The following is a 71,065-nucleotide window of genomic DNA, read 5'->3' as shown; positions in this document are numbered from 1 at the left end:
GCCACTTAGATCCCAATTTGCTATATCAGAAACCTTTGCTTCCATCAGGTTTCCTAGTGAAGATCCTGTGCAAGTGCCTTAGTTTTATAGTCTCAAAAATGACATGCAAACAGCTTAGAAATTATGCCCAAAATTTTGAACAGCACGACCTTGAAATGCTGTTTTTTTCTATCATTCAAAACAAAGGCCTCCCTTTCCCCATGCAGACCAGACCTAGAACAAGATTTATCTAAATTAACCAAAAGAAGAAACAGTAAAGAAAAGGAAATCTTTTTCCTGTACATTAGAACTAGCATGTAAAGCATGGCACTAACAAGTTTGAGATTTAAGGCTAAAGTAATGAGGAGATGTCAGTAAAACAAAAGGTTCTCTGAGGCTGCAAGAACACAGTGAAATTAGGCAATATCAGTTCCCTGGTGGTTCACTCAAGTGACAGCCCACGACCTGCTAAACATTCTCCCAGGCTTCAATATTTTGAGTCACTTCTTACATCCCACCATGCAAATTTTCATATACTTTCAAGCAACCACAGAAATTGGAAGAATTAGAATATACTGAATATCACACAAATTCAGCACAAACTAAATTCCAGTGAATGACTATTTCAAAGCAGTTATCTATAATCTGGAAAATTTACAGCAAAGGTAGTTGAAAAAATCAAGGCTAAAACCTTCTAAGAGATTTTTTCGAATTGAGATCATACATTCCCCTAATTCCTGGATTGCTGGAGTGCTAAACTTCTTGGAAATGCCAATGACCTGCCGATATTTTGTTGTATTAAATCAAGCATGAGCATTAGAAGAAATTATTTTGTTGTATTAAATCAAGCATGAGCAAGAGAAAAGAGTCCATTCCAGTAATGAAACGTCAGAGGTTTAAAAATGTAATGGATGGAAACAAAAAGAAGACCAGGAAAAAAAAAGGAGAGTTATTACAAAACATAAGGAAATAGATCAAGCTAAAGTTGTTAGTGTGCTGACAAAGGAAAATATTCCAACAATGAAGAATAGCGGTTATGTATTTTGATAAAATTTGTACTTCAATATATGGGTTTCAGTTTAAGTTAGTTGCTAGGTTAGGGGACTAAAAAATATCATGGTTTTTTCTATGGTCCTGAATTAATAAATTCGGGAATAATACCTAATTATCATATAACTGCTATGAGTCAGGTAAACCTGCTATAGCAGGTTAATGCTACTCGTTTAAATCATACTAGAAAATAATTGCAAATTTTGGGTGATTGGTTTAGCAATTTACCAATAATTGAGAGACTTTTAATCCAAGGATGGATAATTTATTTGTTTCAATCCAAGGGCCTTACAGCTTTTCAGGATAGGTTCCAAAAATTTTCAATCGGGCCACTAGAACAGCCAAAATATCATGGCTACAATAGTTGTGACAATTTTTTATTATAATATCATCCAGGAGCTATTTTCTCTTTGTTCATACCCTCTATCTCCTCGTGGTTCAGAAGACTTTGCCACATGATTGACAAAATTAACAGCCATGCACACACTTACGCTGAATGTCAAGTGCCATCCTAGAAGTTCACTTTTCTCACTTCCTAAAACTAGCCAGAAAGGCACTTTCAACCAACCTAGCACTTAAATACCTTTTTTTTCATGCGAATTTTATTTAAGATAAATTTTGCAAAGGAAATGATTTTGAAACATCAACAGATTTCACATAACACTTCCTTCATTTTTGTGTATTTTAGTGAACTATTTTTAAAAATTGGTGAGCAAATAGTTCCTAGAAAAAAGAACTCTGATTTGTGTCGATGCATGAGTTTCTCTCATTCAAGGAAGTTCTTGCTCAATCAAAGACATGTGAGAAAACCTTGTCTTGCTCCGTGAATCATCAGCTTCCCCCTCCCCTCCCCACCCAAATACACTACCAAGAAATAAATGAGGGAGAAAAGCTCAATGCATTATTAGCTACCAACTTTTCGACACAATTATTTCACTTTCCACCAATAACCCCAACACTCTTTATAGCTTAGACCCTTCTGTTTACTTCATTTAGAAGCCAACAATATTTATCAACACTCACATTCCAATCCTAGAGTTAAATCAATCGTACAATCACCACAATACATAGTGCAAACAGTTTAAATAAAACTGAGTTATTTATACAAGATGCAATTTCACAATTCAGGATCAACTAACATAATCATAAGCCCACACCTTTGGGGAAAAAAAGAAACGATTCGAAGTTCAATTGTCAATGACGGTGAAGAGCATCAGTCATCGAGATGGTTCATGCACAGAATCAAATTTAATGATTCTCTGATATTAATCCATTCTATCTTGTATTTAAGAATAGGGAATGAGAAAGGACATACAGAAAAAGAAAAGGTTTAATTCAGAACATACATCAAGAATACACTGAAAAGTCATCTCTCTCCTGCTCATCCACTCCCCTGCATATAAAAAACAAAATAATTTTGTATAATAAACAGGAGGATGAAAAAATCCTTCAATTAAAGTATATGTCAGAAAGAATTTGTATGAGTGACCCTCAAAAGCTTGAGATTTTCCCCCCAATTAACTGCACCAAAAAGATACGAAAAGATGAAGACTTTTGTATCAAATCAGCTACGTAATCCATCATATTTACCAATGAAAAGTTCCACTAGTGAAAAAAGCACATGTAAAGTTTCATTTATCAAATGTTCATGTCCATCTTGAAGAAATCAAATTGCAAAGATGGAAAACTTCCACAAAAAATGCTTCACTTGGTCAATGAATGGTCTCATTAGTGCAACTCTTGGCCATTACATGCTCTGTTAGGCAAAACCATCTACTAATCAAAGAGAAGCTGTAAACCACCACCAAATAGCACATGCCTTAGCATGCTGTTCTTAGAGTCACCTAAACAATAAACTAGAAGCCCATAGGAAGTACAAAATATTCTGTGCTATGATGAGGAACCGAATCCACACGCCCATCCCCATTTCTGGAATACATGTGAAGAGAAATCTTGAAGTCAGAGCACTTTATCTAATCATTGCTACTACAAACTTGACCGGTTGGCCTTCAGAGATTTATTTACGAAAGTCTTCTGATTTGGCAGGGATGCAATAAGCTTTCTAGGAATGCTGTTAGTAGATGGAAAGGCAGTACTAGGAAGAAACCCAAAAAAATTGCAATCCACAAGTGGAAATCAACAGAAAAATTTGTCTCCAGAATGAACAGGGCAGTGCTGTTGATGGCAATGAAGCCTACTAACCTATGAAAATACATTGGTTATATAAACCCCAGAAACAAAACCTAATTATAGTGCAGTTTTACTCTTTAACACTAACATTCAACCACACAATGCTAGCAATATATGGTAGAAATCTTCAATCATCTGTCTGTTTATTTACAAAGGCTTGCCATGTGCAAACATAAGCATATCAAAATTTTCGCAACATGCAAGAAATATCAAAAACTATATCTGGAAGAAAGCTTCTTTTTCTATCCTGAATTCTCACACGAACAAAATGGCATGTATTTTTAAGATTACAACATTATTATTCATAGAAAATAATGTAATAGTTTGTACCTCCAATATAACTTTGGCTTCATGGTCGAATGCTTTGCAGAGAATCTCGTAACTCTTCTCAAGACCCATCTGTGCAACGAATAAAGCTCCTTATAACAGAGGGGGTAAACATAAATTGTAGATACTGTACATAATGTAATCAATAATTGCATACCAAGGGATCAACTCTGGATGGTGAAATGCTTGATATTGTGTATCTGCATAGAAATGATATTGACTGATGAATAAAAAAAATCTTAAAAACCATTTTTTGTGGCAGAAATGATAAAGAAAAATCATGGATTGGTGGGGAAATGGTTAGTAGCCTAGGAAGGAAAGAGGTTTCTTCTGGTTTCTAATTTCCATTAGCATCCAAGTATACTCATTACTATTGCATTTTATCTAGCAAATGAGTGGAACTCAACTTAGATACTCAGAGCTAAATGTCACAAAATTTAAGAGATCACTACGATAACAGTATTTCGAGTAAAAGACAAACCTCAGCTTACTTCTGTAGAAATTCATGGCTACTGCATTCGCTTTTTGAACTGTTAATACTACAGCACCCATGCAGCTCTACAGAAGATGAAATGAGTAAATTAAATCTCAAATATGAAGCACAATTAGCATCTAGAAGATTTAATTCTGAGGTACAAAGTAAAGATACTAGAGATTTACATGGCGGGGGAGAAGGATAGTTCATATTACTTGTATGCTGTTCAATTAGAAAACCTAGAAACATGGGTGTTTTCATATATCTCATTAGTTATTCACAACAATTAAAGAGCTACAAGAAAGAGCATTCAGCACCTTGCGAGCAATAAGCTCAATTAGTTGCATAAGGAATTTCCCCAATCCCTTCCCTTGGACATGAGACTCGAGCTGTATTTCATACACATAAAGAACAGGTATATCTTCCTCAAGAGTAAAGCGATAATGTACAAATCCAACCAAGGGGCTTTTATCTAACTTCATTGAAATTTCATCAACACTAGCATTTGGAGCCTCGTGAACAAATATATAACGCGCTTCTGAAGCAACCATGTCCCTACACTTCACCTTTTCTTCTGATGACCACTCAGGACCAAACGCCACCTCCATATTGACCTGTAAATTTCAAACAATTTAGGCAATTCCACAATGGTACTAACATAGAATCTCCAACTGACATATTTATAGAGCACGTGCAATATGAGATCACAGAAGCCCAAAATAACAAAAACAATAAGACTCTTAAACTCATTTTATTTTATTTTTTACCTTAAGGAGGTTTTGAATGTACCGCTTTACAGAAGAGGAAAGTTTATCCCCACTTCCAGATTCTAAAAACACAGACAGACCTAGTAATCAAATCATGACAGGGATTCAGCTTTCAAAAACATAGAATTTGTAAACAAAAGGAACCAACATGCTAAAATCTAATACTAAATAAATACAGTAAATCAGCCAATTCAATCATCCAATAAAAATGCACTCATAAAAACCAAGTAAAGAAATACAAAAAAAAAAAAAAAAATCAACCATATGAACCAATTTTGAGCAAGGAACCAAGGATTATACCGTTTCTATTGTAATGACAAAATGGTTGGAAATAAACAAGATGGTCCTTCTCAGAAGATGCTGCTTTTATCAATTCATCAATTGCCTTCTTCTTTTCCAGTATCTAAATAAATAAAAAGAAAAAAAGAAAGACTGAAACTTTACATCTCAAAATCCCTTAAAAGAAAAGAAAGAAAGCCTTTTTTTCGTGTTGTTTTTTGGGTTATACCTCTCTGCGTTTAGCCCTCTTTTCTCTGCTGCTAACAATGTTGCTGTGGCTCGCCACCCCCCTCGACTCCATTATTTTTCTGCAGCTCCCCTCAAAGCTCACACTCCACAATTTAATTACCATCTTTCAGGTAAACTTTATCTTTATCCCTATAAATTCATTAATATCCACTCTTAACCCTATATTTTAAGATTTCCTAATGTTACCCTTGTAGTTTCCAAAATAATTCAAAAATTCCCCAAACCATTAAATAGCCAACTTTTGAATTTGGTTTTTTATTTTTTAAATATTATTTTTTATTGTAAGATATTTTAATATATATTTAGACCCCGTTTGTTTTTACGTTTCAAAAACGCTTTTGAAAAAATTTGAAATTTTTTTATTTTTTTCTTACTTCAAATTAGTTTTTATTTTTAGATCGTTTTGATTTGCTGATGTTAAAGATGATTTTTAAAAAATTAAAAAAAAATATTTTAATGTATTTTTCGAGTAAAAAATACTTTGAAAAACATCCACATACTCAAACATCCTATTAAATAAATATATGAGAGAAAATAAGGAAAACATAATAAAAATATGAAATTAGTGGGGTTTTGTTAGTTATTTAGTTAGTTGTGGCTAAATGGAAACATTTTGAAAATATAAGGATAACAATGGACAATTTTAAAATAGAGGGATAGAAGTAAAACCCTTAAAACCGAGAAACCTTAAAAGTTCAGAGGTCTTTAAACCTCTCGTATCTTTGCCACCCTTCTGTCTCTCTGAAGTTTTTGTCTGCCTGAAAGACACGGCCATGGCAATGATCGAGTTTTCACAAGAATGGAAGTCAGGATTTCCAATAGACACTGTGTCTAAAGCGCCACTCTTACTCTCAAAACAAACCTCAGAATCCCTTATTGGTCCACTTGTCTTCAACCCAATCCCTGAATCATTGGCACACCTCTTTACCTCTCCTGCTCTCTCTCCTCCTCTTCTAAACCCACCACCCCATCTTTCTCTCACAAGATTTATCTCCACTTCAACACTCGCTGACTCTCCTCTCCCTCTCTCTACTGCTTCCTCTATTGCCTTTTCTTTTGGCCCTCAAGATCTACACTTTTCTTCTCCTTTGTTAGCTTATAATAGACTCCAGTTCCTTAAATGCCCACATGATGATACTGTTGTTGTGTTTTTTTCCACTGGGACTAATCTTGACCGAGTTGGGTTTTTGTTACTTTCTGTTAAAGATAAGAGCTTGGTGGCTACTGGGGATCAAAAGGGTGGGATTTTTACTGCTAGTAAGAGTTTGGGGTCAAAGATTGTGAGGGTCTTAGTGAACCCCATTGAGGATGATTCTTTTTTGAATGGTAATTATTCCTTTTCTGGCTCTTTTGGTTATTTGTTAGTTTATACTATGTATTCTGTGAATTGGTTCTGCGTTAAATATAGTGAAAGTATGAAAAGGCCTGTTTTGAGTTATTTAGGTTGTAAGAATTTTAAGAGTTGTGGAATTGCGAGTGCTTGTTGGAGTCCTTATATAAAAGTTCAGAGTGTGGTTTTGTTGGAGAATGGTACATTATTTTTGTTTGATTTGGAAGCCGATTGTTCTGATATGTATTTTAGGGGTACTAAATTGAAAGTTTCGTGGGGTGATGAAGGTAAGTTAGGAGATGGTAAATGGTTAGGGTGTGAGTTTAGTTGGCATTGTAGGGTTTTGATTGTTGCACGGTCAGATGCTGTTTTTATGATTGATTGGAAATGCGGTGGTTTTGATGTGACTTGTTTAGCAAGGATTGATATGTTTAGTGCATATGCTCTTAGTGAAAAGGAACGGTTCCTAGCTATGTCCAGGGCAGTTTCGGATAGTCTTCATTTTGTTTTGGTTTCTGAAACTATGTTAGTTATTTGTGATGTGCGCAAGCCTATGATACCATTGTTGCAATGGGCACATGGTCTTGATAAGCCATGTTTTATTGATGTGTTTAGATTGTCTGATTTGAGGTCCAACTCAAGGGATGACACACATGACTGGGCGAATTCTTCAGGTTTTGGCATTATTTTGGGGTCATTTTGGAATTGTGAATTCAGCCTCTTTTGCTATGGACCATCCTTTCCTCCTCGTAAAGGGTCCTTCGCCTTGGAAATTTCTAAATTTTCCAGTTGTTTATACGCTTGGGACCACCCTTCAGGTCTCATGTTATCAGGTGATGATTGTCAACGTGGAGATTGCCTTGTAAGAGAACAGTTTTGGAAGGAAGCTCTTCCTGAATGGACTGATTGGCAGCAGAAAAAAGACATAGTGTTGGGCTTTGGTGTTTTAAGCAACGATCTCTCTTCATTGTTGTTTGAGCCTGATGAATTTGGTGGTTTTGTTTTAATTAGATTGATGTCATCAGGAAAGCTTGAATCACAGAGATATTGTGCCTCATGGGAATTGGTTAAAAATATAGAAGTGGCTCAAAGAGATCCAATGCTGCATTCAGAAGACAACTTACTTTACTTCATGGGTGATGAGGAATACAAGGTCCCTAGAAAATTTAAGTATTTTGAACTGAACTATCTACATGCACATTTGAATGGCAACCTTTCTCAAGTTCTCGATTCAAACATGGCAAAGCCTTGTGAGTGTCCTCATGAGAAGGAATTGTTCAGCCTAGAATTTCATGAAGTATTGTGCAAGAAGCTGAAAATTTGTGGGTTTGGTCAATTTAGAACATCCCCTGCCATTACAGTTACATTTAATGACATAAACTTGCCAACAAGCATCCATGAGGTAGCTTTGAGGAGAATGTGGGCTGAATTGCCAATGGAATTCTTGCAACTCGCCTTTTCCAGCTATTCTGAATTGCATGAAGTACTTTTGGATCAGAAAAGGGTTGCTTTGGAATTTTCAGTTGTTCCAGAACTACCTCAATTACCACCATTTTTCTTGCGGAAGCCTTCAAACCACAGCAATAGGTGTTTACGTAAAGTGCAAAGTAGTGATGCCCTTGTGGGTCCAGCTCTTCCTCTCCCTATTTTGTCTACACTTCATGAGCTTCGTAATGGTTGTCCAAATTCACAGGAAGAAACAGGCGGATTTTCATCAGAATCAGAACTTAGTGTTCGATGCAATGAAGTTATGCAGGTGGCCAAGGAAGTGGCTGTTTCAGATTCCACAACCAAGCTTCAGGATGATAATGCTATATCCCTTGATGATGACAGAGATGACTTTTTGGATCATTCTGAAAAACCAAAGTCTTTCCTTCTATACCATCCAACTGCATGTCAGCTCTCTTTTCAAGTTCACAAAGAGGATAATTGTGTGTATCAGAATGACAAGTTTGCTTCCATGATTACAAAAGTGCATGAGAAACAGTCACCTCATCCTGAAAAGGTGGAAACTTTCAAACTAGAATTCTTTGATGATCTGTGCCCAATCGACTTGAAATTTGATGCTCGTGAGGTGAAATTTAGTTCACAAGAGTCGAAAATTTCAAATTTATTGAAGAAGAATTTTTCAAAATGGCAAGAGGAATTCACTCCTTATCGGGAATTTTGTTCCCGATTTACATCCCCTCGTGACAAGATGGCCTAATGTAAGATTTCTATTGATTGCAATTTCTACTGCTTATTTCTTCAATTATGGTTATTTTGGTTTCTTATAAGTTCATCCCTTTTCCCTTTAATTTTACTTTTTAAAACGTCTATCCAGCTGATGCTTGCAGACTGCAAACATTATTGTATAGTTTCTTTTCTCTTTTTTTCTCCCGGGAGCTGGTTCTTCTCATACTTGGTCTGATGAACACAGGTTTGTGATCTGTGCATAATGCTCCACTTGCAAGTTATGTTATACTGATTCTATAGTTTGATGATTTTCTTGCAATTCCATGATTTACAAATAGCGGGTGAGCGGTGATTTTGCGAAGCAGCTGAACTGAATTCGCATCAATTTAAGGCCTTGAATATCGATGATCATTCTTCCAGTTTGATTCATGTTTTTCTCATACGTGACTTGTGCAATCCTCAAGGTAACTGTGAGTATGAAATAGAAAAAGTCTATGGATAAAATCTGCACTCTATAACCGAGAAATTACTTGATCAAAATTTTTTTTTTAGACATCGGTGCAATATCCTTTTTTGTGTGTGTGAACCAATCAAGGATTGGAATTCAGAAATGCTAACATTAATTGACTGAAAAATCAGAAAAATTCAAATTGTAAGATAAAATAGTGAAAGCATTTTTACTGAATCTGCTTTTTCAGTTGTTTAACCTACGATAATTGTATATGCAGGTTCCAGTTCAACAGGTGAACTTTCTGGACTAGCCATATTTGCAGGTTGTACACCTGGTCCGTTGAAAGGCCATGTATTTCAGTTTTAGTTGAAAATATTGTGTTTGAGGATCTATACTTTGACATAGTATCAGTTTGTAGGATGGTTATGGCTCATCATGGAACCTCAACTTATTGAAAGAGGAGGTATCTAGTCATGAGATTGACATAGCAAGATGTTCAGTTCCACTGAACTTTTTACGTTGTACATACCCCCAATTAGTTTATAGAGTCTCAATTCCAAGGCTTCTGAATCTGTACATACTATAGGATTCGAGAATTCCTCGCCTGGCTATCTTGGTGCTTCTACCATTGAAAGGTTGGTGCTGTACTTAATTCCAGTTTATTTTCAGATGATTACAGTAGGATTTCAGGTCACCCTGATGTGCATTATGGAGTACAATATTGAGTTAAGTGCTGACATGCTATGACTTTTCCGTTTGCAATCCTGACCGTAATAGTAAAAGACCTTTGAGAAATGTATCATCTATCTGCTTAGTTACATTAATATGGTTGATGCTAAGTTATTTGGTTATAACCTGTTCTTCAACTTCTCATTTTCTTTGGTTTCATTGCTGCTTTTTACTCTCTTTTTTTATAACATAGACCTTTGGATGACCTGTTAATAATTGGAATTCCAGAATTTACTGAAGCAACTCTGCACCCATCTTTCTGGGATTAATTAGGAGATGTTACTGTGTGTGTAATTTTATTTTTTTAGGCAAAGAAAGTTTTTAAAAAACACTTTGAAAAATATACTGTGATGTGATGTAAAAACAAACTCTCACACTCGGTAAGAAATATCATTTATCATTGGATTATATTAAAAAAAAATACAAATCAATGCTACTTTTTAAAGACATTAAATAAGTAAAACTTTTTATACCATAGTAAAAAGGATAAGTTTTCCAAAATCTGATCTCATGTGGTTAGCTTAGTCGTTCCAGGTATTGGTAGAAGCTAATTGCAGTTTAGATGAATAGCTTTATCATGAAAAGACAAGGGGTCAAGTTTTCGTGACAAAACGATTGGATAAGCATGAATATTGTGAGAGCCTCTTCTGCTATTTGGTATGACCATAGCCTTTTAATTCTTATGATAACCGTTTACCTTTATTTCTTGCATCATATTATAATTTAACTGCAGCAACTACTACTTTAGATGTTATTTCTGTCCGGATTTTCTTTGTGCTGTTCTGTTCATGATTGCCTTTGATTTATTCAGCTTGATTTTATAATTCTATAAACTATGTCATTGAACATATTCAGGGCTTTGTTATTATTGCCCTTTTGGATATTGGAGGCAATTAATATCTTATTTCTATCAAACTCGTCCCTTAATTTTAACAAGGGAAGATCACTTTAGGCTCATATAGCGTGATCTGTTTTGAATTGTTTTGTTTCATGTGTAGCATATCACAAATGAGAGAGACAAGATGGTAAACATGACCCTGTAAATTTAAGAATGGATGCTTTCACATCTTCACACAACGATTCTCCAGAACTAGCTATTCAAGCATGCTGTACTGTGTTCTGAGAGAAATTTACTCGAATGGATCTAAAAACACGACACAGGTTTGTTATGGCAACGACATGTTCAGGGTGTTTATGGTTACAACATAAATTAAGCTTGTTATGGTAATAACATAAATTAAGCAGACTCAATTCCTCACAGAAAAATATGTTTCTCATGTTGAGAATTGACTAAAATATATTCAGACCAATTCAAGCAGTATGAGCCTGGGAAGTCCAGATTGTCAATATAATCACACTATAAAGTTAAATTAAACAACATGAATGGCATATAGAAACAATTTGATACTGATAATCTCAGTTAGATATGTCAAAGAATAAAGCATAAACACCTGGTTTGCAGTTATCCAACAAGCAGGTGAGATATATCTTGGAGTGCAAATGATCTAATGATCTAACCTGAGAATATAATAGTGCCTTCTGGATAACAAAGTTTCGGAAAGGATCCACAAGGAGCATGGAAGCACCGGGATTGCTTAGCAACTCCAAGATTATTTGTGTGGATTGATCCTCACTTGTTGTTAACAAGCACTTCACAACATTACTTCCATACTTGTTACAAGAAAGAGCCATGTAACTCTCTTCAAACTGTGCGAGGATATTTTATGTGATTTGTGGCATCTTTAAATCCAGAATATGTTGCACTACTGTTCAGGGTGTTTATGGTTACAACATAAATTAAGCTTGGTATGGTAGCATGAATCAGAACATGGCATTAATGGAACCAACGATGCTTAGGATGACTAATGCAATTGGGATACTAGCAGAGGATGTTCAAATCATGTAGTATTTGTTGGACCAAGTTCTTCCATGCCACATATTATGCCTGGATGGTTTTAGGTGGTGTTTTAATTCATGTTGGTCGAGATTTGGGATGCGGATGGCAGAGTTTGTTTGTTTTTTTTGTTTTTTTTTTTAGATTTGGGTTTGGTTATGGAGCGGTTTTTTATTTTTATTTAAGGGTAAATTTATAATATTTAATGTAAGGGTTTCTTGTTCATTAAATAAAAAATAATGAAAATCATGTAAATAATCAAATATTTTTATTAATTGTTTTATGGGAATATTAAGTACTATCACATATAAAATTTAGAATATAAACTATAATATTTTAAAATATAGCCAGTAAATAAAAAATTAACCAAATTATATAAAGTTAAGGGTGTTTTTCTCTTTTAATAATGATATAATTGATGGTTAGTTACTATATTATTACCCACTAAACACACAAACCACTATGATAGGAAAAAAAAAAATTATTTTTATCAATTTACTGATAAACTGTTTCTACCGGTTTTTATTATATTAGAAAAGGTTTGTATTGAATTGCTCAAACTTCCAAATTTACGTCGATTAGTGTAATTAAACATTATGTAATGAAGAAAAAAAATCATAATAATTTAGCATAAAAAACAATTAAAACCATAATATAGTTATAAAATGTTATTTAAAAAAATTGTATTAATATTTTTAGTACATTAAATAAAAATAATTACATGTTGGCACTTCAAGCTATAGTTGCCAAGTTCAACTATTTCTTATCAAATTAGTGAAGCCAATGTGATCTCCTGCACTAACTCATCCTTTTGCTCCTAACATGATATTACAACTATTTTCTACCTGTTGTTTTAGAATTTGTTGTAGGAATAATAAACTAAAATTCCTTACAAAAAAAAAATTAATCCAAAAAATATTTTTTATCTAAAAAATCACCAGAAATAAAAAATTTTATACCAAATTAGAAAAAAAATCAAACGTCTAACTCTCATTCAAAATTTTTAAGTCATTGGGGCATTTTACTACAATTTTAGATTCTTACAAGTCCAAAATACATCGATGGTTTTTTTTATGAATTTTTATTAAGATTATATATAATATTTATATCATATATACATTATATTTGTTTACATATAATATACTCATTTATTTTTTTAATGAATTCCTAAGCTTTGTTTTGGTTTTTGCCACCCTAAAAGATAGGGGTGATCATTTTCGGTTTGGTTCGGTTTTTATCAAAAGAAAGTAACCAAACCGAATTTTTAAAAAAACAAAACAAAACCGAATCGAAACCGGTTCAAACTGACCGGTTTTGGTTTGGTTCCGTTTTTTAGGACAAAAACCGGTTCAAACGGCTCAATTTTTTCGTTTTGGCTCGGTTTTTTCTGGTTTTTTTCGGTTTGGGTTCGGTTCGGTTCTTTTGGTTTCAGGCTTATAAAACCGAAACCGAACCGAACCGGTCAATTTTTTTAAAATTTTAATCGTTTTTGTTTCACGATTCATTTTTTTCGGTTATTTTTTTTCTAGTTTTTTTAGTTTAATCAATTTTTTGATTTTTTTGCTCACCCTACTAAAAGAGTCATCTTCTCAAATGTGCATCATAGCACTCCAAACCTAAGGGATCATTGGACTAAAAATTAGTTATGGTATAATGATATTTTTTTTTGTCATTGTTTGTCCAATGTCTTTTTAGCATTTCTTCCTTGGTGAATTTTGTTTTTGTTTTTTTTATTTAGTCTAAAATCTTATTTATTTAATTTTTAGTTTTTATATTTAAAAGAAATGAGAGCAACTTACTAGAAGATATTAGAGGAAAGTGAAAATCATGAAATAATCGTATTTTAGTGATAAAATAGTTAATTTTAGTGTTAAGAAGGTTGATTTGATGAGAGATGTTTCATTGTGATGTACAACCTGTTAAAATAATTGAGATCAAATATAAAAAGGAGGCTAGAATTCTAAATAATCTGTATATTATGAATGCTTAGTCTTAACCTAAATACAAATAAAGTATATATAGGTTAAACTGAAAGTACTATTCTACCCTTAATAAATAAAACTACATAAATATTATTTAACATCTCCCCTCAAACTCACGATGCGGCAGCTACAAGCATCGAGAGTTTGCCAACCAGAAAACGAAAACGAGAGATGAAATGCGCCTTGGTAAAGAAATTTACAATCTGCAAGGAAGAAGGAACAAAAAGCAAAGCAATGGTGCCATGTTTGAGATGATGACGAGTAAGATGACAATCGATCTCAATGTGCTTAGTGCGCTCATGAAAAATCGAGTTATGAGCAATCTGAATAGAACTCTGGTTGTCACAATACATAGAAGTAGGATGAGAAAAGTAAATTCCTATATCAGCAAGTAACTAACATAACCAAACAATCTCTTTGGTAGTAGATGTCATGGCACGATATTATGCTTCGGTGGATGATTGAGAAACAATAGATTGTTTCTTGCTCTTCCAAGAAATAAGAGAATCACCTAAAAAGATACAGAACCCGGTAACAGACTCGTGATCTGTGGGATCACTATCATGATCAGCATCAGAGTATGCACGCAACTCCAAGGAAGAGGTGGATGAAAGTAAAAGACTCTGAAAAACTGTACCCCGAAGATATCGCAAAATACGAAGAACAGCTGCCCAGTGAACAGTAGTAGGAGAAGCAACAAACTAACTAACAACATGAACAACATATGCAATATCTGGACGAGTAATAGTGAGATACACCAAACTCTCAATAATAGTGCGGTATAAAGTAGGATCTACCAAAGGTAAACCATTAGAAGAAGAGTACCTTGCGTTAACCTCAATAGGAGTATCTACAGTCTTATTATCAGTAAGTCTAGCCCGCTCAAGAATATCTGCAACATATTTTGACTGAGAAAGAAGGTAACCTTTAGGTGAATATGTTACCTCAATACCCAGGAAATATCATAGATAACCCAAATCCTTCATTTCAAATCGTGTAGCCAACTCTGTCTTCAAAACCGAAATAGCATCAATATCATCACCAGTAATAATCATGTCATCAACATATTAAGACAGAATGATACGACATGCATCAGTGCACTTAATAAAAAGAGCAGAATCATGACTGCTAGAAACAAAGCCAAGAGACGAGATCACAATAGAGAATTTCTCAAACTAAGCACGGGGTGCTTGTTTGAGACCATGTAATGCTTTCTTAAGCTTACAAACATATCCAGATTCATGTGAAATACCAGGAGGGGGTGCCATATAAACTTCTTCTTGAAGATCTCCATTCAAGAATGCATTTTTAAAATCAAGCTGAGAAATATGTCACTGACAAATCGAAGCTATGGCAATAAGAGTACGAATAGTAGTCATTTTTGCAACCGGGACAAATGTCTCCTCATAGTCCATACCATATTATTGAGAGTATCCTTTTGCAACCAACCTAGCTTTGAATCGCTCAATAGACCCATCAGAATTAGTCTTGATCTTATACACCCAACGACAACCAACAACACTCTTACCAGAAGGTAAAGGAACCAGATCCTAAATATCTGTTTTATGCAAAGTAGAAAGTTCCTCATCCATAGCTTGCTGCCAAAGCGGATCAAGAATTGCCTCTTTATAGGAAGAGGGCTCAAAGAGACAATGAATAGAAGCTAAAAAGGAAGTAAATGATGAAGAATAACAAGAATAAGCAAAATCTGGTAGTTTTGTGGACTTACGAATGCGGATGGACTGACGTGGAGGTGGATCCACAATCTCAGATGAAGCTTGAAGGGCTGTAGATGAGAATGGAGCTTCAGGTGTGACAGAGAGTAAAGTACCAGTACCTGCAGAGTTATGAGTACAAATTGATCGAACATAGAGAGAGGTATCATTACCAGAATCCTCAGAAAAAGGATCTATATGAATAAGATCAGATTTTGTCAGGCTATGAGTAGTGGATGGAATAGAAAAGAAAGGAATATGCTCAAGGAAGACAACATGATGAGACACATAAAGTTTCTGAGTTATTGGATCAAAACAACGATACCCCTTTTTACCTTCACCATAACCCAGAAAGACACAAATAGCGGATCGAGAGGATAGCTTACTGCGTTCTACATGAGGACGAAGAACGAAACAAGTACAACCAAAGACTCTAAATGAGGAATAATCAGGGACATACTCATATAACTTTTCAAAAGAAGATAGACCCGAACTATGAGAAGATGAAATTGTATTAATCAAACTTACAACAGTAAGAACAGCTTCTCCCCAAAACTCACTAGGAACAAAAGCAGACAACAAGAAAGAACGAGCAATTTCGACAATGTGCCTATGTTTTCTTTCAGCAACACCATTTTGCTCAGGAGTATCTGTACATGAAGTTTGGTGGATGGTTCCATCTAAGGCAAGCATTTGACAAAATTTATTAGAAGTGTATTCCCCACCCAAATCACACCTAAAGCATTTGATCACAGCAGAATATTGAGTTTTGATAAGAGCTCGAAAAGCTGCATATATCTCAAAGAATTTAGAACTATGTTTCATTAAATAAACCCAACAATAACGAGTATGATCATCAATAAAAGAGACATAATATCGAGACCCTCTTTTTGTGGCAACAGGAGAAGGTCCCCAAACATCAGAATGAATCAAATCAAATGGTGAAGATGAAATAGATATACTTCGATTAAAAGGTAAAGCAGAAAATTTTACCAGTTTACATCCACTACATTCAGAAATATCACAAGTTTTCAAATTTCCTAAAGCTCCTGTGGATGCCAAAAATCTCAAACGAGAAGACGAAACATGACCTAAACGGGAATGCCATAAATAAAAACTAGAAGATGAAAGACTCAAACGAAAGGAAGACAAATCAACAGCAGCAGCAGCAACTGGCACTTTTAACTCATCCAAAATATATAGTCCAATCAGCTTCTGAGACTGCAGATCCTGTACACAACAAAAAAAACCAGAAAACATGACTAAATAATCACTAGAATCACATATTTGACCAACAGACGCAAGATTCAATTTGAGTTTTGGAATAAGATAAACATTAGGGAGAGACAAGTGAGGTGTGACAACAGAACCAACACCTGTTAAGGGCATAGGAGTGTCATCAGCAGTCATAACAGAAATGGAGGATAAAGGGGACACAGAGGTAAAAGATGAGGAATCTGGAGACATATGATGGGAAGCACCAGAATCCAAGACTCATTCAGAGTGTGACATACCTGAGGAACTATAAGGCAACTGACCTATGGAAGAAGCGGACATTCCTTGTGGCTGCAAGGAGAGAAACTTCTGAAATTACTCAGCCAAAGTATTAGGATCGGTAATAGAGCCTGGGAAAGCTACTGTTGCAGTATTGTGGTGTGGTAGTTTATAACCCTGAGGTGGTCGATGAGCATTAGATTGTGACTGACTGTCAGACTTTTAAGCTTAATTCTGGTGTCTCAACTTAGGACACTAAGCCTTCCAATGACCTTTCTGCTTACAGAAACTGCACTCATCGAAGCCAGCCCTTGTGTAAGGCTTATTTTGATGATTAGAGAATGGCTTAGAAGGTACTACTAGTACAGAAGGATTTGAAGCAAAAAGAATTCTCTTTTCAGAATAAGACTGAAGACGTATTTCTTCAACCAATAACTCACTGAAAACAGAGTCAAAAGAAGGTAGTGGAGAACGATGCAGAATTGAACCTCTAAGTCCTTCGAAATCACTGCGAAGTGCTGTTAAAAATTATACCAATCGTTGCTGCTCTCTACTTTCAATATAAGCACCACATGCTTTTAATTCTGCTGATTCTGTAAGAGCCAATTGATCCCAAAGATCTGTCATGGCATAATAGAACTCCTGAATACTCATATTCTTCTGGTGAAGAGCTCGCATGTCATTCTCTAACTGATACTGTTTTGCAAAATTTGATTACGTGAATAACCATTGCAAATGATCCCAAACCTCCTTTGTTGTCTCATACTTCGCCAACTGTGTGCCTATAGAATGCTCAACATAATTGTTGATCCAAGTAATGATCTTTGCATTGTTTGCTTCCCATGCATCTATCGAAGCAGTATCTCCTTCTTCAGTATTCTTAGGTATCACATAAGTTCCACTTACATATCCCCACATCTTCTTACCCTTAAGAAAATTTCTCATTACATAGCTCCAATACGAATAGTTCTTCCCATCCAACCTCACACTCACAGACTGAAGCGAATCATCTCTTTCAGTAACCATAATCAACAGTCATAGAGAACCAGAATGCAAAAGCAGCGGAAAACAAAATACCAAATTGCAGAAACTGAACAGAGATTGCAGAAACTAAACAAATATCTTCTTAAAATTATACGATTACTCCAAAACACAAAACAAATTTGCAGAAACTGCACGCAAATACCAAATTGCAAAAGCTGAAGGGAAGACGAAATACCAAAATAATTGCAGAAACTGACGAAATACCAAATTTTGCAGAAGCGGAAGACAAAATCTCACTCCAAAAAATTTTCAGGGCAGAACCCCGACAGGGGCGCGCTGTCCCCTGCAAACCCCCAGCCGACTCACCGTAGAGTTGGATCCGCGAAGTTGTGTTCGAGATTAAGCCTCGTTCCATAAAACCAGCTCTGATACCATGTTAAAATAATTGAGATCAAATACAAAAAGGAGGCTAGAATTCCGAATAATCTGTATATTATGAATGCTTAGTCTTAACATAAATACAAATAAAGTATATATCGGTTAAACTAAAAGTATTATTCTACCCTTAATAAATAAGACTACATAAATATTATTTAACACAACCCTTCACCTTACAAGAAAAAAATAGATAAGATTGAGAGATAATTTTTTTCAGTTTGGTTTATCTTTTTTTATCATTTTTTCAAATATTTTGAGTTGATAAGTTGATTTATTGACATTACAAGGATGTTTATCAGATATTTTTAGACAAGAATAGATTGAAAAATAAATTTTTTGACCCTAGAAATCCTGGGCTGATTTTTTAACAACCTCTTTAATGATTGGATATTAAGCAAGCAAATAACATATCAAGTATTTTTGTTATATAAAAAAACAGATGAATTTTTTATGAGATAAGAAAAAAAAATAAAAAAGTTAGGCGCAAAGATCAGGCCTTATTGACCGACGTGCATGCCTTTTTGTTTTAATAGGTGAGGCTTTTAGCCTCTTTTTAACTTTAGGTTTTTTGTTTAAATTTAAATTAATTAAAATAGAGTAATTAAATATATGTGTGGGAAAGTATTCAATTTCATTTGAGTACAATTTATTTAAATAAATTAATTTTTTTAACAAAATATAGTTTAATTTTTACTTGGTTTTCAAATAAGATTATGATATTTATTTTTCTAATATTAGTAAGCATTTTTTTATGCAACCCTGCATAATTTGTTTTTTAAAATTTTATTCAATTAATTTTCTATGTATATTTATTTTTATTATCGTTTAATTAAACAAATAATTATATTAAAAATTAAAGTTGTTAAACTCAACTAGGTCGATTAAATATATTAATTTATATTTATCTCTTAATTTTTTTTGTTTAGTTTTTAGTTAGCAATAGCTTTTTTTTGTTTTTTCTTGTGTTTATTGACTTATATAATTTTTAATTTATTTGATTAAATATATGAATTAATTTTTTAATTTATAATTAATTTTTGATGTTAAAAAATATATTGAAAATACCTGAACATTCTTTTATATATATTAAAAAACTATTGATCCAGCGAAGCACGAGTAAATATGAAAAGAAGGGTTGAATTTTGTGGCTGTAAATACGTAGGCGAGTCACTCGATTAGAATAGAGTTCAAATCCATAAAATTAATTCCTCGATAAAGCATATCATGTCAAATGCACACGAGTATTGACTGAATATAGCTAATCGCATGTGGATTCTGCAAATAAGCTGAGTAACTGCTAATTTCAGGAACAAAAAGAGCATCGACACACAGACGCAGGCTCATCTTCATCCTCCCGAAATTCTTTTACGTAGAGTTGGGGACAGACAGGATAATTCTCTGCAACCACTGCATGTATGGATACAAGTTGATAAGGTCCTGTAAAACCATGAAAAGGTAAATGATAAGCAAAGGAAAAGGGGGAATAATGGCATTAACGAAAAATAAAAAATAAAAAAACATTTCTTGTCGTATGAATTCCAAGCACTGTGAAACACGGCCCTTAATTATCTGTGGGATTCATAAACAGCTTTAAATTTACAGAGGCTACAAGCATCATCACAAAAATAATACACTTCATGGTTGATGCCTTTAAACCTTGTCCTGCTAGTTCTAATTCAATGAAAGGGTTCACCTCTCAACACAGAATACTACTTTCTGAACAACATTAGGAACTCCCTTTGATTCCACGTAAAGCAAATATGCATGTAAGTATATGTAACACTACCAAGAATTTTGATCTTAAACATCACGAATTGAACAAATGATTCATATATGTTTTCAGACTTTGACGTACTTTCATTTCATGCATGGAGTGCAAAGTGCTGCAAAAAATGAATGAGAAGAGGTCAACCATTCCCTGAGAGACATGCAGATTCCCAACTTCTCCAAATTAAATTGAAAATCAGCATTATATGCAAGTTCCATTCTCGTGACGATCATTCCACCGTAGATTTGATTTTATTATAGGGTAACTGTGAACATTTTTAATCTGGCAAGCGAAGTCATAAAAACAAAAACAATACTAGGGACTAAGTTAGTCATTCCAGCTGCAATCAACCATCAAAGCAAGTTAAAGCAAAAGAAATAAGAAGATATTTTATTTCATTTCTGTAATAATGAAAAAGGGCAGGAGAAAGACAGGATGGTCCTTATTAGCAGGAGTAGCTTTATCAGTTTATCAACCGCCTTCTTATTTTCCGGTATCTACACACCCAGGGAAAGAAAAGAAAGGATTTTGTATGTCAAAATACCTTAGACAAAAAAGACTGTTAATTTGGTTTATTTCTTGCTTTCTTAACGCTTCACCGTTTTGCTGCTGCTGAGCTGAAAAGGACTTTCTGCTTTGCTCACTCCCATTTGAATCTTGCTTATTATTTAAGCAACCTTTTCCATTAATCCAGTTGACTTGGAGCTGCTGCTTCTAATCAATGGGAGCGCGTCTGGTATCTATATGATTATTCCCTGGAACAAGAAAGACAGCTGAATTAAAGCTTAGAAACATTACATTGAGTTCCGAATCCTCTAGGGCCCAAACCAAAGATTTTAAACAAAGGCTGTTCAAATTCCTTCATAATATCCCAATGAAATTCAGAATTTCATCTAAATATAATACCAACTAAGTTTGCATTTAAATATGCAAACTCCGTTTCAGGATTTCAAACTGGCAATATACAGCATTGTCATCCAAAAAAATAAAAGAAACTGAAAGTTAAAGTCCCAAAAGCAAAGCAAGGTTTGCGGCTATAATTGAGAGTAATATTAGCTGCAGACCCAAGAGATGGACAAAAATGCATAAACCAGAAAAGGAAAGAAACCATGATCCATGAGAGCAACAAAGAAATTTTCAATAATCTTCTAAACTAGCCATTTTATAATTTTCCCCCTCCCCTCCTTGGGGAGTACAAATATACAACTGTAAATTATCCTCTTCATGCCTACAAAACTATCTAGATGCCTCTTGTAGTTCTCAAAAGGGGAAAAAGTTGACTGTACATCTATAATCCAGCATCACCAATAACCACTGCAGGAGCAAGACCCTTTCTTGAAATGATGGAAGCGGCTTGAGTCTCTCAATATGATTTCATGGTCAATGATCATGGATATGTAGGTGATGGCATTGTGGCAATCTCCACAGACACGCAAGTTCTTGGTGATTCGGATGGGTGCCCCTGGAGCTGATATTAAGATGCCATAGGCAAGGGCCAACTTCTCACTATGTTCAAAAAGAAGGTCAACTTTCTCTTCATCATCCACATCATGAAGTGCAAAGCTGGTCTCTGGAACATATCCAAGGACTTTAATCCGTTGAGTCAGGCCTCTCAGGATTTCATATATCTGCTTGGACTGTGGATGAGTCTTGTCTGCAACATAGAAGGTTGTAGTGCCTTTCTTTCCCTGGACCCAACTGCAGCCAGGTCTCTTCCTAATTCCACTATTTTTCATCAAAGATCTGACCCTGGCCACATCTTTCCAGCGCCTGGCATTGGCATATATGTTTGAAAGAAGTGTATAAGATCCATCATTTTCTGAGTTCAATTCCAACAGTTGTTTTGCAGCATGTTCCCCTAATTCCACATTTGCATGGATCCTGCAGCCACTAAGCAATGCCACCCACACTATTGAGCTTGGTTCCATTTGCATACCTTCAATGAGCTCCATAGCTTCATTTAAGCGACCAGCACGACCCAGTAGGTCAACCATGCAAGCATAGTGTTCTTGACCAGGAATAACCCCAAATTCCTTGCTCATGCTGTTAAAAAATTTAATCCCCTGATCAATCATTCCTGAATGGCTGCAAGCATAGAGCACAACAAGCAAGGTTACACCATCAGACTGAAGGCCCACTCTCCTCATCTCGTCAAAAACCTCAAGAGCTTCTTTACCACGGCCATGCATACCATAACCTGTCATTAGGGATGTCCAAGAAACAAAATTCTTCTGCTTCAAATTGTCAAACACAAATCTAGCAACATCAATATCTCCAGATTTTGCATACATATCAATGAGACAATTGGCCACATAAAGAAAGGCGGAGTCAAAATGATTGCGTAATATGTAAGCATGAATTTGTCTACCAAGCCTCAGTGCAGCCAAACGAGCACATGCAATTAGGGCACAAGATATGGTGAAGCAATTCGGCTTTACTAATCCATCCTGTTTGAAAATCCAGGAAAACAATTCTAATGCGTCATTGGCTTCACCATGCTGGGCATATCCACCAATCATAACAGTCCAACTCACCACATCCTTATCCTTTGGTTCTATGGAATCAAACATGGTGCGTGCCACATTGATACTTTTGCACTTTGCATACATGTCAATTAAAGCATTAATCACCATAAGATCATCCTCAAGATCACTCCCCTCAAAGTTCAACATGCATTTTATGGCATAACAATGAGTCTCCTTCCCATGAAGCAATGCTCCAACCGATGCACAACCAGAAAGAAGAGACACAAGGGTAACCTCATTTGGCTTCGACCCACAAACTTGCATTTCCCGAAACACATCCAAAGTTTCACACCCAAGTCCTCTCTGTGCAAATCCTGCAATAACAGCACTCCAAGACACAACATTCAACTCAATATTCTCCTCCCTCATCTTCTCAAACAAACCAAGAGCATCCTCAAACCTACCAATCTGTGAATACCCATTAACCATAGCATTCCAAGATACCACATCCTTCTCCTTAATCCTGTCAAAAACCTTGCTTGCCTCATCCACCATTCCACACTTCGCATACATATCCACCAAAGCATTACCCACAAACAAATCCTCAAACGACCCACTCCTCACTGCAATTCCATGCACTGCTTTACCATGCAACCACGCACCCATCGATGCGCAAGCAGGAAGCACATTCACAAGACTAACAACATCCGGCCTCATATCAATATCACCCAGTTTACACATTCTATCAAACAACCTCAACGCATTCTTACAATCCCCTCTTTGCACATAAACAGCGACAATCGAATTCCACGAAACCAAATCATACACCCTTCTTTCACACATTTCATCAAACAGTTTGCGCGCACAGTCCAATTCACCACACCTTCCATACATCGCCACAATAGCATTACAAACAAACACATTAGACTCAAACCCGGTTAAAAAAACAACACCATGAATCGAAGCACCAAGTCTACAACACATTAAATCCCCACAAGCCTTAAAAACCAAAGGAAAAGTATAATTATCAGGAGTCCAGCCCAGTCTCCACATGTTACGGAAAAGAGCAAGGGAATGGTTCAAAAGTCCGGGTCGGATGGAACAGCGAATCAGTGCATTCCAGAAGTAGACAGCGGAAGGAGAGGGAGTGAGGTTTTGGAGGAGGGAGAGGGCATGGGAAGGAGAACTGATAGCAATGTAAGTGGAAATGAGATTGGTGGAGAAATGGGTAATTAGGCCTTGGACAAGTGTTTGTTGGTGGATAAGGTTTACCTGAGAAACTGAATTGCATTGTTTGAGGAGTGTAGGAGTGATTAAGGGAGGAGTTATTGCAGCAGAGGAGGAGAAACGGCGGCTGTGGTGGAGGAGTATGTGGCGGAATAGCATGCTAGTGTAGTTGAGGCGGGAAATGTAATTATATTTGAAGTCCTCGAGTATTTGTTTTGGTGGTAAACATGTTTTTTAAAAATGATTTTTAAATTATTTTTGTATTTTTAAATGATTTCAATGTATTTATATAAAAATATAAAAAAATATTATTAATATATTTTTAATTAAAGAGCATGCTTTATTCTATTTTTTATATAATATAATGTATGAATATTTAGATATTTTATTATTATACTCACATTAATTAATATTAATGTTTTTTTTAATCCGTTGAGTATTCAACCCGATCCCTTCTTTTAATTATTATTACAAAAACCATATTAAATTATATCCTAAAACATTAAAATATAAAAATTAATACATCTCCAATTCTCCATTCATGAATTTTAATAATAAAAAATAAAAATCCATATATTAAGCCATAAAAACTCTAAAAATTCAAATTCATAAATTAACCAACATCATAAAGTAAAGTTCTCATATAACAAGCTACAAGAAAAAAATATAAAAATAAATAATTTCAAGATTTATAACCGAGAGTTATTTGGAAACAAAATTGTATTGAAAGAATTACAGAAAATAAATTAATTCTAAGGTATTAATATTTTGCATGTTAGGATTGTAAATCTCCATCATTGTTTGCATCCATCATTATAAAAGTTCCAAGGTATGGTAGAAAGATGCAAAACGAAATAAAAATTAAAAAATAAGAATAACATCTTAATTTTAATAGTGTTTTGAATAACAACAAAGAATTGAAATGAAATTTAAAAATCTTAATGCTTTTAGTTTTAATACGAGAATGAATAGTAATTAAAAAATGATTTTATTATATAATAGTGATGATAAAAATAATAAAAATAATAGTGGCGGTTAATAAAGAGCAAGAGTAAATAATTGTAGTAATAATAATATAACAATAAAAATAATATATTTAAAAAATAATAATAATGAGAGGTGGCATAGAAGAAAGTGATGGCAATGGAAAAGATATGAAGAGGAAGGTGGTGTAATAATTATAATTAACTATATATATTTTTATATAAAAATAGTATCATCTTCGTTAATATTGTTGGTGGTTGTAGTAGTTGAAGTAGTAATGATGATAATAATTGTTATAAAATAAATGTTTTGTGTGTGTGTGTAGGAATCACACGCTATTTAATTTTCATTATCATTTACATTCTCATTTTAATTTTTTCATTCAAATACATGTAAAGTAAATATAAAAACTTTCATTCTCATTTTCACCATTTTATTATTTATTACCATACAATACCTAAGATTAAAATTCAAACAACATAACATGTTCACTTCAAATGTTTATATGCATAATACTAATATCTAAGTAAAAATGTATATCAGGAATTCAAATAAATTAAAATATAGAATAATTGTTAATCATAATGGAAATTACCTAAAACATCTAAACAAATTAGAAAATTTAATAGTGCTCCACTGTTAATATAAACAGTAAAGCACCATAATTCTTTCTTCTTTTTATTACAAAAAGTGGATTGTTTACAACTCTCCTTATCCCTTCTCTTTTTCTCAGTCAAAACTACAATAATAACTAATAAACCAATAGATAGTCCATATCTTTCCATTCTTTTTTTGATCGAACATCAACTCTCTCTCTCTCTTACCATCTCTCCAACAAAACATAGTAGCAGTCTTCACCTAACACAGACCTAACCAACAATTGTATGATAGACCCCTTACCAAACCAGCCTCACCAATCACAATCATTGTACTAGTCCATTAACTGTGTGTTTGGTATTGCAGTGCAAAGTATTTTTTAAAATAGTTTTTCTCTTGAAAATGCATCAAAATAATTTTTTTTATTTTTTCACATCAAAACCATTATAAAGCACTAAAAATTTATCTTATGTCTTTAAAGCCAAAAACCCTTTTGAAAAGCAATCAGAAGAAGAATAAAAAGTACTCTCAAACACACCATAAACCAACCTCTCTCACACCACTGCAGCAACTTCTATCTCCTCAAAACCACGATCACCCCTTCACAAACCACCATAACAGCATCTACTACCCCTCAGTAACCTAAACAACTCAGCGCAAGGATGTGTTATTTAGCTTTATGGTTTTTGTCTAGAAGGAGAGAATGATGAATATTAGAGATGCTTTTATAGTGGATGATGTTGAGGAAAAAAAAGATGTGGAATAAGAAAAGGATATGCCAAATTAAAAAGAAAGATAAAATTAGAGAGGTTTTTCTTGGTTCAGTTTGGTAATTGGCAGATTGTTGGTCACATATGGTAAGTGCTTTAGGTTATGGGTGTTTAAGTGTGGTGATTCACAGTGGGTAGGGGTGTTATTATGGTTGGGAAATGGCTATTAGTAATAGCACTGAAAAGGGAGGATTCAAATTGCTAATCTATGGAGATTTTTATGAAAGGGTTATGACAGTGGCTGATCAAGTTCGTTTTGGTCGACATGTATGTCATTTAAAGCCCACTCGCCCCAATCACTCAAGGACCAAATCCTCTTATGCAAATTTCCAAGTCAAGTGTCAGGCACACACCTTAAGATAAAGTTACTATCTCTAAAAAAGTCAATACAACGTTGCCCTCTTCTAAGCTTACGCATAAATTGTCAATGTGGCACTACCTTTCTCGTCAATGATTATCTCTCTCGACAATGATTATCTCTTGCCTACCTGTCTTCTCATAAGACACAAATCTCTTAGGTCAATCACCTTTAAGTGCCAACTTTTCCCACCAATGATATAGCAAGGCACATAATCGATAACTCTTCTTTGGATTACTTGCAGGGGATAACAATTATTCTCTTCACTTTCCACGATGTAAGTTCATGTGACTAAGATGTATAAATATCTCAGTTATCAGATAAACATTCAAGTTTATTCAAGAAAGTGGCATACCAATTCATTCAACAATCACACATTCCTTATGTTTCTCATTCTTGATCCTAACTCGGAAGGTAAGAACCATTAAACCCATGCAAGAAAAAAACAACCCAAGAACGCTAAAATTAGATTGAAGATAAAACCCAATATAATGATTACCCGGAATAAGGCAACAAAGTTATGAGATGAAAACCCAACAATAATAAGGAATCATGAAATGAAAGTATAAGGAAAAACACCACAAACACAATTGATCTTTGATAAGTTCAAGACAATTCAATGAAAAACCAATAGGTATGAGCAATTCTCACACACATACACCAAATCGCAGTAAAATCAATAATAATCCAATCTGAATAGTAATCCTTACAAAATAGTATTTGTAGTGCCAAAATAGACTTAACCTTAATGGTATAATGGGATGACATTGAACCCAATTTAAAAATAACCAAAAGTATAAGAAATAAATCCTAAAGTATAAAAACTAAACAAAAAACCCAAGTATTAATATAAAAACAAGGTTGCCCTATGTTGCCCCAAAGAAAAAAGTTGTTGACTTTTATATATCCTTGCAAAACCGACTTTGTAGTCCTTGATAATTAAGTAAAAGTAGCCTATTTTGTCTACTTGCAAATCAAAAACAAGTTGCTGACTTTTATTACCTAAGATGATAAGGAAAGTTGTTGCTAGCTAAGAATCCTTGAATAATTAGGATTCCTTGCAAGTATAGAACTCCTAAGTTGTCATTGGTCTTTGTAGAATAAGTGGAAAAAACTTGTTGGCTCCTCTCTCTATGCTACCTAATTTGTCAAAATCTTCAGGCCCATGGATCAACCCTTTTTTTTGCATGGATAAAATTAATTAAGGTATGATCATCATTTATAAAAGTGTTGAAGCTTACTTTATCCCAAATATTTTTATTAATCCCATTGAATGTCTCCTTAACCTTCTTGACCCTTAGTCTCGTAATTGGTTCATCCGACACTTCTAATTATCAATGTCAGGATAAATGCTACTATATGAATAGAATGTGCCCTTCCTTTATTCCTCCTAATTTGAGTTTGATATTTTTTTTAGTTTTTTTAAATTATTTTTTATGTTTCTTTTCCTCAAAATGAAGATATGATTTGGTTTTTAATTGACGTGTTAACTTGATATGGAGTTGTCGTTTTGTTTGGATTGAGTTAGCTATAATGTTTAGATTTATTTAGAGTGTGTTTGGCAGTGTGGTTGCGGGTGCTTTTCAAATAACTTTTCATGCCAAAATACATGTCAATGATGTTTTTTTATTTTTTAAAAATTATTTTTGACATCAGCACATCAAAACGATCCAAAACGTACAAACCATATTAAATTTTAGCAAAAAAAAATTTTAAAATTTTTTGGGAACGCGGGTTGAACCGCATTCCCAAACGCTTCCTTAGTCTACCTTTGGTTTGGTGCATTATTAAGTTTGATGAGGTTTTTTCACTAGCTAATTAGTTTTTTTAATTTTTTTTATTAAGAATTTGGTGAGGAAGATTACATGCTGTTATAATCTTCTCATTCCTTGCTAACTTGAAATGATGCGCTGGTATTTTTAGATTGGGTATTGTTATTAACAGATGGTATTTGATGTCTTAGAAGGCAGGGTTTTTTCTCAGTTGAGGAATCTGTTTTGGGCTCAGCTCCTTTGTCAGGTTGTGGGATTTGGGAGTATTACCAACCTTGATTTTCGAGGAAGCATGTGGTAGGTATTTTGACGCTCATTTTTCTTCTTGTTTCTAAGCTATCCATCTGTTATTTCTATTGTTTTCTAATTGGAAATAGATTTTCAATTGCTTTTCAAGCCGTGTTGGTAGCTGGAGGCATGACAGCATCATTAATGCTCCTGGATGCCCTGGAATTTCCTCCCGTCTCAAAATAACTACACAGAATGCTAAAAGTCTAAATTCCTGTGACTGGTATTGTAAACAGTCCGGAAACATATTACTGTCATCTCTTGTAAGATTTGATCAATCTCTGGAATTTAAATTTTTCTAGAGATTTTAAGACGGTATGGATAAAAATCTCTCTCAGAGCTATGCGAGCAAAATTTGCAAAAGCGGAAAGCCTGATTAGTTGGGCTGTAGCATACAATCATGAGGAAAAAATAGCTCTTTGTTTAAATCTGCAGTGAAAAGGAGTTCAAATTGGAGAGAAAAGCGGATGCAATCTACTCATGAAGCTGGTAGTTGTTTTTGATAGCTATGGCAGCTGCTCTATACCATGCAGCTGCAGCCATGGCCCCAGGGTCAGGCACGGTGGCAAGAATGTCTGAGGAGATGTATGTTGAGCGACCAGCCTGCATAAACTATTTCGTAAGATCCCCAATACACATGCAATGCAATGCTATGCATGAATATATAGAGGTGCTTTTGCAGGAAAGAACGTGTAACGTGATTTTGTCCATAACTAGAAAGTCATCAGTTGTCTAGATGAGAAACAAAAGAACAAGCACATGACATTTATCATATTCTTACTCCAGTGAATTATTTATTTACTTTTGTGACCACTCTCGCAGTGATCTTTCAAGGATGTTCAAGCCTCCACTCATCTAGTTTTTTCAGGCTTGAAAGCACTCTCAAAAAAAGCCACCTTGCTTTAGATAGCACAGAACAGGATAAGAAACACCACCGTATATGTGGTCAAAGCAATGAATACGAGGTTGGTTGTCGACATGGACAAGAATATTATAAAGGAAACATGCATGAAGAATAAACATCTTTTCAATTATTCCAGGGAAGAAGAAAAGAGAATTTACCCCTGTCAGCCCCCCAGAGCATTAAAAGAAATGTCTAGTCTTGATATACAGCGTTCAAATCTTTTTACCTCGACAACCTGTCTGTTATTTATATTTAAAGTCACTCCATTTGATTTTTGTTCTCTAAGAAATAAATCGTATGGTAGTTCTACCTGTATGGATATGGTATCACTTCTTTCACTAGTGACCTCCTTTTCTTCTCCCAATCCTTCCTTCCCTGAGTAATACGCTTGTGTTTTGTTTTTTTATTTAGTTTTAAAGGATGGGTACTGGAGAGGGTGTAAAAGTGGTCGCAATTTCACCTAGTCCATCATTTACTGTATGTAAATTCACTTATTTTCTATATGGGCTCAAAGAATTGGTGGAAATCATTACCAACCTCTTTTTACCATGGAACCATCATGCTTTGTCAGAACCATGTTTTATCAGAGTCAACTTGCATAGTGACCTTTGAATCAAACAGGAGATGGGGGAAGATACACGTAACAGGAATCTAGAAAAGAAGAGGAACAAAAATGTCACCTGTGCTTGCATGTGTTTGGTTGATTCGGCTCCAGCCACTGCTGCTTCAGATGAGAGAAGAAAAGCAGTGCAAGGATCATCCCCGGCATTTAGCCTCTGCTCATGAAAGTAACTAGATTAGTATCAAAAGAAAACACCACATCAACAGAGGAAATACAAAACAGTGGTTATTGTTGACCTCCTGAAGAACAGCTGAAGCTGGAATAAGGGCATCTAACAATGTGCGAAATCCAGCACTAGCGCCACCATATTTACTGACTGCAGCTATGGAAGCTTCAAGTGCTTCAGCCCCTGATTCAAGAGACTAGTTAGAATCAAAATTTTCATATCCAACAGTGACCACATTAGGAGCATCATCTCACATTGTTTCGATGCGACAACTGACTGGGTGTTTGCTTTCAACTGCACACAAGCTGCCTTGCAGAATATGGTATATCTGTTTAAAGAAGTAAAATGCAGAGCTTTAAGAGTAGATATTCATGAATGATAATAAGAATCATAAGAAATGAATGTAAATCTTAATCAAGCAATGGGTCAACACGAGTAAATACATAATTCCACTGGTTCCTCCCATAACTCTTCTGATAGATGATCCAATTTCGTTCACTGTTTCTGCAGCATCATTCAAGGGATAACTGGAAATAGAAGGTGATTCAGGTCAATGATGGAAAATGCAAACTTTATTCAAGAAATAAAAAGTTTCTAACAATTTACTAAGAGACTAAAAGACATACTAATACTAGTATTATAGATTCTTTAGATTCTTAACTTGAGGAGCCATTCACCATGGAGCAATAGTTTATTTATTGCTGGTAGATCAAATCAATTCATGAAAACAAACGATTGCATATGAAAATTATATGAAGTCCATTATAACACGGTATGTTAAAAACAAGCAAATCATATGAAAATTCCATTATATGTTAAAAACATCCTTAAAATTGCAAAAATATACAACATGGTACAACAATTTAACCCTGATATCCCCTACAAAAGTTCTGAACAATGGGGAAGCAAACTTACTGCTTCTTCATGTCCTCTAGAATTGCTGTTGCACCCCTATACATCTGCAAAAGCAGACAAATCAGCCCTATAGTGCACCAAGTCAGAATTGCAGGATGAAAACGGAGTTCGAGATAGACTCACTGTTGATCCACAGTCACCATCACCTACTCTGCCATCCCATTCATTTAAATTGTCCCTAAGATCAATGATCGCATTCACTGCTGCTTCAATAGCCACCTCAAGAAGATGCCCTTGTTCACTAAGCTGTTGCGGCCGACTTAAAGACTAGTCAAAACCAAACAAGGGAGGTCAGGTTTAACAAAGTAATGCTATTTAATTAGCTTTAATGTCATCATTATTCAACATATCATTGTAAATAGGCCAATATTTATTTAAATTAGCATAAGGATAGTAATCCAGTGTAATGTTTTTGCCACCAGAAATACATGGATAATCTACTGGCATCTGCCTGAATGATTACCCTCCTTGAACGTGTAAACATTTTTTATTTAACTCAGTGCCAAAAGGAACTTTTTATATTTTTAGCACGTGTAACTCCTCTACATAGCACTTCTAGGTAGCAATGCCTAAACATGAGCTCAGTTTTTTGTCCCTATAAAATGCAAGGTAATTGAACCCCAGTTTCTCTGGATGGAAGAGGAAAGAAAGGACTATTTCGAAATTAAAGAAAAAGGGGTTTACAACTTACCAATAACACACGCGCGCACTCGCACAGAGAAAGAGAGAGAGAGAGAGAGAGAGAGAGATTCATAACTAAAAGCATGTTCTGTCATCGATCTGTTTTCTACAGAATAAATGGTAGAAAAACAAAAAATCCAAGCTGTGGGGAGGGAACTATAATCAGAGAAATGAGATGTCTTTTTCCTAAGATCACACATGGAAGTAGAGAAATATATGTGTGTGTGTGTGTGTGTGTGTGTGGAAATACCTCATCACTCTTTGCTGAATGAGACAGTGGCAGTGGAACAGGTATCTTGGCAGGTGGGCGATTACCTGCAAAGAAAACTCATGAAATCAATCAACATGAAATCTGTAGAAGAACTTCAATCTGACTTGATAGTTAGTTCTTATGCTAGCTAATAGTAATGAAAAATTATCTTATAAAACAATCGTATACATCAGAAGCCAAGCAATAAGCCACAAAGAATAAAAGCAATATCCTGATATATCACCACAGACCATCTACTCCAACAGGCCAGTATGGAGCCTTGGTAGCAGCATCCAATCGTTGCAAAAATGGTTCATCTGCCTTCATTATGGAAATTGAGAATCCTGAAAGAAGCAAAACCTGAGATAAGCTACATCATTCATTAGTCATTAATAGAATGGTCTTTCAAAAATCATGAAAGAAACCTAGCATTGAGATGAACAGCTATATCAGTTCCAAACCTGCCATATCAAGGGAAGTCATAAAAGATCCAGTATACACTCTATCGACAGCCAATCCATGTTCAAGCTGCAACTGAGGAACTGCTTTTCCTGCTGCAATCATTAACTCCATACCAGGGGTGGCGCCTAGTCTGAAATTTTTAAAACAACAGAAGAATAAGCGGAAAAAACTTTCAGATGTTCAGAACATCCAACAACCTGATGAAAATAGAATGCTTGATTTTGAACAGCATTATTCCCACAAGTTAATATGATAGATGCTAATCTAAAGCACAGAAGGAAGAACCTACCCATTGACCAAGAGTACCACTCTATTGCCGCGAGTAATTGGGACATAGTTAGTCTCCTGCAACAATTCAACGATAAAAACAATAAGGGCATCATTTATGATGTCAGTGAAATATGCAAAATTAATATATGAAGTTCCCTCCTAGGAACGGGGTAAGGACATTAGCTGCTGAGTAAGAGATCCTTATTTCTTATTCATATGAGCTAACATAATCTTAAAGGTAGCTATTTAATTAAAACCTCCTTGAAAGCAAAGATAGATTTGAGTGGATTTACATATGAAAAAATAGCTCCCAAATTGAGATGCATGGAAAAGATATTAAAAAAGTTTGGTGCCAATAAAGAAATCATAATGAGAAAATAGAAATAAAATCAAGCACTACAATGAAAATAAATGGACACAAAAGGTCATTGATGCCCTTGGATAATAAAATTGGGAATGAGAGAAAAGTTATACAATTTAAATCATCCTTCAAATGTTAAAGGGTAGTATAAAATTATTCTTAGGGCCTCACTTGGCCGTTTAAGTTTTTGAGTTGAATTGATTCTTCAACATAGTATCAATACCTTAATGACCATATAGTCAGAAGTTCGAATCTCACCATCCTTATTCTAATTAATAAAATTAAGCATAAGGTAGTGGCAGACAAGTACAAATTTCAAGTGCAAAGAACTTTTACTTGAAGAGATATGTTAAAGAGTAATATAAAATTATTTTTAGAGTATCACCCAACTGCTTAAACTTTTGGGTTATACTGATTATTTGACACACATTGACCATATTATGGCTCAAAACTGGCATAAGACACTTTCTTCATTATTCTTGCCATAATTATGTTAATTGTGGTATTTCCTTCATTGTTAAGATTTTTAGGTTTTGAAGTGTTTAAGAAGAGTTCAAGATGCAGTTTACTAAATTAAGCATAACTTTTAATCCGATTGTTAGATCAAACTGAAATTTTAATAGAAAATTATGAAAACCTTGTTTCTGCTTGGGTTAAAATTTCATAATAATCAAGTCGGGAAGGCTTTCAAATAAGGATCAGAAGTTATTGTGCAGAATTGTCTTTGTTTATCTTGTTGTATTTGGATTTCTTTTTCTTATTTAGATTAGGACTTTCAATTTAATAAGGATTTTACTAGTTAAAAATCCTAATGCTAGATAAATTCTATTAGTTAGGTATGTTTTAACTAGAAATCATTTTCCTATAAGGATTCTAGGTCTAGAACTAGTATAAATAGGGATGTCTAGTTCAAATTCAAACTTTTAATAAAATATCAGAAATTTTCTTTATTCATTTATGATGTTTAGTGTTGTAATCTCATGGCTTGAGAACCCTAGTTTTTATCTATACGTCGCGTCAATTGGTATCAGAACAAGATGGCCTTTTTGAAAGACATACATGGTAGCAACCCATTCTGCGATGTAGGAGTGGAGGTTCTCTAAGGCATTGTGAGGGCTTAAGAGCATAAGCTAGATCATTGGGAACAATGGTTTGATCGTTTGGAGCAAACCATAGCAGGTCTAGCTTTGCTAATGGGAGACGCAAACATGGATCGTGCAGAGGAGAGAAACTTGCCTAGAGACTTACCTCGAGGCAGGCCAACCCTAGACCTATTCCTAAATTCAATCAGATTCCTTTCTATGATGGAAGATTTTTGAAAAAAAAAGATTTATTAACTGATTGATAAAGTTGAAAGCTTACTTTTATTTCAACAAGATTCATTGTGATCAAAAAGTATGGCTCGTCATACGCAAACTTTCTTATAGTGCTACATAATGGTGGTGTGAAGTTATAGAATATAGAACTCGTGCTGGTAAGCCTAATAACTCCATCATGGAAAGATTTGAGATAATCTTAGAGTTTATACAAAATGATTGTGAGGAGATTTTATATTAGATATATAAGCAAATAGATTGTTATTATTTGTCTTTTGTTCAATCTTCTCAAGTAGCAAGAAATAAAAATACAGAGGTGTCGTCTCTTTAAAGTACACAGTTTCAACATCACCTCAGTGATAACAACAAAATTGCTACATGTCAATGTTTCATCTACTAATGATGAAGAAGAAATCAAAGAAGCTCCTAAATTAGTATCAAATGATTCTCAAGATCTTAAAGCACTAAAAGAAAAGCTAGAACAAATTATTGGAATTGCTCAGGAGTGTCTCATCCAAACCAAGCTTATCCATGTTTGATCAATATTCTGAAATTATCAAATCAAATAATGGTCAAGGCATTGTTGCCAGGGATGACCAAACACTTTAACTAAAGTTCTCATCTCAAAAGACAGTTTTATACGAGGTTGATTTTTCAGGTCCTAAGAAGTTTTGCCTAGATTAAAAAATTATACATGAATATATCTTAGCTAAAATTAGATTTAAGATATTTGGAACAAGCTATCTCATGCATACATTGATGACAATGTTATATTCGAAGTATCTATTTCTTTGGAGTGGTGAGTTCAATTTCTGACAGTTAACTAAACTTAAAAGAGGATTAATGCGGGGCACTTTCTTCATTATTCTTGTCATAATTATGTTTATTGTATTATATCCTTCATTGTTAAGATTTTTTTGTTTTGAAGAGTTCAAGATGCAGTTTAGTAAATCAAGCATAACTTTTAATTCGACTATTGGATCGAGCTGAAATTTTGACAGAAAATTATGAAGACCTTGTTTTCTATTGGATTAAAATTCAATGATGATCAGAGATAGGAAAGGCTTTCAAATAAGGATTGGAAGTTGTTGCGCATGATTGTCTTTATTTATCTTGTTGTATTTAGATTTCTTTTTCCTATTTAGATTAGGACTTTCAATTTAATTAGGATTTTACTTGTTAGGATTTAGGAATCTTAATACTAGATGGATTCTATTAGTTAGGCATGTTTTAATTAGGAATCATTTTCCTAAAAGGACTAGGTCTAAAACTAGTATACATAGGGATGTCTAGTTTATTTTGAGAACATTTAGATTCAGAATTTTAATAAAATATCAAAGATTTTTTCTATTCCTCTACAGTGTTTAGGGCTATAACCTTAGAGTTTGAAAACCCTAGCTTTTATCACATTATACGCCGCGTCAAAAACCTACATCAATTGTTTGTCTTTTCCACTATAAAGTCTCTTCTATGTTGTCATAATCTCATGCATCTACCTTGCAAAATGAAAACTTGTATGCGACACCAATTCTTACCAAATGGGGCGCATAACTAAGGCCCCAAACACCTGGGACCAAAGCATAATACTGTTGAATTTAACATATAACAAAACGAGTACCTTAGGGCTAGTCCTAAGATTTTCAACATACCGGTGATAGAATTTGTTGAAGAACATGAGAAACCACCACTTCGACAGGCTGAAGGTCCGCTAAAGCAGCACCAGGTTCACCATGCTAGAAAGAAAAGGTGTTTTTGAAATTGAGTTTGTAAATGTGCAATCAGAAATCAAAGTGAAGCAAATAGACAGCACTGAAGATCAGTAGAATATGACAGGAAAACTGGACAGCTATTAAGTGAAATGCATGGCATCAAAAAGATTCAACTCAAGATAGGAAGCCCCACACACCCCTTCTCTCCCTCATATGAAGTAGAAACATAATTGCATTATGATAAATGTGCAGATAAAGAAGTGCATGGACTCGAGTATAATCAACTCAAAAGGATGCCCAGTACTCTTTTGACACTAAGAAAGCAATCACTCCATGGAAATGACTCACAATTCCAAGACCTAGTTCCATCTTTCCTGGGCCCAAACGATCTGATGTAACCTGACCAGGCAGTGTACCGACTGACAATGCAACACCCATTGTTCCAACCATTTCAGATGCACGTTTCGCTTCTGCAGCAACTTCATCAAGAGAAAGGCCAGCAGCAGCTGCAGCTCCAGCAACCTTTAGTGTAGGGAGAAGAAGTTATAAGAAGAAAGCTTGTACGTGAAACAAATAGTGGTCAAACTTCATATCAAATTAGTTACAGAAAACCCACTAAATTTATGAATTGGTTGATAAAAAAATATGATCAACTTAATCATTTATAAAAAAAATGGTGAGAGAAAACCTAAGCTAAGTACTAAATTTGCAGAAAGAATCAAAAGGAGGAGGAAAAGATCAAAAGAAATAAAGAAAAGAAACAGAACCAAAAGTGTAAGCTGAATTCACATGCTATCAACCTTAGGTTGTGTGTGTGTGTGTGCCACAAACATGTATTGAGAAGGAGAGAACCTTATGAACAAGAATAGTCCCCGCCAACCCTCTTCGTCCAGCTATGCCTCGAGGTGGAGGTAAAGCACAGTCATCTCCAACAATTACAGTCTGCAAAAGCAATATGATTATATTTGGATATTCTCTCTGGCTATGCAGAAGAAACATGAAATTCGGTTAAGAAAGATACCTCTACTTTATAACCTTCAGATTTTGCTTGCTCAGCAGCCAAACCAAAATTTAGACGATCGCCAGTATAATTCTGTCAACATCCCGACCACAAACTATGAATCTAAAAATAAATCTGACAACCAAATATTTTTCAAAGAGTAATTAAATTATGAGAAAGTTGCAGAGTTGATTGTCCCCTTTCTGCAAGTTTCATTTGGTCTATTTTTTCTTCTTCACCCCTTTATTCTTGCTTCTGTTTTTTCTTCTTTTAGGTGCCCAAATAATACTTGCCACACCAAATAATTTGAAACTAGTAATAATCAACTGATTAGTTTTGAAATGTCAATACCTTGACAATCAGAAGACATCCCATCGGACCAGTTACAGCTCGGATACCCTAAAGTTGAATTAAGAGCAAAGCCATCTAAGAGAAGGATGGGGTGCATAACTGATAAGGTGATATAAACTGTTTCCAACAAGAAATTAAATAGAAAGAAACCATACAGCTAGAATTGCATCAACTTGGGGGGAAGTAAAAACTTCTCCACAGATAGCAGCACTTAGCATCCCTTCTCCGACAAATCCAGCATGGGCAGGTTCGTGCCCACTTCCTCCTCCTGTATCAGATGAAACCATAGCATTCACATCTTACTTGCACAATCCTTAAGCTCTATCGTTTAGGATCATGTAATGCAATATCATAACCCTTATATGAGTTTTCTTTTTCCTTGTTGCCATGCATCTCACATCTCATTCAGGTTTCTTTAGAGTTGGACCTTTTTTTATGTCACTCCTGTTTGTCTATTAAACTTTCAAAGAGGAAATTTTAAAAGAAAAAATGTCACTCTAAGAATCATTTGAAAGGAACCAATGATATCTTAACTCGGCAGTAAGACCAAATGTCAAGTAGGTTTGGGGTTCAAGGTGCTGGTTTTGTCGCTGATGGAAACCACAAACACACAAACAAACATAATATGTGTCTGACAGTATTGTAAAAAATAAAGAGAAATTGGACCAAGAATCATTTGCTCTGTGTGTGCACGTGTGTGGAAGAGATGTTACACAAACAACTTATGGAAAAATAGAAAACAGTTCCATGGAGTAACAGTTCACTTCAACCAAATAATGCAACTATCCAGTCACAACTGTTTCAGGAAAAATGTAAAATCACCATTACATTTGTACATCAACACATTGAAGATCATAAAAACACTAAAAGCAAAATTATCCAGCCTGGATATAGAACAATAAAGGTGATAGCTATCATTTCTTTTTGAATTACATAGCTACATTTAGCACCAGTACCAACCCAGTGCCAAAATTTGTTCATCATCCAAAAGCACATACCTTTACAGTTCCCCATTTCTCTTCTTATGCCACAACAACATCAGAAAACCGAACAACACACGCATATCAAGAGTTTTAAAGGCACACAATATATATTTCAAATTTCAACACCAAAAGAACTAAACATTGTCATGTTCAAATACTTTCCAGCACCACAAACCTGATATAATCGCAACTTTGTCAAGCATAGCACTCGCATGATCAGCACGTAACACAACCTTAACCTGCATCTCCAGAATAATGAAAGCATCACAATTCACCACCAATTCTAATTTATTTAAGGCCCCTTCAAAAATTTTAAATAAAGATACTATTTAAAAAAAAAAAATCACCTCCGGAAAGCCATCCAGGTACTGTAATCCAGGGTAGGTTTCCACAAGACCTTCAATGAACTCAGTTACAACATCTGCAATAAAAAAATCACTTCAATCAATCCTCAATTAGCAATTTTCACTAATTAACAACCACATTTAAAATTAAAAAAATACCATCAACTGAGTCAAGCAAAACATGAAACCAACCTAAAAGTCAACCATACCTAATTTCAGAAACCTATCTTCATTTGAAAAAAAATTATTTCACATTTTAGGTCATTAAATAAAAATAAAAAAACACAATGCAACAACAAAGAAAGAAAGAAAGAAAACAATACACGGAACTGCGGGGTTATTCCCACCCCATAATTTGTTATTCCCACTCCATGATCTATTTTAATTATTTAGATAGACCAAAATACCTCCAGTTATATTTATTACAAATGATGGTATTAAATGTTGGTTCTATATTTACATCTAGAAAATATAGATAAAAGTAGAAATTCTTCTTTTTGTATCTAGAATAATCAAATTTTACCTTTTGTTTTTATTATCACCTGTCAACTAATTTCATTTCTTGGAAAAAAAATTTCTTTACAACATATTTTTTTCCTTCTATATATTATCCGCAAATAAAATATTTATTTCACAGATACTATCCACCAATAAAATATTTGTTACAGAAAATTTAACAGAGTACTTAAAATTTTAAGAACTTCAGTTTTTATTTAATCTTTTTTTTTCTTTGAATTGATTTTTATTCTAGTAATTAGAAAACAACATTCTAATAACATTTTGATTATGGCAAAAAAATATATACTATCAATATAATTTTATAATAAACGTGGAGTGGTGGGAATAACAAACCGTCTACTCAAAATTCTATCGTCTTTTTTATAAAATAAAAATCTATACATTTCTTACTTTTCTCTACTCAAATTTTCCCGGCAATCAAACAGAATATTTATTCAAGAGCTCAAAAACAACACCAATATTACAATAAACATAGAAATGCGAACAAAAATAAATAAATTCCAAAATAAACAAAGCTTCTCTCATAAGCAACATAAATAACAAACACATTCAAAAAATAAAAAAAATTAAATATTCTTTTCGCTTTCTCAGAAACCAAACACAAACAACGATCGCACAGAAGCAATCCGAGTAACAAAAAAAATAAAATGCGAGAGAAAAGAGCGAACCGTTAGGGTCGTTAATGAGTTTCTTTCCTTGAGAAGCCATAGCGCGTCGTCGTCGTTTCGGTAATCAAAATGAGGACTTTTAGTGCAGCAAGCAGTACTGAACGACGAATGTATAGCTTTAGAGAGGGGGGAGGGAAAGAGAGAGGGGAAGGGGGGGTTTTTTATTATTTGTTTTAATAATGGGATATTTTACTTGGGTGGATTATGGAAGATTTTATTTGCTTATATATTTATGTGGTGGTGCTGACGTGTTGTTGTTGCTTGTAAAGACAGGTAATGTTTTCCTGAATGACGAATTTGACCTTATCTTTCTTGTGAAGATTTCCACTTTGGTCGCCTCGTGATGGGTAAGTCAATTTCAATTTGGGGCCAGAAAAGGAAAATTAAATCTGGGCACGTTGAAGAAAGAATAAATTTCATTTATATAAAATAAAAAAAATATAGATAAATTCACATAACCTCTTCAAAAAACTGAACACTTACAAAAGAATTAAAAAATAACTATTATTTTAAAAAAATAAAAAATAAAAAGTCAAATAAAGAGGGTATTAATTTAAATCTAAACTTAAAAATTATTTAAAAGCTTTAATTTTAAAAAAAAAAAGTCAGGTGTTGTTAGACCTAGCAAGCAACGCAGACGCGTCTAAACCAATTAAAAATAGCCCGCAAGTGGGGTCCTTATTTTAAAAAAAAAAAGAAATGTTGTTGTTCGCTACAAAATTCTTTTGGAAAAGAAATTTAAACGACATGTCATTTGATTTCTTGATATTCTGGATATCATAGTGGTTGAAAAATCACGGTTCATGATTTTTTGACTTAGAAACCTATTTGTCAGTCTATTTTTGACTCATAACACTTAAAAAAATTCTAAACACCTTGATAAATCTATCAATGGCTTTAAACAACCTAAAAAATCGCACAAAAACCTGAAATCAACCTGGAACTAGAAATATTCTCAAGCTTGTATCTGGTTTTCTAGATAGTTTTAAGATGAAAAAAACACTTAAAAATAACTATCCCGCCAAATAAAAACAGTTGACATCAAGATCGATTATTTTAACAACTAGAATCGGTGTCAATGTTGATTTTCTATTTCTACTATTAAATCCATCAATGGCTTTAAAAAAATCCTAAACATCTTGATAAATCCATCAATGACTTTAAACAACCTAAAAAATCACACAAAAACCTGGAATCAACCTGGAACTAGAAATATTCTCAAGCTTTGTATATGGTTTTCTAGGTAGTTTCAAGGTGAAAAAACACTTAAAAAGAACTCTCCCGCCAAACAAAAACTGTTGACTTCAAGATCGATTATTTTGATAGTTAGAATCGGTCTCAATGTTGATTTTCTATCTCTACCATTAAATCTATCAATGGCTTAAAAAAAAATTCTAAACACCTTGATAAATCCATCAATGGCTTTAAACAACCTAAATTATCGTACAAAAACCTAGAATCAACCTAGAACTAGAAATATTCTCAAGCTTGTATTTGGTTTTCTAGGTAGTTTCAAGGTGAAAAAACACTTAAAAAGAACTCTCCCGCCAAACAAAAACTGTTGACTTCAAGATCGATTATTTTGATAGTTAGAATCGGTCTCAATGTTGATTTTCTATCTCTACCATTAAATCTATCAATGGCTTTAAAAAAAATTATAAACACCTTGATAAATCCATCAATTGCTTTAAACAACCTAAATTATCGTACAAAAACCTAGAATCAACCTAGAACTAGAAATATTCTCAAGCTTGTATTTGGTTTTCTAGGTAGTTTCAAGGTGAAAAAACACTTAAAAAGAACTCTCCCGCCAAACAAAAACTGTTGACTTCAAGATCGATTATTTTGATAGTTAGAATCGGTCTCAATGTTGATTTTCTATCTCTACCATTAAATCTATCAATGGCTTAAAAAAAAATTCTAAACACCTTGATAAATCTATCAATGGCTTTAAACAACCTAAATTATCGTACAAAAACCTAGAATCAACCTAGAACTAGAAATATTCTCAAGCTTGTATTTGGTTTTCTAGGTAGTTTCAAGGTGAAAAAACACTTAAAAAGAACTCTCCCGCCAAACAAAAACTGTTGACTTCAAGATCGATTATTTTGATAGTTAGAATCGGTCTCAATGTTGATTTTCTATCTCTACCATTAAATCTATCAATGGCTTAAAAAAAAATTATAAACACCTTGATAAATCCATCAATTGCTTTAAACAACCTAAATTATCGTACAAAAACCTAGAATCAACCTAGAACTAGAAATATTCTCAAGCTTGTATTTGGTTTTCTAGGTAGTTTCAAGGTGAAAAAACACTTAAAAAGAACTCTCCCGCCAAACAAAAACTGTTGACTTCAAGATCGATTATTTTGATAGTTAGAATCGGTCTCAATGTTGATTTTCTATCTCTACCATTAAATCTATCAAGGGCTTAAAAAAAAATTCTAAACACCTTGATAAATCCATCAATTGCTTTAAACAACCTAAATTATCGTACAAAAACCTAGAATCAACCTAGAACTAGAAATATTCTCAAGCTTGTATTTGGTTTTCTAGGTAGTTTCAAGGTGAAAAAACACTTAAAAAGAACTCTTCCGTCAAATAAAAACCATTGACATCAAGATCAATTATTTTAATAGCTAGAATCGGTATCAATGTTGATTTTCTATCTCTATTATTAAAATCCGATGATCTTTATCCTCTCCCAAATCAACAAAATAATAAAAAAAAAATGAACTATTATACTAAAATGGAACTGCACAAAAAATTAAGGGACTGAATGGGTTTAGTTTGGGAAGTTTAAGGACTAAATTGAACTTATAGCGAACACACAACCCATTTTCAATGACTTTTCTGCATGGTACTTTTTTTTTCAATCTTTTTCTTGGACAACAAATTTGAATCAATTATTTTTTAATTTGGCTTTAAAAAGATGGAATTGCACATTAAAAAAACTCTGAGAATCAAAATAAACTAAATTTTAAATAATGAGTTCACAATGAAATATAAGAGCATAAACAATGATTTGCCCATATCGTTAAGAGTTTTGCTATTTTTTTTATTTTACTTGTGTTTTTCAAGAAATAAAAAATATAAATACAAAATTGATATAAAAAAATAGGAATAAAATATACAGTTTTAAGACTACAAATATTAATTATTTTTATTAAACTACAAGGAACAGTTTATTATATTTACTTTCAAATAAAATCATGTTGAATTTTTTAGCCTCCAATATTATAGCATTTTGAGTTTTTTTATATACTAGTATCATATATATAAAAATTATAAATATCATATGGGTATGGGTGTGTTATGTGAATATTAGAGTGTGTATATTATATTAGATTAAAAAAATATAAATTTTCTATATATATAGTTAAACGAACTCGTTATTGCCTTACAGCTGCAAATAATTCGATTAATAAATAGAGAAAAGGCAAGAAAGCTAATATTATAAGTAATTTTTATAGCAAATAAAATAATCTTGTCTTGACCAATGACCATAGACGGGAATACCAACCGCTTTAAAGTCAACAGTCTTCCACCGTTGGATCAATCAAAATCAAGTTCTTAGCCCGGAGCTAGCAACCCGAATCACGTGGGTCAGGGTAAGGATAGGTTATGCATCGCTTTCTTAATTGGGCTAAACTCAAATCATCTCCTCCACTATGATTTGAATATTCAAATGAATCTCCAAATTACATAATTTGTAATTTTACCATCCTTTTTCCTATTAATCAAGTTCCCTGGTTACATTTTTTTTTATATGTTCTATTTTGAATGTACATAGTAAGAGATTAATTTTATTCCGAGCAGCAAGATTTTGCTGATATTAAAAGTAAATCTTAAAGTTTATTTTACCATATAAAATAAAGTTTATTGATAAATATTTATGCAAGTTGAATTATCCAATTCATTTATATTTTCTTTTTCTTTTTTCTTATATTGTTGTTACATAATATTTGGCTTTTTCTGTGATGGATTTTATTAAAAAAAAATAATGTATTTTCCCAATCTTAACACTGTGCTTTTCTTGTTGTATTTGTAAATATACTAGATTTTTTTTAAAAAAAGCCTGTAATGCATACATGTTTAAATCTATATATAAAAAAATTCAAGACAAACATGTTTTTAACACAAATATAATAAAAAAAAATACTAACATGCATATTAATTATATATTCAAACTTGCAATGCACATATAATCAAAGTTATAGCATGCATGCTAATAATAAAAATAACAATGATTAAATTAAAAAAATATTTATGGAACTTACTTGTTGAAACACTTTAAAAAAATAAAATTATTACTGTTGTTAATGATGAATTCTTTGTCCTCAAAGCTGTATTACTTCTTATTTTATGCAATTAGAATGTTTGTAATATGCTTCTCAAGATTTTAACAGCTCCATCTTAGTTTAGATGCATCTTTAAACAAGATCTCTAAACTAAAATAAAAGAACACAAATATCTCTCAACAAAGTATGAACCTAAATTTTAGATCCACGAGAAAAAATCAAAGCATAAAAGAGAATGAAAACACAAAAAAAGATGTGGGAAAAAGTGTAAAAAATTCAAGTTATAAACTCTCCATTAACCCTATTTTTATAGTGAATTTTGAAAGCTAAAATATTAAAAAATTAATTTTCACTATTATCAACTTTTGACTAGCCACCATAAATCAATAATTAAATTTATAAAAACCAAGGATTCTTTGAGATTAATTTTTCATTTATCTATAATTTGATTAAATTATGTTAATTAAACAAATTTTCAAGTGCATTATGATATTTATTTTTTTACATATATAATAAACTTAGTTTGAATGACGGAGCATCATTTTAATTTTTTTTATGCTAAAAAATATTTTATTTCTAATGATACTAATAAAATAATTATATTATAAAAGAAAGAAATAATGCTATCATTCTTAAATGAAATGTAATTGAGGAAATTATTTTTAGATCATCATCATTATTATCATTTTTTTATCCATGTTAGCTTTTTTATATTAATTTGAGGGGTGTTTAAAAGTGTAGCAATGATTGTTTTTTAAAATAATTTTTTTGCTTATAAATAAATCAAAATAATATATATTTTTAATTTTTAAATAATTATTTTTGATATCAGCACATTAAAATAATTTTTAAAAAAATTTTTAAATAAAAAAAATTTAAAATTTTTAAAATATAATTTCATCCACGTTAACGAATAACCTCTTAGTTAAGTTATCGTGAGATCTGATTTTAGATGTTAAAAGCATCTCCATCTTTAATAAAGTCTTACACATGTTTTTCAAACTCAAAGTGGTGCTTTTAAGAGAAAATGATTCTTCGTAACCTCTCTTTGAATAAAGATAACAAAGTGGAAAGCAAGCTCATTTAATGGAATAATTGATAGTTTAGGAACAAATCAACACTCTTTGTATAGAATGAAGGACTACTTTTATACTTATTCGTATTTAATGAATAAATAACGACGATAACTGGCGATGTCAATGATCGCACACAGCAAGCTGGCAACTAATCTCGGACATTATTATCGGGAGAGAGAGTAATTACTAATTAGCGTAAGCAGTAGTTCTCTCTGTCTACAGACACAAGCAGCCAAAACTAAAACCCAAAAAAGTCTCATTTTCTTCGTAGAAGGACCATGTCTGAGCAGCTAACGGAGGAACAGATCGCCGAGTTCAAGGAGGCTTTCAGTCTCTTTGACAAAGATGGGGATGGTATGTTGTTTTCTCTACACTGTTTTGTTTCTTGGTTTTCTGTTTTAGTCAAGTTAAGATCTACATAGGTTTTTCTCGTTCTTGTTTTGCTACTGACTAATGGTGTGCTGTAGTAGGAGAAGTGTGATGTGGGTTTTGTTTCTTTATGGAAACTTATTGTGGGTTTTGTTTCTTTATGGAAACTTATTGTGGGTTTTGTTCATACATTTGATTTGTTGAAGGTTGATGAAATCAGTTGTTATCATTGCCATGTTGATGGTTTATTTATAATCTTGCATGACTAGCTGTTCAAACTTTCTCAGTTTTTATTTTTGTTTTTTGGTGATTTTGGTAATGGATTTAGGTAAGAGGAGCCATTTAGATTATTAGGTAGCTATGTAGGATGACAGACTCCTGTTATTATTTAGCTTTTGTATGATGTATAGTTTTTTTTTTTTTTATAAAAAAAAATAGGTTGCATCACCACCAAAGAGTTGGGAACAGTAATGAGGTCTCTTGGACAGAACCCCACTGAAGCTGAGTTGCAGGACATGATCAGTGAAGTTGATGCTGATCAGAATGGCACTATTGATTTCCCTGAGTTCTTGAACTTGATGGCAAGGAAAATGAAGGTGAGCTTCCCAGAATTATTATTTGTATTCTAGGGGCACAATTAGTTAGTTTTGTTCATGAATGGTTTTCTCCAAAAGTTTCCAATACCATGCTAGAATTATCATGTTCTAATATTTGGATGCCTGTTAATCATGGTTCTGTGCACAGAACTCTAATTCAGAAGCAGTGGATTGTCAGAAACTATAGATATTACAGTATGCCCTTTTATCGGTATTGCGTATCCTATAATATGGCAAGTAATTGATTCAGCGGTTTCCATTGTTTTGCTGGGTCTTACTTCTTTGATTGTTGTTGTTGTTGTTGTTTTGCCATGCTAGCAAGCTTTTATATATGTTGGCTTTCTTTTGTTCTCTAACAATCCAACTGGCATGATTCTTACCTTTGAGGTTTTCATTTGGAGGGCTTTATTTTGTGGAGAATGACTTCCAGAGTTAAGAAGCTTCCAGTTTCCTGTTAACTTGTATATTTTGCTAACCTCCTTTTTGTTGAATTTTAACTTTGGGTGAAGGATACTGACTCTGAGGAGGAACTTAAAGAAGCTTTCAAGGTATTCGACAAGGATCAGAATGGCTTTATTTCTGCTGCAGAGGTAAACACCATATTTAGTATCTTTGATGCTATCTACTTGATTTGTAACTTCATATAGTCACTAAACCTATTACAAACATTGTCTATCCGCTATTGGTATTTGCTGCTCTAGGATATAGTTTTTTCTCCACATTGATGTTTGCTTGACATGTGCAGCTACGACATGTGATGACAAATCTTGGGGAGAAGTTGACAGATGAAGAAGTGGAAGAGATGATCAGAGAAGCAGATGTAGATGGTGATGGTCAGGTGAATTACGAGGAGTTTGTGAGGATGATGTTGGCCAAGTGATGGAAGGCATTTGGTGGATTAGGATTAGTGGTAACATTTTGTGTTTGAATGGGATGATACATGCCGTCTTCAATTTGTGCTCCAGTCGTTTGACTATGATATTCTACTGTTCAGCGTTTTGACAATGCAATATTCTAGTTTCATGCTAGTATGCTTAGTCATATGAAAATAATTCTCTGTGGGAATGGATGTTGGTTTATATCACATGATATATTCATAACGTTATTTGTAGTGTGCTGTGTTCTTGTGACTTCTCTAGTTGTTTTCGCCCGGATGTTAGAATAGAAAATATGTGATCCTTTTTTAGGCAGGGCGTCAGTTGAGCAGACAGAGTTGATCATCGAAGTTAGCAATGAATGCATAGAAGACCTTGCTCTGAAAATGATATGTTTTAGTTGCGCGAACAAATCCTGGTTTATAAAGAGCTCAACTCTAATGTCTTTAATTACCTTTTGAAAATGATTTGTTTTGCTTTTTTAAATCTGCAACCAAATTGTCATAGCTTGCCACGACCAACAGGATCGTTCTTTGGCTGCTTTCCCTGTGTATTTGCACTAGGATATCGTCTGTGGGCATTGATTTTCTCTGGGATTTTACTGTATATTGTTATGATCCTCTCGTCGCACTAGGACTCAGATTACAGTAGTGATCCAGTTGAATCCCTCCATTTGAGGTCCAGACCATGATCTTTTTCGATCTTGTCGAAGTGTAATATAGCATTGCCTAATAATGTGAGCTTGGGTAGCTCAGGTTTCAGCTCTGTTTCATCTGTCGCTGTGTGCAAGTTCCTAAGCATGAACACACTGTCCTTTTGTGTTACGTATCTACCCTCGGTCCAATAATTCTGATACAACCATAAGTGCGACAGATCTGCACCAAGGTTTAAAATTGTTAGAATCAAAGCATCTCCTACCCTACTTTGGAACACGACATTGCAAAGTGGCGGTCTAGGGATGAAACTCCCAATAAGAATCCAACTCAATACGAGTGCCAGAGAGTGGCAACAAGGGAAAAAAAATGAAAGAAAAAGAGGTCCTGATCATTAAGAAGAGAAACCAGCTAGTCTAATACTTTAGGGTTTTGAAATAACAAATGGAGACAAATGAGAAGGTAAGGGAAGGGAAGGAATGGAGGAGGTCAGGGGAAAAAGAAAATGATAAACAGTGACAGAAAGTCAAGCTATCATGCACAATTATCCTCCATTCCTAAATCCCCACCCCAAACTTTCTAGAATTTGAAATTGGGTCCTTGAAATCGAAATTGCAAGTATCTACCACCACCACCACTACATTTGATGATTTCAGGGCTGAAACTCTTGAATTTGCTCAAATGAAAGTGAAATCTATATGAGAGAACTCTTACCAACAATTCAGATCACGTCAAAATCATGAGAGAGACATTCAGATCACATCAAATTTGCCATAATTTTGAGACAATTAATTAATTAATTACCCCATCTTGATTATATGTATACAATACATACATGCATCCATATTATTAATTAACAAAGGATTTGCTATATTAAGAAAACAAAATTTGCTTTCAAAATCCCATTTTCTCATTTTGTTGGCAGCCTAATTTAATTTGTCAATATAGCATTTTTTTCTGGAATTCCATGGCATTTTTTTTTTCATATTTATAATAAGATTAAGATGAAAAAAAGAAAGAAAGAAAGAAAGGAGAGGGGATAAGATAAGGTCTTTTATCTAGAGGAGATTGAAGCATGGATAACTTACAACCAAACATGAATAAAGATAGGAAAAGAAAATGACCCAAGAAAAAAAACCTTCTCCTCTCCCCCCCTCTCTTACTGGGTGGTAAGAGAAGATGCATTGCCAGGAGAAGCAGAAGTAGTAGAAGAAGAATTCTTATGATTATGCATCCAAACTTTAAAAACCTGTCTGCTAACCCCAATTCCTTCACAAAACCTCTCCACTTCATCTTCTTCATCTTTCCTTTGCAACTTCCACCCCAACTTCTCAGCAAACTCCATCATCTTCTCCCTCTGTTCAGCTGTAAACTTTGTCCTAAACCTCTTCTTTCCACTCCTTTCACCTGACTCCACCACCATCACTGGAGGCCTGGAATTCCTCTCATTATTCCCTTCTGCATAGTCCATCATTTCCATCACTACTGTCTCTGAGGATGGTGAGTGCATAATGTGATCCCTTCTGTTGCTGTACGATACTTTGCGGTGGAAGTTGCGGTGGCAACCACAGGCTGCACATTGGAGGGTGGAAAGTGAGGTGTCATCAAGGGTGAACTCACCACATCCATCTGTGGCATAGCTCCCAAGACTGGCTGCATGGTTTCTTAGGCATTCTTTGTATAGATCATTTGTGCTATCACTTTCCATCGTGTTTCTGTCTCTCTATTTTTCTTTCTTTCTTTCTTTCTCTTTAATTTGCCTGTAAATTTGGAGGGTAGTGTAGATGTACTGTTTTGATGTACTATAGTATAGTGTATATAATGGAAGATAGGAAGGAGGGTTTGGATTAATATGATGGTCCTACATGGTTATTATTGTATTTTCATTGATATTTAATGCTACATATATTATATACAGTATGCTTTATTGCTCATCTTGAGAATCTTTTCTCAAACTTGCAAATGGCAATTTTTTTTTTATTTGATGTGAAAATAATGCTTTGATCATAACTTTCTTTCTTGTTTTTTGTTTCCTCTTCAAGCTTTAAATTGCAGAGAAATTTAGTGTGATTGTGCTTAAATAATATTTAATCATCTCGTAATATATCAAAAGATTTAAGTATTTTTCACCTGTATCCAAACTGAAATGAGTTGTCCTCGATCTTGTTGTAATATTTAACCAAAATGAAGGGCTTCATTGTCCCAATAAATTAAAATACAAAACAAGCTTAGCTAAAGGAATAAGAGCCCCCCCTCAATAGTATGGGTTAGTCCAATAATTGACGTCGGGAATGCAGAAGCAAAAGAAAAGTCTTCGTCACTTTCTTAGAGGTTTTCTACAAAAATATCCAATTTATTATTTATTAAAATAGCATCCACACGACTCGTCCAATTCATTCTTCCTTTTTTGGGATCCATACAAAATAATTTTGAAGCATTTGAATGTATCAAAGTTAAAATGTATATAAAGATTCAATGTACATGAAAGAAGTAAAAATAATTTAATGGCTAGAAAAAGAGATGAGATGACATAAAAAGACAAAGAAAAAAGAATAAATAAAAATACCAAAGACACTTCGAGCTCCGATGATGATAGTGATATAACCATTAGAAAGATTTCAACTAGATGAGTTCATATAAATTATGGAAAGCTATCTTTAAAAATAGTGATGAGTTACACATGCTATATATTTAAAGATGGTGACATGATCACATGCTAATGCTTGACACATGTGTCAAACACAATTTATTTTTAAATATGCTGATGTGAGTTCAACCACAAAAAAAAGATCGATTATAATGTGTATCACATACATGAGACATTTATAGAAAAAAAAGGAGCTTATTGGCAGGTCGTGCATGTAAAACATGCACCTCTGAAGTCACGCAAGTATAACTTATGCATCGCGTAAATTATGTTATTTTAAAAAATAAGTTTTTAATTGTATTATTTTGGATATCTATTTTTAGCCATTGTGCTAATTATATAAAAAAACTAAAGTTTCATATTTCAAATATTTACATTTGCTACTTCAGTACTAAATATGATGCAATTCATGCACAACAACATCAACCATGCTAGCTACTTAATACGTAGCATTGTTTATTAGGTAATTAGAATTAGTTTTAGTAGTTTAACCTAATTACTAGACAAAGCTTTAGTGGTTGATGTGGTTTAAACCTTGTTATCATCTTTATTATTAAACGTTCAAATTAACTCGAGATTTATTGAAGAGAGTACGTAGTACCATTGATGTTAATTAATGAGCTTCGACAATTCACATCATTAATAATAATAATAATAATAATAAGGAGGAGGAGGAGGATTATATATAGCTGAGAAAGCTATTAATATTATACAAAATTAAGTCTAAATTGCTCATATTGTACCAAAAAAAGAAAATGAAAGAAAGAAAAACAACTCCTATACAAGATCCACAGACCTAATTTGCAACCATTGCTTAAACACACGAAAGGAAACTCTAATAGGTAATGCTGTAGAATTATGTTCATTTCTTTGTAGTTTACGATAGAATAGGCTAGACTTTCAAGGCCTAGATTGTGATAATGGTGCGAGCATGATTATTGTGATGCTAGCGAGAGAAGCTGGTGAGGAGGGTCATAACTCACGGAACTGGCTGCTGCTGCTGCTGCTGCCTGCTGGTGTGGCTCACTTGATGTGTTGGAATCTTGTCGTTTTGGCTTTTAGAGAGTTGCTTTGCTTCCCTTTCAGCACTCAGTGTCCTGTCATTGTTCAATGGCTCACATGTATAGCACAACACTACAAGCTGTAGCTAGCAGTACATTAATTGGGCCCCAAAACAAGAACGAATAGAGAGACATAAAAGAGAGGAGCCATATTCATGATAATAACTTAATAAGACGGAAGGGCAAGAAGAACAATATCATAAAAGACTCTTATCTTGATCATACCATGCATCATATTTATTATATCAACCAGATTGGATATATTAAAAAAAAGATTTTGTCTAGGTTGACTTTTAATCTTATTCGTTCTTTTTAATCCCCCCTTTTCACTAGATCAGAAACAAATCAATGATAATTATTGTGATTTTATTACCATTTTCATCACTTTTATTTATATTTGGGACGAGGGATAGTTTCAACTATATTCATACTATATTTATTATTTAATAGGAAAAAAAATTTAAATACCTCTGCTCTATTTATCAAATTTTGAGTAATATATATATATGATAATAACAATTAATAACCTAGCTATTCATTACCCATAAATATAATAAATATACAAAAAAGCTCGCCCATTGGAGGTTTGTGTTAGTATCATCCTTCGGATTCCTAAAAGTCTCTCTAATGGTATCTTAGATAAATAATATGTAGAGACTTGAATAGCTAGTTTCATCGCTGCATACACAGTACATTTTTAGGGTTGCCTTTTGTCCATGTAAAAACCATCTTGTCAATTCAACATGGCTCCTGCAAGGGTGAATGATGATGATGAGCATCATGTACTTGTGTTTTATGCCCTTGATTGTTGCTGAGAGACGATGCAGAAAAAGGAAAGGAAAGGAAAGGAAAAAACAAAAGGTAAAGATGAAAAAAAGATGGCTTTATATGATGCGCATGCTTAATGTCAAATCTGACAATTTATTGTGTATATGGACCATTTGGAAAAAAAGAAAGGTGAAAAAAAAGCCTGGATAAATTGTGTAATTAACACAGGAAAAGAAAGGAAGCAAAATAATACAGGATGCAAAAGTTTTGATGAAATAGAACAATTTAATGATGTCATGGTTTATAAGCGTAATAATTGTGATATTTACCTAAATATTGCTTTTATAAATCACGATATTTATTATAATTTTATCGTAATTTTGAACCGTGACATTTATTAGTAGATTATTTTGAGAAATGACTTAACATTTCAAAAAGTAGTTGGACACTGGCAAAAATAGTCTGATATTTTTGAGAAACAGTTGGACCTTTTTGGCTATTGTCTAATTTTGGGAAATTTTTATGTTTTGAGCCTAAAAAAGTTCATAAAATCATAGTTTTTGTTGATTTGAAATTTAACTTACTTTATGATTTTAGAGAACTAATTTTTTTTTTATAATTTTAACAAAATTTGAACGGATTTTTTTCTATATATAAACTATACCCAAAATATCATCCCGTTTAAAAAGACATGAAAACACCACAATAACTCCAATTAACAAATTCTCACATTTCATAATCACAAGTAGCTACGGAATAAGAAAAAAAAAACATTTTGAATGAATAAAAAATAATTCATCTTATCTTATAGTCAAGTAATCCTAAAATATAGAAACATAAATCATTCATCTATCTACGTCTACGTCATCTACTAGATAATCCAGGCTCATTAGTAGCACGACTGGATCTAGCTCCTTTACTTGCCTGAGTGGCCTCGTTCTTTTCCACGACATCATCAAGAGTTAACCGCTCTTCAAAGGCATCAAGTCTAGTGCGGCAACATTTAATCACTGAGATGCAATGATGTGAACTTTACTTTTTTCATCAACATTAAGAATATAAGATGCGACCTCTTGACCCTTATGTAGCATGAAACCAACCTAATATTAACAAAACATTAAGGTTAAATTAAAACATCAATACACAGGACCCAACATTTAACATTTCATAATTATGAAAAGATTTGACTACTTACAAGGCTTTGAATCCGCTGGGCATGTTGCTGTACTGCATATATCCAGGTGGTGGAACCTGCTCGGGATCCAGAGTTATAATGACTCGAAGTGTGATATTCATGTACCAAATCATATTTCCTCATATGTAATCATGAGATGCATCTTTGTAAATATCTCATTTGTCCGTGCACCCCACTGTGATACATAAGTTTCACATTGGCTTAACTAGTCATAGTCATCATTCTTACTCTAAGGAGTTATGACGTGCAATGCATCACTTGAATCGATGTCAACTGAAATGTGTTGTTTATAGCTGAACTATCACATTATCCGGTTTGGGAAATGTAGCTCGACCATCTTAAAAATATCTACGTGACCAATGATGTCCATATGTCTATCCCACTAGTGCAAACTACCGGAGCAACTGCCAATCTGTTATCCGAGTAAGGCATCCACATGACTTGTAAAATATAAGTTTTTGTAAATATTAAACAACAATAATTTGGTGAAATTTAATGATTTTTATTAAACAAATGATTAAAATACTTTTGCCTATCTAGCTCGCTTCGATAAAATACTAACACATGTGTTGGATTATTTTCAAATACTCTACTAGCACACCACCTAGCATTAAAATTATGTTAGTTTAATTGCATTTTTTTAAAGTTACAATTACACAATATAAATGCATATAATTTCAAAATAACATCACAATAATACATGCATCTGAGTGATATATGAAGTGTAACCCCTATACTGTGGGTAATCATAGACGACAATCGGGGTAACTGGGGTTTGCCCACTTGAAGATGTTCCTTGACCATAACTCTTATTCAATAAAAAAAACTTTTGAATCAGTCATGTTAACAACAAACATTTAAAGTCTAGATAGTGTTTCTCGCTTCATACCTGTAGAAGTAGCAAACATCCCTCAACCTATTTGACCCTCATCATGTATGCAAGATATATATGTCTGTACAAACATGTCAAAACATTAGATCCCTAGCTAAATGTAAGGATGAAGCCAAAATCCTCAATAAGTGTCAGATAAATTAAAGGCACATATCTCCTAGGTCAGTGAATAATAAACTGCCAAATAGATGGAGAATATATGATTTGGCATACCTACATAATACATTAAGATTATCATAATAATTCATGCAAATTTAACAAATAATAAACACATTAGATTCATAATTTATTTTGTACCTCTACAGGATCTCCTTACTAGCATCAGTTGATAGTGTTGCAAATATCTTCTCAATCCACTTAAGATGCATGCTACCCCCCTTCCAATTCAAAAAGAGGGGGTGCCAATCAAAATGATTGCTCGCATAACAAAATTTTATTATGAACACTAGAAGATGTGATTGCATGTCCATCAATGACCAGTCCAAGCAAAACCGTAGGGTTTTAAAGTGTCGATGTCATCTTTTCATATGATGAAACGTATGTGTCTCACGTCTGCACCAGTGTGTTTGGTATTGTGGTAGCTTTTATGGTTGTGGTTTGAAAAAAGTTGTTTTTATAAAAAGTATTTTTAGTTGAGGTTGGTTTGATATTTATATATGTTTGGTTAAAACTGTGGTTAAAATTGAGGTTGAACAAAAAGTAGTTTAATGTGTTTGGTTAAGAATGCTTTTTAAATTGAAGTTATAAAATAACATATATATATATATATATATATATATATATATATATATAGTTTTAAATTTAAATATTGTAGATTTAACTACTACTATTACATCATGAAATAAATAATACTTTATATAAAATATTTTTTATTGTTCCATTAAACTATCTACAATTTCATTACGTACAAAATTCATTCGACAAGAACTACAGTTTCCATGATTTTTTGAGCGTGCGATAAAATTAGGTAAAATATTATCAGGAATAAAATTAAGATTACAGTGCGAGTGAGTTTAATTCACTCTACACTAGTTTTTTTAGGGGAAAAAATACTGTTCACATGACCAATGCGAGTGAATTTAATTCTCTAAACTAGTTTTCAAAAATAAAAATAAAATACTGTTCACGTGAACGTGAACAGTGCGAGTGAATTTCACTCGAACTATTCACTTAAAAAAATGAACAGTGCAGAAGAAGAAAAGCAGCCGACTCTCCACAAAAAGCAGCTCCAACGTGCTTTGTCTTGCCCTACGTTACAAATACAGATTTCAATGGGCCCTATGAACAGTAAACAATGTTTTTTTCATTACCAAACATGTTGCGCCTGCGTTTTAAGCAAAACGCAAACGCAACCTCCTATACAAACGGAGTCTTAATCAGTGCATGGATTAAACTGTGGTCAAACTTGATGTGGTTTAGACAACTGACGTATAAAAAACCTGCATGAAACACATACGGCTGGACCCGCTCATCTAGTCTCATCTGCCTATGTGTATGGCAATAAATAGTGGTTTTATACTACATAAAATTTTTAATTGTAAGTACACACACATATATAATACCTTTACCAATAAATAAATTAAACATAAATTAAAATTCATACAATGCTGGTGAATATGTCCTCTGATCAATGTCATTCCTGCAACTGCAAGATAAAAGTGTCGGCGGGTCTAGTAGGCGTGTATTGTGATTGATGCTTTTCATGATCATAGTCATGCTCTCCCTGCTCATAATCATGCCGACCCTGCTCATAGTCCTGCTCTCCCTGAATATCATCCAAATATGAACGCTCAACATAAGTAGACAATCTGCCACCTCGAGTGCGCGACATCCTATCTAATAGTACTCGTGTTTAACGCGAGACAAGATAAGTTTAAAATGCATAAAAAAATAATACACCATAACATGATAAAAAAATAATATATATTTTGCACACAATTGTTTTGTCATACATACTTTGTCGATTAAGACATGTTTTCCTATTATGGCCTATTTCATTGTATATGTCACATCTATAATGTGCATGACCTTCTATTGCATCCATCTCATTGTGCAAACGAATTGACATTTGTCGACCACGCTTGAACTTTCATCTACGAGTCTGCTTCAACTCAAGGTCCAGTGTAATCAATCTATTCTAGCTCGTTTGGTAATGGACGGAATGACATGTCATATATGTAGCTATGAATCGTGTAATGATCATCAACAAACTATGTGAAGTTTATAAGATTCTTGGCACAACATGCAAGAACATGTGAACATGACTGTTGGAATGTTTGCCATTTACCACATGTACACATTTTATCATTCAAACTGATTGCCCGCCTAACTTTTTTAACAACACCCAGTTTAACAAGAGTGTTGACCTAGAACACTCCTTGCTTGGAATCAAATAACATTATGGCATGATCTGTTGATTTAAACCTTCTCAATATCAACTCAATCTCAATTATAGGAACTAAATCTTACCATATTGGATTTCAGCATTAACTTCACGTCCTCGCTTGACCCAACTCAATTTAAAGTGTGACATCTACTTTATCGCGTTTATAAAGCACGATATTTAGTAAACATCTGTTCTAAAAGTGTACATGTTCTATCATTCAAATCCATTTAACTTCTTTAACAACAACCAGTTTAATATAAGTGTTGACCTGGAACATCCCTTGCTCGGAATCAAATAACATTGCGGTATAATCTCTTGATTCAAACCTTCTTAATATCAACTCAATCTCAATTATAGGGGTTAAATCTTATCATGTTAGATTTCGGTATTAGCTTCACGTCTTTGCTTGACCCAACTCAATCTCAAACATGATATCTATTTTATCGCGTTTTAAAAATACAATATTTAATAAACATCATGTTTCACAAACATAAAAATATTAAAGTATACTATCTCATCAAAATTTTACTTGTTATTTTTTAAAATATTTTTTCAAAAAAACCTTAGACAACAAGTGTTAAATCACTGTCCAATCTTGTTACCTCATATTGATTCTGTTGCTACCAGTACTAAAGGCAAAGTCGGCAAGCATTTTTTTTTTTTCAAGTTTCAGCAAAATACTTCCAAGGATTTATTACTTTGTTGACCTCTGTTTCCCATATTAAAATAATGCAGCAATTCTCTGAAACACATGTAATAGATCTGGCCCAGCCAATAGATTTGATTTTCAGCCGCGGTTAAAAAATGATTTTAGTTTAATTTTTTTTAATAACATGTTTTGTTATATGTTTTTTTTTAAATGAAATGATAATGTATTGATTTATCCAACCTCTAACTCAAATTTTAATCCAAGCCCGATTTAATAACTTAGTTACAAAAATAATTTTTTTGTTTATTTTAAATTCTTGATTATAAAAATCTTGTGTTTTCCATGTTCTATCTATCTTATAGTTTGCAACTCCTTTATATAATTAGCAATAAAATAAAATAAATTATAAAAAATATTGAGAAATTGTTGCCATGAGTTCAATTTTAGGCCTTCAAGGTTTGGAGGGAAAATTAATTTCTTGATTTCTTTTATACTTTTTTATTTGGATTGATATGAGTGTAGACTATGTATATATTGAGCTAGAAGCAGAGGCAGTGATTGTTTTTGCAATGGTATTATATTTTTGAATTTTTTTTATTTTAAATTAATTTTTTTATGTTTTTAAATCTATACTCACATTAAAAATAATTTTAAAACATAAAAATATTAATTTAATAAATTTTAAAATAAATATATTTAAAAAAACAATTATTATTATAATACCAAACACTGCCAATCAAGAAAAACAATTGATGAGACTTGTACTTGTCACAAACCATATCTCAAACAAGATCTTATTTGTTCAGAGAACATCACGGGGATTTAGGGTTATGTGGTCGAAATCATTGAATCTTCTACTTGAAAAAAAAATAAAATAATAGCAAGCATTTGGAATAATTATGTAAAAAAAAAAAAAAACATGTAGCTAGCACAAAAAAGGGCTGGGGGATAGTATATGAATTATACATATACGACCCAGCATTAGTCAGACAAGCATGAAAATGCAACAGTTTAGCTACTAATAAATGGAGCCACATATTTGATTAATGATTAATCAGACAAGCACATTACAATATGCGGTGTCAAAGAGTCCTCTTTGACTTTGACTTTGACCTGTACACAGCTGCTTTGTTTGATTAGAGTAGTGTAAAAAATAATATTAAAAAAAAAAACTAAGTGTTTTATATTGGCCTCTGAGTGAGAACATTGTTAATTCTCACAGTAGTTATTGTTTTTTTATATAAATTTTATTATTTTATATTATGTTGGGTTGATAATTAGATTTAATAATTTGTTTCCCAATTCTTTATTTAGGGTTTATAGGTGTTAAGAAAACATTTTAACATTAATTTGATTCTTAGTTTGGCAAAGAAGATTTTCGTTTGTTTGCGAAGAATTAAAAAATAGTAAGTTAACCATTTAGGTGGTGGTCTAGTGGTAAGAGCTTGAGACCAAGAGGTTTGCTCCCTTTGTGGTCTCAGGTTCGAGCCATGTGGTTGCTCATATGATGGCCACTGGAGGCTTACATGGTCGTTAACTTCAGGATCCCGTGGGATTAGTCGAGATGCGCGTAAGCTAGCTCGAACACCTACATTAAACTAAAAAAAAAAAGAGAGTAGGTTTAAATTGAAAATGAAGTGAAATGGAGCCTTTTATTTTTAAAAAATATATTTTTTAGATCATTATCAATAACTTTGCTCTAAAACACGTGTGGGGAAAACACTGTAACTTTCCTCACATGTTTTTTTTTTTTAAATTTTTTTAGCTTTTGTTCTTTTTTTTTACATGTTTTTTTTTTTTCCAAAATTGACATTTTTTTTGTTTTTTTAATTGTTTTGTTTTTTTTAAAAAAAATTATCTTTGCCAATTTTTTTTAAATATTGAACTGGTTGGGAATTTAGCTATGTAGTTTTTTTCTTTAAAACATTGTGGATTTCTACAATACTTCCCTACATGGTTTTCTTTCTTTCTTTTTATGATATATTTTTTTGTTTTTTCAAACTGGTCTTTGTCGATTTTTTTTTTCATATTGAGCTGGTTGAGAATTTAGCTTCGTAGTTTTTTAAAAAATAACACTGTAGATTGCTACAATGTTTTCCCCACATGATTTTTGTTTTGCTGTAGTGTTTCCCCACACGTTTTTTTTTTAAAATTATTTTTGTCGAATTTATTTTTTCAATATTGAGCTAGTTGAGAATTGAGCTTTAGCTTTCCCCATATGTTTTTTTTCTATTTTTTTTCAGAATTGTTTTTATCGATTTTATTTTTTTACTATTGAGCTGATTGAGAATTTAGTTTTTTAGTTTTTTTTTTAAAACACTGTGATTGCTACAGTGTTTCCCCACAAGGTTTTTTTTAATGATTTTTTTTTCAGAATTATCTTTGTCGATTATATTTTTTTTCATATTTAGCTGATTGGGATTTTAGTTTTGTAGTTCTTTAAAACACTGTGAATTGCTACAGTGTTTCCCCACATGTTTTTTTTAATCGATTTTTTTTTAAAAATTGTTTTTATCATATTTATTTTTTTCATATTGAGCTGGTTGAAAATTTAGTTTTGTAGTTTTTTTTCTTTAAAACACTGTTGATTGCTACAATTTTTCCCCACATGATTTTTTTTGTTATGATTTTTTTCAAAATTGTCTTTATCGATTTTATTATTTTTAATATTGAGCTGATTGAAAATTACCACTGTAGATTTCCTTATGAAACACTATAGATTGCTACAGTGTTTCCCCGCATGGTTTTTTTTTTTCTTTTTTTGTGATATTTTTCAAAATTATCTTTGTTGATCTTATTTTTTTAATATTGAGCTGGTTGAGAATTTAGTTTCGTAGTTTTTTTCTTTAAAATAATGTGGATTGCTACAGTATTCCCCACATGATTTTTTTTTTAATGATTTTTTTCAAAATTATCTTTATTGATTTTATTATTTTTAATATTGAGCTGATTGAGAATTACAACTTTAGAATTCCTTAAGAAACATATAGATTGCTACAGTGTTTTCCTGCTTCGTTTTTTTTTTCTGATTTTTTTAAAAATTATTTTTGTCGATTTTATTTTTTTAATATTGAGCTGGTTGAGAATTTAGCTTTGTAGTTTTTTCCTTGAAAATATTGTGGATTGCAACAATTTTTCTCCATATGATTTTTTCACAAATCCACGACAACGCACAAGCCCGCAACATCGCGCGGGCATAACATCTAGTTTATTTCTATTTTTAGATTAGCCATCAAGCTTTTTTTTTTTTAATTTTATATTTCTATATTATGTTGTTTGGCTTGGTTTGTGTTGCTTGCTTTCATATTGTAGGAAGCATGCAATGTCTTTAGCTTCTTTCCCTTGTTTTCTTTATATATATAAAAATAGAAACAGGAGGACGACGCATCGTACGCTCATTTAAAATTAGGTTTAGGTGTTTGGGCCGTGCTACTAGGCCCACAAACCAAACTTGATTTTTGGTGGACTAGCCATGTTGTGTCTCTTGGATCCGGACACATGACTCTTTTTTTTACCCTTTTTTCCTTTTTATTTTAAGCAGCTAGACACAAGCGTCTATATCTTATTTTTGATGGGCCAGACATGTTAAGCCTCTTAGACCCAGGTCCTGACCCTTTTTTGCATTTTCTTTTTTCATTTTAAGTTTATTTAATAAGAAATTAACTAACAAAAAATATATTATATATTACTCTATTAATTTTTAATTTAATTAAAAATATATTTGAGTTATTATTTTTTAAAACACCATTAAAATTCCAATTTATTTTTTAATAAGATTACAGTTGTTTTTCTTTAAAAAATGTTTTTAGTAAGTTTTTATTTACAGCCTGTCATGTTTGATTTTATTTTAAAAGAAAATACTTAATAAATTTTTTTTTTACGAAAACTTATTTTTATTATCATGTAATTAAATAAAAGATACTTGGAAAAAAAACAAAGTAATTAAATCAAGACAGTATATATTTGACATGTGTATCCATGTCAATCCGGATCCATCTAATATATAGTTGTTTATATATTTTAAAAATAAAAATAAGTGCATTTAAAATTTTTTTTTTCACTTTGAAAATATATTAACTGCATGCTTTTTTCAATCTACGTTCAGCAATTATTTCAATGAAACTTCCCTTACTCGTTAAAAGGCAGCCTGTGGCGTATCGTATAAACAAAAAATGCTTGCCATGCTTAGAAGGAAATCACCCAAGGATTGCTAGGCCGTGTAAATTATCCTGACACATCACCTGCCTGGAAAAAAAAAAACGAGGAGAAAGATTTAGGCTAACAAAATGAGAATTTATTTAATAAAACCCGAAGTAATCTGTGAAGCCAGGCATCCCAGAATCTCTAAAATCTATCATTTAACAATTATCATGTGAGAAATGTGTCAAGACACTTCAAGGAATTAGCTATAGTACTCCATCATCAGTATGAACTTGGAATCACATCTTGTGGGCAAAGCCATCAAATCATCACAAGAAAGAAAGAATCAATTCAATATATATATGATAAGACATTGATTATGATAACGATGACTACTCATTAGCTGAGGCCATAATTTGCAACATTAGTTGAGTTGTTTTTTTAATTAAAATAAATAAATGAATTAGTTTGCATGTAATTTAATTAATTTTACATGTTTTAAAATTAATAATTATATAAGTTTCAAGTGATCTGAAAAAACTTGAACTCATAACTATTAAGAAACAAACTCAAGATCTGACCAGTTAACTAACATAAAAGTTAACTAGAGTTTTTTTTTTAGAATTAGATCACAGGAGATTGATAAATAATTGTGAACAAGAAATCACACATTTCTGTTAAGAAGTTTGGATTGTTAGTTTCATGGAAGACAGAAGGTACATTTATTAGGTTTTAAACACTAATCTGTCTCCCTTTCTTTTATCAATTTCATGGGTCCCCGCTCATGCATACTGTGGTCAACTAGAACTCATAGCTTTTGGTTCATGAACATAGCCATTAGCCAACTTCAACTTAAATGCATCTCATTTATGAATTTGTAATTAGGTATGCCATTTTTGTTTTTGCTAAAACATGTGACAATGTTGGCTGTGTGTGTATATACATTCTTCAGTTCATACATATTTGTTACCTTGGAACCATCAAGACGTGCCATTTTCAATGCACAATTGTGTGAAACATGAGAAGTTTAGCTAGCAATGGTATGAGGATTTCCTTCTCTGGCCAAAAAATGTTGAAGAAAAAGAAACAAAATTATGAGTTGAACGAGTTTAAAAATAAAATCTTGAGTTGTGTGGATTGACTTGAATCAGCTACGAACAATTTTATTTAAAAAATACTTCGAATTTTTTGAATTAATAGTTCATTGTGTCAGATCTTATAACTACAGTATTAATAATTATTCTTCAAGTAATTTAAAACTTATCATTTATATGGAATATAACGTTGAATTAATTTGTAGTGTAATTAATTTGTATTTTTTTAGGAACAACTTCATTTAAAAAAACTTGGAATTTTTTAAATTGATGGTTCATTGCGTCGGATCTTATAACTACGGTATTAATAGTTATTTTCAAAGTAATTTAAAACTTATTATTTATAAGGAATATAATGTTTAATTAATTAGTAGTGTAATTTGTTTGTTTTTAATTATTTTTTATGCTTCACCCTTTTTTCTGTAATAGAAATCTTAAATGTTAACCATTGAGCTATACACTTGATTTTTTTTTTTAACAAGGGTGCCGATCAAGTCTTGGAATAGCAATGGGTGACAACTCTCACATTTCTTCTTTTTCTATGATCCGATTTGATATCAAAATGCTTGGAACACGAGCTATCATTAATCTATTCTCCCATTCCTTTTCTTTTTCTTTTTTGCTTTTCTCAACGATGAATATTGAGCCAGATTTGTTATCAAAATGCTTGGAACACAAACAAGCACTCAACCTAGCTACTCTCTCTCCTTTCAATGGCGCATGAGCAGATTCGATATCAAAATGCTTGGAACACAAACAATCACTAAGCCTAAATATGCACATGTTCCTCGAGAGTACAGAATTCCTTTCATGCATCTACGACCAAACTGGATGATTTGGAGATGAAACTTCGAGAATTAACAAGAAATCCAGGGAGCGGGTTTTTCACTATATCACTATATCACTATATACAATTAACCAAGAGATTTTTTAGTTTTTTTCTTATTAGAATACAATAAAAATACATGTTTTCCCTTAAAAAATACAAAAAATAAGATTTATATTTAAGGATGTTTTTATCTTTTCACGCTAGTTTATTTGTAATTTTCAAGATAACGCGCGAGAGCTTTCGGCGATCTTGGCATGATGAATCTTGACAATGGTGCGGCTGTGCTGATCTTCGACAGGAGACCACAAGAGATTTTTATCTAATGTTCCAACAAATGACATGGTTACATGCCTAGACATATATAGACTGGCTGGAAATTCCATTATATTCAAGGAACCTGGTTACAGAATCAGACACCATGCTGGCAACTCTTAAGAGAACCTTGTTTTTTATTGATAGTTAAGATGTTTGGTCTTAAAATGGAGATTAAAAAGTGAAGGCAAAGAAAAAACTGAGCTTGAGATCAGTAACTACAGCTAGATCTTGAAAGGGACTTTCAATTACCCAATTATGGTTCTCCCAAACTGAGATTTGAGGTGAACAATGCATGAATCCAGAAGACCAGCTCTCCTTTAGCTAGATCCTAAGCATTTGTTAGTAAAATATTTCCATCTCATGTGCACATATGCATCAGGTACAGAACTTATCATGCATCTAATCTTAACCAAAAAAATAAAAATAAAAATTGGAACTTTAAGATTTGGTTCTCTGCCTTCAAAGATTTTGTTTTGCTAAGCAGAAGACTACTTGGAGATTAAATTCAAAACCCACTTGAGAGTTAACTAGCTAGGGCTATAATTACTAAATTATGAAATGCTGCTGTTGACTGGGGAACCATGAGGCAAGCTTTGATTTTAGCCATCAATGACTTGGCAGAACAATTTAGATCTGTGGCAGGCAGAGCTTGGCTGGAGAACTCATTTGGTCTGTCTGAGTGCCTCCTTCAGCCTATCATATCAGCTCCTTCTCTCCTGGTGCTTTTCTTTTTATCTGTATAGGTTGGTTTTTTAATCTTTTATTATCTGCTTTTTATTTTTGTAATTTTTTTTCTATTTTTTTATATCTTATTTTTGATTACTTTCTGATTAACCCTCAATGTATCAGCTTCTTCCAAAAACAAAAGACTTCAGAAGGAGGAAAGGACATTTAACATAGAGAGGAAGGACAAAACTTTCTTATATAAAGAGTAACAGCACTGAATACATGACTTGAACTCAATTATGTATGGGTGGGAGTGGTTGTTTTTTTTTTTTTTAAATTTATTTAAAAATAAATTAAAATAATAATTTTTTTTAAAATTTATTTTTAATATCAGTATATTAAAATATTTTAAAAATATAAAAACAAAAATTAATTTGAAATAAAAAGAAAAAAATTATTTTTTCAAAATATACTTTTGAAATATAAAAAGAAAAAGAAAAAGAAAAAGAAAAGGGTATCAACGGTGTAAAGGTTTTGGAAGTGACTGGCTTTCTGTGCGTTGCTTTTTTCATTTTACGAGGCTGGCCATTCATCAAGCAAAAATTGCTTGTACGGGTGCAAACACATCACCCCTGCATGCTGGCAACATAATGGCTGCCACCAAATTACCAACACTGCTGCAGCTTTCACCATGCCACCACCACCGCCAGCAACTTTAGTTCATTTTGTTGAACACAGCAATATCTACGTCCAGTCAAGATGATCATCTAGCTCCACTGTATCATACTGTCATCATCTCCGCCATGTCACTACCAATGCAAGACATCTTTTGTAACCTTATCATGATGATCACTGCCAAATTTGAGGAAATGCAATGCCACCTTTATGCCTAGCTAGTTAACCTTGCCCTAGTGCCTAACACCCTAATCTCTAATGAACACATCATCAGATTAAGTGGCATTCCAAACATTCCAACAATAATAGCATGCATTAGATCCCTTTCAAACCCCTGCCTTTACTATTTCAGTACCATCAGATTAAGGATTACTTAAGATTCTCCTCACAGGCATGCTTAACATAGCTACAATTCGTAGGATATACTTGACATGAGCTAAAGAGGTGACTTAGAGCACAGGAGGATCATAAAAGTGTAAGTTTAAGAGCAAAGATAATTCCCTGCTGCTCAAGACGGTAGGGTTTCTCCAACTCAGTTAAAAAAATGTTAAGAAATATCAACTGTCAAGCAAATGCTATTAAATGCCATGTCGCTTTCCTTCTTTGTTTTTTCCCTTTTCACTACAAAGCTTCCTTGTTTTTTTTTTTTTAATCATAGCAAACTATTTTTTTGGCTAAATATTTAATGATGTCCGCACATGGCAGCATGGCTACATGCCATGTATTGGGTTGCATGAACTCCTGCTTTCCTGGACAGCAGGAAATTCTTGTTCTAAGTTTAAATGCCAGCAAAGTCTAGAATATATTCTAAATTAACTAGATTTCTTTCAGGTACCAATTAAGTCTTGTGGGGTTAGAAGGTGTGGAACTCTATTTCTGGAATGAATATATTTACAAGGTTTTAGCATATTAAACCTTCAGTGCAGTAATTGTTATGCTTTGGAAAGAGTTTCGATACCTTTTTACTCAAAGCAGCTTCACAGCAAAACCATGTTCAATTTTCATGTCGCTGAAGCCTCAAATTCTTCCCTGTCAATACCCTAATCCACCCCGCCATAAAACTACAGTCAAATAACAAGAAAAACCTTAAGATGCTGTTCACAGCAGTACCCCGATAGATTTTGAACAGGTTCTAAAAACTTAATTTCCACTCCAAATTTAACCCCCTCTCACAAACTCCTCCAATCATAGCGACAATCTTTCAATTCTATAGCCGTCTTTCAGGAACTGAAATTCAATTAAAAATGTCTTCTATCAATTATAGGACTACAAGGAATCCTCATAGCTGTCTTCCATCATGACCACTACATGTAGCAATTAGAGACGTAGCATAAACAGGCCTAGCAAGCAGGATAGCTATGGCAATATCAAAAACATAACCATCTTATTAGACCATCCGACCTAAAAACGAAAACTAGCAGGATAGTCCTATGCATGATATAAGACCATTGACTCATGACAAATATGCTTTCACCGGACAAAATAAATTACTGTCACCTGCAACACCCCACATTGATGAGGGGAGGTCTAAAATTATCATGTTGCTAAAACTCTATCAGAAAAAAGAAGAAGCAAAATATCCTCTAAGTTGATTTATCTTGTAATGAACAGACACATATGGATTTTACAGCAACTATGATGATTAAACAACAAGTTCAGCAATTGCAACAAATTAATGCATTACAAGCATGATTATCAGGTGATATGAATCCATGAAAAAGACCTAAAAGATGCCTTGAATATTCTAAGTCAAATGATAAGACACCAGAAATCATCAGTTACCTCTTACTCCAACATTTAACTAGCAAAACTCATCCGCATATACTATTTTTTCTTAATAACAAAAACAAGAACACCAACTGATAGTTCGATGAAACTGTACCATCCTGCCAAAACTCATCCACATGGACTAATTATTAGCAAAGAAAAGTTGTCTTACTAACAATGTGGCAAGCCTCAAGCAACTACCTCAGAAAATCTAAACTAGGTCATAGGTAAGCCACATGAACGCTCATTCATTTACACAAGCTGCAATAACTGCATAAGGAATGAGGCACCCAGATTCACCACAGTTAGATTTGCATTTCAAATGTATGCTAAATCAGATGAAATAGAATGCTCATACATAAATTAAAAAACAAGATCAAGGAAATCTCTCAACAATTAACAGTAGCAAGGAGAGAAAAAAATAATCCATCACATATATTTTAAAAGGTCATCAGGAGAAAAAGAAACTATGAGACATGAATCCATTAAAATAATCTCATCCAGACATCATTCTCCCTGGCATCAAAAAGTTTGAAACAGCTAAGACTACAAGCAAAAAGAAGATAAAACAACAGCTACTTTGCGTATAAAATATATACAAATACAAACATGGTGGCTTGCAGCAGTGGGCAATAGAAAGATCCAAATGGTACACCTACCTGATAGTGACAAACTTGTCTGTACCGTGTTTAGCCCAGTGAGTTCTTAGATCAATCCGATTAGCCAAGACATAGCCTTCACCAGGAAGTTTCTCGAAAACTTTCTTAAAGCTCCTAAACTCATTTTTCTCCCTTCTATCCTTGTACCACGCCGTTTTGTACTTATAGGCAAGGGATGCCCAGATATGCATGTCGTACAACATGCCGATTGCCACCCACCACAACCCCATCGATAGCATTGTTGGGGGCTGCCAGTGCATGAACAAACCGGTATAGGAAATACTGAGATGTCCATGCTGATCCCATTTATCAAAATTTCTGCGGTTTTCTTGGCAGACCTTCCTCGTTGAGCAGAAGGACTACCGTCAGGCTTGGGTACTTGAGGGCCTCTCTTACCCTTCTTTGCTTTAAGGGATTTCAAAGCTTTTGGATGCTGCCTCTTCTTCTCAGGACCATTTGCCTTTTCAACAACTCCAGCAGCTTCAACTTGGTCCAGTGTTTCGTCATTTGCCGAATAAGGTGGTTGAAACATTTGCATATGACGAGCTGCAGATGTTTCAGGCAAAACCTCAGCATAATTATGGTTTCCAGGAAACATTTTGAGAAACTTTTCGCTCTGGCCAATCCAAGCACCCCTCATGTACTCCATGGGGAACATGGACGGCGAAACACCAATATCCCTATGGTGAAAACCTCCTTTCACACTTTTCATGATCGTTTTACTGCGTGAACCCAAAAGGGGTTTCTCAGGCATTGTTGGGGACATGAGCTGAAGACCCACATTTCCTTTAACAGATGTTGGTTCATAGTAACCCCAATTGCGAATATCCAAACTGTGATCTTCATCCATTAATTATTTCAAACTTTACCATTCAAGATAACTTTATTTAAGCTTAACAGAATATGTTATTGTCTACATTGTGTTCACCTAATAATCTACAAAAAGATTGTAGACACACAAAAATTAAAACCCAAATCACAGTAACCAAAATAACTAATAAGCAGATTGTCAATTCATAGTAAAGTTTCTGTCTTGAAACTGACAGAGGTCTCAATCAGAACTAGAAGCCGAAAAATCAAGAAAAGAAAAATCATATGGTTCATATTCAGAAAGTAAGATCTTTGAAATCTAGTATTTGTCAAAAATGAAATTTAGTATTTGTCAGACTTACTTGGAAAAAGACGAAGAGGTTTTTGAGGGTTCTTCTCCTCCTCTACAAAAGAAGCACAGAAAAAGAAGTCATGCACGCCATTTTTGGATGTCATTACTTTTTACTCCCCTCATTTTTGAACGTAGTCCTTATCTAGTATTTGAGAATGTTTGTTTTCGCTAGTTGTCAGATTCGGCTCCAAAACTAACGTGAAAATGTATCTATAACTGGATTATTGGAATTAGGCAAGGAGACCCTCCGTACTTATTTGTTTTGTGCCTAGAACGTTTGTCCAATTGATAAATAAGGAAGTTGAGACAGGTAGTTGGAAGCCGTTCAGAACTGGCAGAGGGGGACCGAACGTGTCTCATTTATTTTTTGTTGACGACATGTTATTCTCAGAAGCGAGGCACAGCTGAATAGGGTGGTTGACTGCTTGAACTTGTTTTGTGAAGTTTCGGGTCAGAAAGTCAGTGTACATAAAACACAAACTAGGGATTTTAGGAAGTACTTGGGAGTACCTGTGCTGCACCGGAGAATAACTGAACAGACTTACAATTACATTATTGAGAGCATGCAACAGAAGTTGGCTACCTGGAAAGCCAAAAACCTATCTCTTACAGGACGGATCACCTTGTGTAAATCAGTACGTACTTGCTGCAGTTCCTCTGTATCCAATGCAATCCGTTCTTCTACCGAAATCCATTTGCAACGAAATAGAAAAAAATTGTCGATGATTTATATGGGCAGATAGGAGAAGGACACGTGCACCGGATTAAGTGGAAGACATTGTGCCAGCCGAGGATAGAGGGAGGGTTGGGTTTAAGAGATATGCAGCAGATGAACAAGGCTTTCGTTATGTAGCTTGGGTGGGGCATCATTCATAACAAGAGCAATTTATTGTTAGTTATTAAACTTGTTTACCAAGATTAAATATGTTGAAGTTAGTTCAATGAATGACCATCCATATTAAAAATCTAGAGTAAGTATTGAAGAGTCTAATATTAATTAAGTACTTTGAAGATTGTAAAAGACACACACACACACATATATATATTGTATGGATTTGATAATGAAAGGTGTGAGAATACCATTATTTAGTATATTGTATTCCATCAAATTATGTGAGTAGTATCCCCTCCTCTATTATGTCATTGTTTTTTTCCAACAAATTTGGTATAAGAGCTTGAGAGTAGATATAGCTTCCAGCAATAACAATTCTCAGTTTCATATTCCCCGTCTTACCAAACAAAACTATGATCTATGGTGTATTCAATACAAGACACTACTAAGATCACAAGAGTTATGAGAGTTAGTTGAAGATGATTACACTGAACCAGAATCAATAAGAGAAGATGCAACAATGAGTAATGCAGAAAGACAAACATTGAGAGAATCAAGGAAGAAGGATAATAAGGCTTTATTCATGATTTATCAAGGACTTGGTGAAGCAACTCTTGAGATGGTGGCACCAGTAAAGACGTCAAAGGAGGCATGAGAAATGCTTAACAAGACTTATAGTGGAGTTGAAAAGACAAAAAGGGTACGGTTGCAAGCATTGAGAGGAGACTTTGAGAAGTTGAATAAAGAAAGTAACGAGACAGTTTCAGATTACTTCACAAAAGTAATCTCGTTGGTTCACCAGATGAGAAGGAATGGTGAAAATATTGATGATGTTCGTGTGATGGAGAAAATTCTAAGGTGTCTGGATTTAAAGTTTGATCATGTGGTTATAGCAATTGAAGAATCAAAGAATTTAAATGATTTGACAGTAGAAGAATTAATGGGATCTCTATAAGCCCATGAGCAGAAAATTGATAAAAAAGAAGGAAGATCTCTTGAACAAGTATTGCAGATAAATTTAACTGTGAAGAATGTTAGTGAATATGGCAGAGGAGCATTTTAAAGAGGAAGATTCATTCATATAAGAGGAAAAGGAGAAAGATTATTCAGAAATCAAGAATCTCATGGAGCACGAAATCAAAATTTTAATTTTAGAGGCCGGGCACAAGCAGAGGAAGAAGTCATGGAGGATATTCAA

General features: G+C 33.4%; 7 protein-coding genes across 14 annotated transcripts; 2 read left to right on the top strand and 5 right to left on the bottom strand.

The window, feature by feature from the left end:
* Positions 1 to 516: 516 nt before the first annotated feature.
* LOC7485183 (uncharacterized) lies at positions 517 to 5,454 on the bottom strand. Of its 5 annotated transcripts, XR_002976983.2 has the most exons (10): positions 5,297 to 5,454; positions 5,089 to 5,191; positions 4,789 to 4,868; positions 4,339 to 4,635; positions 4,028 to 4,104; positions 3,704 to 3,746; positions 3,550 to 3,618; positions 2,376 to 2,422; positions 2,169 to 2,186; positions 517 to 758 (listed from the first exon to the last, which is right to left on the bottom strand). XR_002976983.2 is itself a non-coding variant. In XM_024582140.2 (9 exons), the coding sequence occupies exons 1-8, from the start codon at positions 5,417 to 5,419 to the stop codon at positions 2,411 to 2,413; spliced, it is 804 nt and encodes a 267-aa protein (XP_024437908.2). In that variant the 5' UTR covers positions 5,420 to 5,454; the 3' UTR covers positions 517 to 758; positions 2,376 to 2,410. The 5 variants fall into 5 exon arrangements, 4 of the variants coding, with proteins under 4 accessions (XP_024437908.2, XP_024437909.2, XP_052301733.1 ...); XM_024582140.2 differs by lacking the exon at positions 2,169 to 2,186; XM_024582141.2 differs by lacking the exon at positions 517 to 758 and having other exon boundaries at positions 2,098 to 2,186.
* A 563-nt stretch (positions 5,455 to 6,017) lies between these two features.
* LOC7454009 (uncharacterized) lies at positions 6,018 to 10,126 on the top strand. 3 transcript variants are annotated; one of them, XR_008056995.1, is made up of 4 exons: positions 6,018 to 8,853; positions 8,970 to 9,065; positions 9,160 to 9,285; positions 9,550 to 10,126. XR_008056995.1 is itself a non-coding variant. In XM_052446102.1 (2 exons), the coding sequence occupies exon 1, from the start codon at positions 6,090 to 6,092 to the stop codon at positions 8,850 to 8,852; it is 2,763 nt and encodes a 920-aa protein (XP_052302062.1). In that variant the 5' UTR covers positions 6,018 to 6,089; the 3' UTR covers position 8,853; positions 9,550 to 10,126. The 3 variants fall into 3 exon arrangements, 1 of the variants encoding a protein (XP_052302062.1); XR_008056994.1 differs by having other exon boundaries at positions 6,018 to 9,065; XM_052446102.1 differs by lacking the exons at positions 8,970 to 9,065; positions 9,160 to 9,285.
* Positions 10,127 to 20,705: 10,579 nt separating this feature from the next.
* LOC7485184 (pentatricopeptide repeat-containing protein At5g16860) lies at positions 20,706 to 24,165 on the bottom strand. Of its 2 annotated transcripts, XR_008056898.1 has the most exons (2): positions 21,525 to 24,165; positions 20,706 to 21,031 (listed from the first exon to the last, which is right to left on the bottom strand). XR_008056898.1 is itself a non-coding variant. In XM_052445794.1 (1 exon), the coding sequence occupies exon 1, from the start codon at positions 24,125 to 24,127 to the stop codon at positions 21,578 to 21,580; it is 2,550 nt and encodes an 849-aa protein (XP_052301754.1). In that variant the 5' UTR covers positions 24,128 to 24,165; the 3' UTR covers positions 21,363 to 21,577. The 2 variants fall into 2 exon arrangements, 1 of the variants encoding a protein (XP_052301754.1); XM_052445794.1 differs by lacking the exon at positions 20,706 to 21,031 and having other exon boundaries at positions 21,363 to 24,165.
* Positions 24,166 to 28,936: 4,771 nt separating this feature from the next.
* Positions 28,937 to 40,458, bottom strand: LOC7454010 (putative 3,4-dihydroxy-2-butanone kinase). The gene is made up of 20 exons (XM_052446136.1): positions 40,259 to 40,458; positions 39,075 to 39,148; positions 38,903 to 38,966; positions 37,900 to 38,012; positions 37,745 to 37,792; positions 37,415 to 37,486; positions 37,246 to 37,335; positions 36,742 to 36,915; positions 36,334 to 36,417; positions 33,027 to 33,082; positions 32,737 to 32,867; positions 32,527 to 32,619; positions 32,276 to 32,340; positions 31,468 to 31,611; positions 31,345 to 31,388; positions 30,873 to 30,956; positions 30,684 to 30,757; positions 30,500 to 30,612; positions 30,322 to 30,417; positions 28,937 to 29,340 (listed from the first exon to the last, which is right to left on the bottom strand). Exons 1-20 carry the CDS (start codon positions 40,296 to 40,298, stop codon positions 29,212 to 29,214), a joined length of 1,788 nt encoding a protein of 595 aa, XP_052302096.1. The 5' UTR covers positions 40,299 to 40,458; the 3' UTR covers positions 28,937 to 29,211.
* A 5,233-nt stretch (positions 40,459 to 45,691) lies between these two features.
* LOC7454011 (calmodulin) lies at positions 45,692 to 47,713 on the top strand. Its single transcript, XM_002317681.4, has 4 exons — positions 45,692 to 45,991; positions 46,445 to 46,602; positions 47,112 to 47,192; positions 47,348 to 47,713. Exons 1-4 carry the CDS (start codon positions 45,916 to 45,918, stop codon positions 47,480 to 47,482), a joined length of 450 nt encoding a protein of 149 aa, XP_002317717.1. The 5' UTR covers positions 45,692 to 45,915; the 3' UTR covers positions 47,483 to 47,713.
* A 1,457-nt stretch (positions 47,714 to 49,170) lies between these two features.
* Positions 49,171 to 49,982, bottom strand: LOC7485185 (zinc-finger homeodomain protein 9). Its single transcript, XM_002318280.4, has one exon. It carries the CDS (start codon positions 49,836 to 49,838, stop codon positions 49,290 to 49,292), a length of 549 nt encoding a protein of 182 aa, XP_002318316.3. The 5' UTR covers positions 49,839 to 49,982; the 3' UTR covers positions 49,171 to 49,289.
* A 17,648-nt stretch (positions 49,983 to 67,630) lies between these two features.
* LOC112323510 (protein BASIC PENTACYSTEINE2) lies at positions 67,631 to 68,856 on the bottom strand. The gene has a single exon (XM_024581940.2). The coding sequence runs from the start codon at positions 68,721 to 68,723 to the stop codon at positions 67,920 to 67,922; it is 804 nt and encodes a 267-aa protein (XP_024437708.1). The 5' UTR covers positions 68,724 to 68,856; the 3' UTR covers positions 67,631 to 67,919.
* Positions 68,857 to 71,065: the final 2,209 nt, after the last annotated feature.

The sequence above is a fragment of the Populus trichocarpa genome, chromosome 12, assembly GCF_000002775.5.
Source record: "Populus trichocarpa isolate Nisqually-1 chromosome 12, P.trichocarpa_v4.1, whole genome shotgun sequence".
NCBI classification, from domain to species: Eukaryota; Viridiplantae; Streptophyta; class Magnoliopsida; order Malpighiales; family Salicaceae; genus Populus; species Populus trichocarpa.
The sequence above is the reverse complement of the archived record's forward strand: the minus strand, read 5'-3'. Positions and strand labels throughout refer to the sequence as shown.

What these genes read in the sequence shown, in the direction of transcription:
- LOC7485183 (XM_024582139.2), bottom strand. Translation starts at nt 5,419, where the DNA reads ATGGTAATTAAATTGTGGAGTGTGAGCTTTGAGGGGAGCTGCAGAAAA. An exon ending in AGAGGGCTAAACGCAGAGAG is followed by an intron (nt 5,192 to 5,296) that starts GTATAACCCAAA and finishes TTATTTATTTAG; the next exon opens with ATACTGGAAAAGAAGAAGGC. An exon ending in ACATTCAAAACCTCCTTAAG is followed by an intron (nt 4,636 to 4,788) that starts GTAAAAAATAAA and finishes TGAAATTTACAG; the next exon opens with GTCAATATGGAGGTGGCGTT.
- LOC7454009 (XM_052446102.1), top strand. Translation starts at nt 6,090, where the DNA reads ATGGCAATGATCGAGTTTTCACAAGAATGGAAGTCAGGATTTCCAATA.
- LOC7485184 (XM_052445794.1), bottom strand. Translation starts at nt 24,127, where the DNA reads ATGCTATTCCGCCACATACTCCTCCACCACAGCCGCCGTTTCTCCTCC.
- LOC7454010 (XM_052446136.1), bottom strand. Translation starts at nt 40,298, where the DNA reads ATGGCTTCTCAAGGAAAGAAACTCATTAACGACCCTAACG. An exon ending in TTCAACAAATTCTATCACCG is followed by an intron (nt 33,083 to 36,333) that starts GTATGTTGAAAA and finishes GAATTGTTGCAG; the next exon opens with GAGACTAACTATGTCCCAAT. An exon ending in CCAAACACATGCAAGCACAG is followed by an intron (nt 29,341 to 30,321) that starts GTGACATTTTTG and finishes TAGTTTATGCAG; the next exon opens with GCTGGTCGCTCAACATACAT.
- LOC7454011 (XM_002317681.4), top strand. Translation starts at nt 45,916, where the DNA reads ATGTCTGAGCAGCTAACGGAGGAACAGATCGCCGAGTTCAAGGAGGCT. An exon ending in TGATGGCAAGGAAAATGAAG is followed by an intron (nt 46,603 to 47,111) that starts GTGAGCTTCCCA and finishes CTTTGGGTGAAG; the next exon opens with GATACTGACTCTGAGGAGGA. An exon ending in GCTTTATTTCTGCTGCAGAG is followed by an intron (nt 47,193 to 47,347) that starts GTAAACACCATA and finishes TGACATGTGCAG; the next exon opens with CTACGACATGTGATGACAAA.
- LOC7485185 (XM_002318280.4), bottom strand. Translation starts at nt 49,838, where the DNA reads ATGGAAAGTGATAGCACAAATGATCTATACAAAGAATGCCTAAGAAAC.
- LOC112323510 (XM_024581940.2), bottom strand. Translation starts at nt 68,723, where the DNA reads ATGGATGAAGATCACAGTTTGGATATTCGCAATTGGGGTTACTATGAA.